This window comes from Lactuca sativa, chromosome 9 (genome assembly GCF_002870075.4).
Source record: "Lactuca sativa cultivar Salinas chromosome 9, Lsat_Salinas_v11, whole genome shotgun sequence".
NCBI lineage: Eukaryota > Viridiplantae > Streptophyta > Magnoliopsida > Asterales > Asteraceae > Lactuca > Lactuca sativa.
The window spans coordinates 197,459,034-197,531,122 of NC_056631.2; the positions used below are offsets into that span (position 1 = coordinate 197,459,034).

At 36.9% G+C, this 72,089-nt stretch overlaps 2 protein-coding genes across 2 annotated transcripts; both read left to right on the forward strand.

Moving 5' to 3' along the window:
- The first annotated feature begins 35,080 nt into the window (after positions 1–35,080).
- Positions 35,081–43,430, forward strand: LOC111918262 (kinesin-like protein KIN-7D, mitochondrial). The gene is made up of 25 exons (XM_023913953.3): positions 35,081–35,791; positions 35,898–35,995; positions 36,120–36,209; positions 36,338–36,390; positions 37,236–37,301; positions 37,542–37,595; positions 37,725–37,784; positions 37,916–37,994; positions 38,237–38,304; positions 39,041–39,097; positions 39,181–39,285; positions 39,368–39,472; positions 39,570–39,677; positions 39,778–39,912; positions 40,012–40,188; positions 40,294–40,404; positions 40,549–40,686; positions 40,808–40,927; positions 41,024–41,074; positions 41,159–41,206; positions 41,293–41,415; positions 41,500–42,189; positions 42,423–42,564; positions 42,648–42,763; positions 43,249–43,430. Exons 1-24 carry the CDS (start codon positions 35,442–35,444, stop codon positions 42,731–42,733), a joined length of 3,114 nt encoding a protein of 1,037 aa, XP_023769721.1. The 5' UTR covers positions 35,081–35,441; the 3' UTR covers positions 42,734–42,763; positions 43,249–43,430.
- A 7,629-nt stretch (positions 43,431–51,059) lies between these two features.
- Positions 51,060–57,207, forward strand: LOC111918261 (V-type proton ATPase subunit a3). The gene is made up of 18 exons (XM_023913952.3): positions 51,060–51,349; positions 51,937–51,981; positions 52,156–52,278; positions 52,358–52,465; positions 52,547–52,657; positions 52,863–53,036; positions 53,109–53,246; positions 53,327–53,434; positions 53,594–53,701; positions 53,797–53,945; positions 54,036–54,189; positions 54,336–54,496; positions 55,458–55,664; positions 55,749–55,932; positions 56,069–56,152; positions 56,230–56,426; positions 56,647–56,706; positions 56,797–57,207. The coding sequence occupies exons 1-18, from the start codon at positions 51,197–51,199 to the stop codon at positions 56,999–57,001; spliced, it is 2,469 nt and encodes an 822-aa protein (XP_023769720.1). The 5' UTR covers positions 51,060–51,196; the 3' UTR covers positions 57,002–57,207.
- The last annotated feature ends 14,882 nt before the right edge of the window (positions 57,208–72,089 follow it).

Sequence of the window (72,089 nt, forward strand, 5' to 3'; positions counted from 1 at the left end):
TTGTAACTTTCAATTTTGACATTTCTTGTTTGACAATTCAAATCCAATTGCCGACAAACACCAAATTTTAATATCCACATAACCATTTAATATGAAACGACAAATATAGAATCATTATCAATTATCCTTGACTGGTCTTCATTAGGAATCAACAAAACACCAATTAATGAGATTTCTTCAAAATAATCCTCAGAATGTAATCGAGAAGAGGAACAGATTGAGCAAATCGATTCAAACAATAATCAAATACAAAATCAAAATCGATTTTGAGAATGGTATTGTTTATGAATATTGACTCTAGAATAGAAGAATTTTGAAGGAACGACAATTACAGATTCGAGATGAGAAGATGCAGTAAACAATTTTAAAGAACAAGATCTATGGGCTAGGTCAAACCATGAACACTAAATGAATGCACTTGGGCTTAAGAATACATGAACAATATTGGATCGGCAGAATTAATAGTGCAGAAAAAAAATAAGACTCAATTATTTACCCTCAAATGTGAATATATAGAAAGTAATTGAATCAAAAGACTTTGATCTCAAAACAAATCAGATCCAAAGAATAGAAAAATACCACGGTGAACACTAGAATACACAAAAAATCTTCATGAACAGTAGCTTGAACAAGAAGCTTGATTCCAAAACACCAAAATACCAAAAATCTTCAAAAACTTGTGTAGAAAATCATCAAATCAAGAACCGATACTTCAAAAATCAATGATCTTCAAAGACCCACTCTGATACCACTTGTTAGGATTAAAACCATAATTGAGCTTTGATGAACAAGATGCGGGAAATAAGAACAAACACAAATATGTAGATTATGTCGAATGATCACTTGATTTATTCAAAACATAAGGAATAAATTACACTTTCAGCATAGACTAAAGAATCTAACACTACATAAGAAACCTCACAACGTGGCAGCGACATTTTGCCTTACTCTTAACGCTAATTATGAATAATACATGACTATTCATAGGGAAAAGACAAGTTTTGGGCTTTTAACCTACAATTCATCAAATGGGCCCATTGACATCATCCATGGAGTGCTTTGAAACCCTACAGAAGGCGCGTGGAGTTGACGCGATCTGGGTGATTGTGGATCGGTTGATGAAGAGTGCTCACTTCCTTGCCATTAGTGAGAGCTCTTCTGTTGAGAAGCTGGCAGAGATTTATGTGCGAGTGGTGGTAGCCCGGCATGGAGTGCTGGCGTCCATAGTTTCATATCAGGATGTGCGTTTTACTTCCAGATTCTGCAAGAAGTTCCACGAGGAGTTGGGAATGCGATTGCATTTTAGTACCGCCTACCATCCGCAGACAGACAGACAGAGTGAGCGGATGATTCAGACACTCGAGGACATGCTCCGAGCATGCGTTCTGGATTTTGGTTGGAGTTGGGACTCATACCTACCCTTGGCTGAGCTTTCCTATAATAACAGTCATCACTCAAACATCGGTATGCCTCCCTTTGAGCTTATTTATGGGAGGAGGTGTCGTACTACCATCTGTTAGGGAGACTTGGGACAGAGAGTTATGAGTGGCACTGAGATTGTGTTGAAGACGACCGAGAAGATTTAGCAGGTCAGACAGAGGTTGCAAACGGCTCAGAGTAACGCGGACAGACAGCGATCCAAGCTTGAGTTTCAGGTTGGAGACTTTGTGCTTCTGAAAGTTTCCCCAAGGAAAGGAGTGATCCGGTTTAGGAAGCAGGGCAAGTTGGGGCCTCGATATATTAGACCTTTCAGCGTGATTGCCAGGGTTGGCAAGGTAGCATATCAGCTGGAGCTACCTGAGGAGTTGAGCCAGATCCATAGCACCTTCCACGTATCCCAGTTGTGGAAGTGTGTGGCTGATGAGATGGCGGTAGTACCATTAGAGGACATCCAGGTGGATGCGAGCCTGAATTACATCGAGAGGCCGATCGCGATCCTAGATCGGAAGGTGAAGGTTCTGAGGAACAAGGAAGTGCCCCTGGTTCAGGTCCAATGGCAGCATCGGAAGAATTCGATTTGACTTGGGAACAGGAGTCGGAGATGCGGGAGCAGTACCCCGAGTTATTTACGGAGCAAGACTTCGAGGGCCAATTCTGATTCTAGTGGGGGAGAATTGTAACATCCAGGAATTCAGGTATATCTCTTTGATCCTCTTCTTTCCTCGAATTGTCAAAAGTAGTCCTTCAAAGAAATGTTTGGCTTTTAAGTACGTTGGGCGTAAGGGAGAGTACGTTACGCGTACTCATGAGCGTATTCTTGATGCGGAGTCTACCCAATACGTTGGGCATACCATAGTACACGTTGGGCGTACTAAGTTTAGATGGAAACCCTAATTATGGGGGTGAGCCCTATATAAGGAACATTATGGCCTCACTTTTAGCCACCATTTCCATAGAGCAAACCCTAAGAGTGCCCTAACCTTCGTTCTATAGCTTGTGTGAGTGTGGTTGAGCTTGAAAGTGTGCTTGTGTGCTTTTGAAGAGAAGGAGGTGTCATTGAAGGAGCTAGAGTTGGAGGGCAAGCTTTGGATCTGAAATTTCTAAGGTTGGAGCATCATTTGGAGGTAAAAATCTTGGAGCCTTCTCAATCTTTTTGATTTGTGCATTATGGACCATTTCTAGGGTTTTTGTCCCAAAGGTGGAGACTTTATGAGTAAAGGAGCTCCATAGACCTTGATATGTCCATATTCAGTGTATAAAGTGTTATAGATCCATAAAAATCCAATTTTTGACGTTAGGAGTGAGCCATGCATGAGGTATGAGCTCTTTAGTGATGGAGGTTGTGAGTTTTGGGTGATGATGACCTTTACAGCCATGCAAAGGTGTAAAGTCTTCGACTTTATGGATGGGAGATTGTAGGGGGTCCAGATCTGTATTTTGAGCCAAGGTCTTAACTAATTAAGACCAAAAGTGAGATGATAGTAAAACTAGGACGTACGCTAAGCGTAAATCCCAGTACAAGGGGCGTAGGGTTCTAACAGCCCAATATCAGCGTAGTGGACGAGTACGCCCAACGTAGGGATCTGGTATGCACCGCGTACTCCTCGGGGTTGACTTTTAGGGTTTAGTCAACAATTGGACTTTTGGACCATTGAAGGGGTAGAATCGTCTTTTACCCTTCTAGGAGAGCATAAGAAGGGATTAGTCTAGCTTTTCAGAGCCTTTATTAAGTAGAGATATTTTTGTATGTGATTAGGCGGAGGCTAGATTAGTGTTTTGAGTTCGTGATCTTTCGAGTTATCTGAGGTGAGTCTTCTCACTATACTTTACCTAGAGTGGTAGTTATGTGTGACCAGAGGGTCTTATGTGCTTGTTGAGTTATACATGATTGTGTGATATGTATTATATGCTATATTGTTGTTGCTTAGACCGGACCGGAGGGTCCAACGAACTATGAGGCCAAAGGGTTATCAATCAGACCGGACCGGAGGGTCCAACGAGCTAGACCGGACCAGAGGGTCCAACGACCTACGGGACTGGAGGGTCCCGTTGAGACACACAGGGCAGAAGGTCCTACAGAGTATAGCCTCGAGTGGCGAATTTGTTGTATGTGGTATTTTGGGGAACTCACTAAGCATTTGTGCTTACCGTGTTATTTGAAGAATTGTATTGAAAACTTTTTGGTTGTTTTTGAGAACTTATGATGAGACATTTGCTTTATGAGTTTTATAATTTAAAAATAAATTTTTTTTGAAAAATCATGTCGTTACATTGGGTGAGGTGATTCTTTTAGATGATCTTGGATTAGGATTTGTGAGAATCTATTGGGTTGGGTATGTATAGCTATATTGACTTATAGATATCGTCGTTGGATTATAAATCTATGATGTTTGGTAACGGTTGGTTTTGTGGGTTTGATAATTATGGATTATTATCATAATAATATTGGGGGGGGGGGGGTTGAAAACCCTATGTGTCTCAACAGGTTTTCCCAAACCTAGCCCAGTCAAACTATATAGATCACAGGTAACACGACTAAAGTTGGTGGGACTTGATTAGGATGTTGAGTGATTAAGAGACAACTTGCAATAGTATTCAAGATCTTTAGCTCTTTACGTTGTAACTTATGTTGTGTATTGATTATGACATCCTTAGGGTTTATGTATTGTGAAACAACATCTTTACTCAAGATATTTTAACAAAACAAAACAATTTCCGCAAAATGTTTTATTGTACTGAGATTTTCCGCAAACAAAAATAATATGGTTTTGAAAGCGTAAAGAAAAGTTTCTTTCGGATCTGAAAAATAGGGGATGCCACACATCACATTGGCAGTGAAGTGGGTTTGTTGAGGTGTTTTAGACTTAGCTCAAAAGTTAGGTTGTAACCCAAGGATGCCATGTTGTTCTTGTGGCAAAGTCATAGTGTATGGATAGGGTAAAGGCCTATAGTTACAATTCGCATCATCCGTGTTGAGGTGGGTTTAATAGTAAAGTTGATGTGGCGATCGGACATGTCCTTGTCCTCTTCCATAGTGACTTCCCATGCCAAAGGTGTGACCACTGCATTGGCCGCCTCATAACTGTCCTCGACCAACGAGAGAAGGCTCATAAAATGGAGTTTCATCACATAGTGGTTGGAGGGCTTGATGTGTTGAGTGGCAAGAGCGTGAGGGACGTGATTATCTTGTTTAGTGTGTCATGTTTCTTCCTAAAGTAGTTGAGAACTCATTTTATAAACATGGAAATTGTGTCACAGTCACCTTTGATGAGACCCAAAACGAGTGGTATCCATTTTGGTTTCAGGAATATGGTTGCCACATTTGAAAATTGATTTCAAAGATTTTTAAGATGAGCACATTGGTCGAAAATGTTTGAGAAGTATTCTAGGCAAACTCAGTTCAACTGTTCATTAAGATAAACGACACAAGAATGTTTGTTGTCTTGAAACAATTATTTAAGTCTTTTCCACATTTCAAAAGCGGTGGCAACCAATTTCATTATGGTTTGAAGAAGTTTCGTCAAAATGGTGTTGTAGATCCACTATGTTACGACTGCATTGAGTTCCAAGTAGGTTCATCAATCACTACAGGGTGTAGGGTTGTGACATTAATATCATTGAGTATGTTATAAGCACAAGTATGAATATGGAACAATTCGAATCTTGAGGCATATCGATCTTCAGAGTGATTTGATTGAGGGTCAGTGGAATCACGTTTTTGATGTTGTTGACAGTGAATACAGGATCAAACGCATTTTTGTTTGTAAATACGATATATATATATATTATATATATATATATATATATATATATATATATATATATATATCCACTAAGAGACAAAATGAGAAGAAGAAGATGAAGAAGGTGGGTCGACGGTGAGAACTTGTGGCCACTGAAAACATAGGGAAAAATACTAGGGTTTTAGTAATATGATACCATAAAGAACAGATAGAAAAGGTATATACATTATATATAAACGACAATATTCTACGTAAATACAATATATATCCACTAAGAGACTTATCTCAAAAGTTATGTTCTTGTTCCATAATCTATTTGAACAAAATTTCAAACTTGAGTAACTTTTTGTATGTCATCATTTTCTTAGTAACATATTTATTTACCTGTATATATTACCAAGTCTACAAAATCTATGCAATTCACATTCTTCACACACCCAGAACAAACTTATAGGTATTTTAGGATAATCGCAATGCTACCCAAAATGATAATTTTATTTGATAAATTGAGACCTTTTAATAAAATGGCCATCAAATCTGTAACAAGATCAAGTATGAATTACAATATTGCTTTATAAATGATCCTTAAATCCCTTTAAAAATTTTATAAATGATCTTTAATATAAAAACCTAAAAAAACTCGACAGAAAATCATATTTTGCAATTGTATTGTGAATGTTCATATATTCTCTCATCATTTTGTAGTAAAAATAATTTCAAATTTTATTGAAATTATACAATTAATTGCTTACAAAATAAAAAATGGATTCTTTACCCTCCAATGCTGCTACCTGATATTATGAGATTTGGGGGAAGGACTCGTATTTGACATTGATACTAAGGCCCCGTTTGATAGTTGCTGACTGAGAAAGGTCTGTCTGAGTAATAAATTTTGACTGAATAAGAAACCATTCTATTTGATTGTACATTTGACTGAATGTGCTGACTGATGCAAAATGACCATTTTACCCTGATGTTCTAGTTATGGATAATAATAATAATAATAATAATAATAATAATAATAATAATAATAATAATAATAATAATAATAATAATAATAATTGATTATAAAAGTTCAGGGTCCAACTAGTAATTTCCATAAATTAGTTATGCAAGACAATTTAAAGTTGTGGTAGATTTGGTCAAGATGGATATCTTCAAGGACCAAAACCGTTTAATTTCAATTTTGAGTTGTCTTGTTCCCCTGATCAAATGTAGTCTCTGTTTGTGTATCTTTTTTTTTTGTGCGCCTGTGTTCTAGTTTCCTTTTCCCTTTCCAGGTATTAAATTGATGGTTGATGAAGGAGGATGGGGGTGGCGTAGGGGCAATGGTGGAATGAATTTCAATCAAATTCAGTCAGCAATTGTTTTGGGTATGAGCGAGTCAGACATTGTTGATCGGGTCAGATGCAAAACTGAGGCATATCAAACACATGGAGTCAGAGCCGGACATTTTTGTCTGACCTGACCCAATCAGATCCAAATCAAACAGGGCCTAAGCAATCCTTTCGGAACTGCATCACCCATTTTTCTTCTGACCAATCTTTTGATTGAAACGCTAATGTTTGAAGTTAAGACATGTTTGGATACCAAAAGGATATCAAAGTGTTACCCACAGATACACCAATGTGTTGGTTTACTTACGAAATAGATAATCATTTTATTAAAATATCAAAACTATATCAAATAGTTAAACATGCTATCCATTTTCATATTTTTTGTGATTGTCCCAATATTTTTGACAGACTACGATTATGTCGACAGAAGTAGTACTACTTGTGACATGTATTTCCCAACTTCATATTTTGCATCGTCAAGTTGTCATTTAATTTGTTTTAAAATAATTAAAAGTAAAAAACACTTTATATAAAACACAATCACTACTACAAATATTTTATAATAAATAGATGTAATCAAATAATTGATATTGGAATCCAAAGCGAAAACTTATATTTATTTTTAATATACAAATAGAGGAAATTAAAGATGCACGTGTGCACATGTATACATAGCGTGCAATATATGTTTTTGGTGCGTTATGAGCTTGTGTAGCATAATAAAGTCGTATTATGTAAATATTATTATAATTTTTGGCCTTTTTTTGGAAGGGCGAAATTTTATCTCCATTGTCTAGCTAGATGCAGAGAGACAGGGATTTATATGTTTGTTCCTAAAGACTTTTTCTAAGGATCATCACCTACATCGCATAGACAGTACTAATTGGGGATTACTCCCCCAATACGTGTCCAATAAGGGATAGAGTATCATCGCATTAGGTAGTTACTACATCATTTGAACTCGTAATTCATCACATACAGGTTATGAGTTTGCCGATGTTTCCACATGATTTGTTTAGATTAGTCAGTGGTCATCATCTATACTATGGTAGATGACTACATCGCAACATCGCAGGTCAAGGTTATGGCATCTCATAATCATCTCTTACCTCACATCACATATTCATCATCGCATATCTATCATCACCTAGTTATCATCACATTTCCATCATCACCTATCTCTCGTCACTCTTCTACCCATCTCTACCTAATATATTTATATATAAAAAATACATATAAAGTTTAAATCATGTAAAACATGTATAAATCGTTCATCTGACATAGATATCAGGAACACAAATAATAAACACATATGGCATATATTAATATTAAATAATTCATATTTATGTGTAAGATGAAAGTAATAATCACTCACTTGTTAAAATGACGACTTGAAATTCGGACAACGTTTCGCTTCTAGCAACTGTTTTTTCCTTTGATGAAACCTAGTATTATTATCACTAAGTTTTTAGTCTAATAGTTATTGCGACTAATTATTAGTCTAGAATTTTCATTAACTCAAAGTCTACTTTCATGATCTATCAAGTAAAGAGCAACCAAGTAGAATCATATTGGAGGTAGGGTCCGTTTGGTATACAGAGTATACTGTTTGGAAATCTCACTTTAAACACCTGACTCCATCACAACCAAGACATCATCCCCGTAAGTAGATCAATCATTATAACGACTTGGAATCACTAATAATTCTTGTTTATAGGTTCATAGTAACGATAATGAACTTAAACATAAGTTATACTTATAGTAAGGTAAGCATAACTCACTTACAAGGGAGTTTAGCGAAGAACCGTGCTCTGCACGGGCAGAACTTCGGAGCCGAAAGCACTTCTTCTCAGGGCCATTTGGTGCACCGGGACTCACCTCTAACACTTAGGAAGTGCTAGGGAATGGAAGAGAATGTTTGGGGGTATTGGGAGAGAGTGGGATAAGAATAGTGTGAAGAAATGAGAGATTTGCGCCTCTATTTATAGGCTGAGAAAATGGATTACATGGGGCATACATAATTGAGTTATTTGGGCCCGGGGGGATTGACTGCGCGAACTGCTACTTTTCCAATACGAGATATTCATCTTAGTCACTATGGGCGTATTTGCCCAATTGACACATCTGAAGGAATAAATGTTGGACTTATTGGATCCTTAGCAATTCATGCCAGGATTGGTCGTTGGGGGTCTCTAGAAAGTCCGTTTTATAAAATTTCTGAGAGATCAAAAGGGGCGCGGATGCTTTATTTATCACCGGGCAGAGATGAATACTATATGGTAGCGGCAGGAAATTCTTTGGCCTTGAATCAGGGTATTCAGGAAGAACAGGTTGGGCATACTGCTTGTTACGTTGGGCGTAACCCTGCCAAGTGTCACAATCTCGTGCAAAGCCGTGGGGAAGAACGTGGGGCTGAGATCTCGGCACATGTCAGCCTCGCAACTTAACCCATAATTTAATTATCTTCTAAACTCCATAACTTTCGCGTACAAGCTTCATTTTTTACATTCTTTATATCCACGCGTAGGTAGTGACATGATCTACAACTTTCGTTTAAACTCTGTCGGCTAATTTTGACTTTACTTTTTAAAGTCATATTTTAATAGGCTTAGACAGTTAAAGTTCGTTAAAAGTTCACAACTTTGTCATCCGACGTCCGTATTCGGTTGTCTTTATATCGTTAGGCTCCTATTAACAAGATCTTCAATTCTCTTTTAGGTTGTGTCGGCTAAAAATCATTCGGTCTAAAATTCGATTTCTAGGTTGTGTACTGCTATGCAAAATCTTGGAAAAGTCATAACTTCCTCATACGAAGTTGGATTTGGACGTTCTCTATATGCATGATTTCGGTTTAACGTATACTAAGACTTTAGTTTATATTTCTAAGGCTAAAAAGTAGTTTATCAAATATTCACTTTTTACAATACGTAGCGTCGTGCCGATTTAGTCGTGAAACTTCAACGGGTCATAACTTCTTTGTTATAAGTCGGATATTAGCGTTCTTTATGTAACATCCATAAAAATCATGTCAATTTAAAACTTTTTCAACCATTCAAAACCATTAAGTTATTATAAAGTGTTTTCAAAATAGTTTAGACATCAAAGTATCCCAGAAAGCAAGATCATAAAAATGAGAGGAGGTGCACGGTCACACCTTCGTCTTCCCACGATCATCGGAAGTACCTGAAACAAAATCCAAAACTGTAAGGCCGAAACTTAGTGAGTTCTCCCAAAATACCCATACACACAACAATATACACATAATCACAAACAAGATACTATGGGTCCAATCAACCATCGGGTTGGAATACCCCAGGCCCTCAACCATCGGGTTGGAATGCCCATGTACTATGGGTCGAGTCATCCTCGGGGTGGTATACCCTCGGCCCACAACCATCGGGTTGGAATGCCCACATACGACGAGTCTAATCATCCTCGGGATGGAATACTCACGGCCCACAACCATCGGGATGGAATGCCTAAGTCCGTTGGCTCTCGCACAAAGCAAATAAGCCTCAACCACTAATCAAACATGTGCACATATATCAGATAATCACATAACAGTCTATATGCAGACAAACCAATCTAACAGATCATAACAGCATAATACATCCTATCTACCATGATACCGATCTAACAGATCATAATAACATGATAACATCCTATCTACCAGGATATCGATCTAACAAATCGTAATAGCATAATAACATCCTATCTACCAGGATACCGATCTAACAAATCATAATAGCATAATAACATCCTATCTATCAGGATACCGATCTAACATATTATACGATACTCGAGCATATAACATATCAGGATAATAATCCAAAAAGGTCCGACCTTGGTACCTTAGACCCTTGAGTATAGTGAGGAAAACTCACCTCACAATGTCAAACTGTAGTGATAAGATCAACTCCCGAATCACAACCATGAACTCCACCCACTTATATCCACCATACGACCACTTCCAGAAATTCCCAATTTACTAAAATACCCCCATAAGTCAAACTGGTCAACCCTTGGTCAAAGTCAAAGTCAATGGTCAAGGTCAACAGTCCATGTTGACCAAACTCGTCGAGTGTAGCTTACCGACTCGTCGAGTCCTTCCAGAACTCGAGAAATCGTGAAAACCCTAGTTGACTCGTCGAGTTTCCAAACAACTTGTCGAGTCCATGTGTATCCAAATGTCGGGAAAATACTAATTGACTCGTCGAGTCGTCCCACTATCCCACTAACTCACCGAGTCCATGCAAAAGCCAGCAACGGCTAATTTTCATCTGAGTCGCCGAGTTGACCATGCAACCCGTAGAGTCCCTTCAGTCCATTTCGCATTCAGACGTTTTTAAGCCACACCAAAGCTCCAAATTGCAGATCTAACCTCCTAAGGCATGGTTTCCACGTAAAGTTGAAAACTTTACATACATGAAAGGTCCTAAATGCCAAAACCAAGCTAAAGGAGAAGTTTTAGGTAAGGGGAAGGTTATAACTTGCCAAAGACTGAAACTTTATGACTATAAGGGCTTAGAGGAGTCCAGATCTGAAGTTACAACTTCAGATCATGCCCAATACCCGGAATAACTCACAACCATCTAGAAAATGGCCCTAAACCTTTGCATGAAGAGATATAGCTAAAGATAAGTCAAGGTAACAAATTGTTACCTTCAAGATGATGCCAAGATGAAGTGGAGTCATATCCACAAGCTTCTCTTTGCTCCAAGCTCCTTGGACTTCAATTCTTCTTCACAAAATCCACCTTCCAAACTTCTTAGCACACAAAAATGGAGAGTAGGCGAGATTAGGGTTTTTCTGAGCTCAAGAGGGACGGTAAGGGAGGCTAATGACCCTTTAAATAGGGTACAAAACCCTGGAAATTAGGGTTTTATTTTCCAGCTTCTACTCGTCGAGTTGGGGTCCACCAACTCGTCGAGTAGACCCCTTAAACTCACGCGGCTTGAAATGTTCCTACACGACAAGTTGGGGCATCCAACTTATCGAGTAGGTCTAATAACATAACTTATAAGCTTTAAATTTTATACCTGGGATTCGGGATGTTACAATTCTCCCATACTTGAACTAGACTTCGTCCTTGAAGCCTGCTGTTGTAAATAACTTGGGGTAATGCTCCTGCATCTCACCCTCCGGCTCCCACGTCCACTCGGATCCCCTTCAGTGCTACCACTGTACCTTCACCAAGAGTACTTCCTTGTTCCGTAGAACCTTTACCTTCCTCTCGAGAATGGTCACTTGTCTATCCACGTAATTCAGGTGCTCATCGACCTGAATATCATCTAACAACACTACTGCCTCCTAATACGATATGCACTTCCATAACTGTGACACATGGAAAGTGTTGTGGACCTGGCTAAGCTGCTCCGGGAGATCCAATTTATATGTCACCTTGCCAACCCTAGCAACGATCCTGAATGGCCCAATGTAACAAGGACCCAATTTCCACTTCTTCCTGAAGCAAATCACACCTTTCCAGGGTGAGACCTTCAGTAATACCATGTCTCCCACCTGGAACTCCAGCTCAGATCAACGTCTTCCAGCGTAACTCTTCTGCCAACTCTGAGCGGTATGTAACTGTTGTCTGATCTACTGAACCCTCTCGGTAGTCTGCCGAACTACCTCTGTCCGTCCCATCACCATGTGACCGATCTCACCCCAACAAACTACGGTGCGACATCTCCGTCCATACAACAGCTCATATGGTGGAGCACCAATATTGGAATGAAATCTATTGTTGTATGAGAACTCTGCAAAGGGTTAGTAGGAGTCCCAACTCCCACCAAAGTTAATAACGTAGGTCTCAGCATATCATCTAGAGCTTATATGGTCCGCTCACTCTGGCCATATGTCTGCAGATGATGGGTTGTACTGAAGTACAACTGCGTGCCCATTTTCCTCGTGGAAATTCTTCCAGAAACGGGAGGTGAATCGATATCGCGGTCTGAGACAATAGATACCGACACCCCATGGCGAGCAACGATCTGGAAAATATACAAGTCGGCCAACTTCTCGAACGATGAACTCTCTCGTATCGCTAAAAAGTGGGTGCTCTTGGTCAATCAATCCACGATGACCCAAATAGCGTTGAAGCCCTTCGTCGTCCTCGACAGATTTGTGATAAAATTCATCGTAAGCTGTTCCCACTTCCACATGGGAATCTTCAAGGGCTACGCCTGGTCATGCGGCCTCTGGTGCTCGGACTTGACCATATTGCAGGTCAAGCACCTCTCCACATACCAATCGATTTCTCGCTTCATGCATGGCCACCAATAAATCAATCGCAAATCCCGGTACATCTTGGTGGCCCCGGGGTGAATAGATAAGCGAAACTTATGAGCCTCCTCCAGAACCATCTGTCTGAGCCCACCAAACATCAAAACCCAGACCCGACTGCAACTGGTTAATAATCCCCGACTATCCTGCACAAATCGGGTGTTCTCACCCCTAATCCTTTCAAGCTTTTAATTCTTTTGTCACATACCCTCAGCATGAGCTTCCCTGATCAACCTCACTAGTGGAGAATCCACTAATATCCTCATACATGTCGCCAAATTAGAAGATCTAGTTGACTTACGGCTCAGCGCGTCCGCAACCACGTTCGCCTTAACAGGATGTTAAAGGATCCCACACTCATAATCCTTAACCACGTCAAGCCACCTGTGCTATCTCATGTTCAGGTTCGGATGATCCATGATGTGTCTCAAACTCTTGTGGTTCCTATAAATGGTACATTGGACCCCATAGAGGTAACGTCTCCAAATCTTGAGAGTGAATACTACCGCTCCAAACTCCAGATCATGAGTAGGGTATCTCGTCTTGTGTGGCTTCAACTGTCGCGACACGTAGGCTATCACCCGTCCTCTCTACACGAGGACCGCTCATAGTCCCGTAATGGATGAATCACAAAACACTACAAAATTCTCAACTCCTTCCCGGGAGAGTCAAGATCAGAGCCTCACAAAGTCGCTATCTGAGGGTCTTAAATGCCCTTAGTTTCTTAAGGCCCCATCAGAAATCCACCCCCTTCCTCGTCAGACAAGTGAGGGGTACTGAAATCTTGGAGAAATCTTGTATGAATCTCCGGTAGTACCCTGCCAATCCCAAGAAGCTCCTGATATCCTAGGGGGATTTCGGAACCTCCCACTGCATAAACGCCTTGATTTTGGCCGGATCGACCAAAATCCCCTCCTGGCTAATGAGATGCCCAACGAACTGAATCTCTCATAACCAAAACTCGCACTTCGAGAACTTGGCATACAGCCATTCTCGTCTCAAGACTCCCAATAGTTCTCGAAGATGCTCCTCATGCTGCTCTCGGGTCTTAGAGTACACCAAGATATCGTCTATGAACACGATGACTGAGCGATCGAGCATCAGTCTGCGGACCCGATTCATCAGGTCCATAAACACCCTCGTCGCATTGGTGAGCCCAAACGGCATCACCACAAACTCGTAATGTCCATAACGAGTCCAGAACGTAGTCTTTTCCACGTCCTCCTCCTTAACGCTGACCTGATGGTACCCAAACCTCAGGTCTATCTTGGAGAACCAATATGCTCCCTGCAACTGATCGAAAAGATCATCTATCCTCAGGAGTGGATAACGGTTCTTCACCATCAACTTGTTCAACTCTCGGTAGTCAATGCACATCCGGTGTGAACCATCCTTCTTCATGACGAAGAGAATCGACGCTCCCCACGGAGAACTGCTAGGACGACTGAACTGCTTGCCCAACAGTCCCTACAGCTGTGATGACAGCTCCTGCATCTCTGGTGGTGCCAACTGGAACGACACCTTGGCGATAGGGGTCGCACCTGGCACTAGGTCGATCCTAAACTCAACCTGCCTCTCCGGAGGGACTCCGGGTAACTCATCCGAGAACACGTCAGCAAACTCCCTAACTACTAGAACCTCTGAAACTAAAATCTGATCCCTGACCCGCGTATCCACCATGTATGCTAGATAACCTGCACACCTGTGCTGAATGTAGTGGTGAGCCCTGGTAGCTGAACAAAATCCCAATCCCAATCTCGTGCCCTCGCCGAAGATAATTAGCTCTCCCCCACTTGGGGTTCGAACTACCACCCGCTGACCCTCGCACTCGATCACGACATCGAAGCGACTAAGCCAGTCCATACCCACGATCACACACACATCTCCCATAAGAATCAAAATCAAGTCTATCAGGAAAGATACCATGAAGATCTCCAACACGCAACCCCAATAGATTGAAGAAGCGGAAACCCCTTGTTCGTTGATGATAGAGACTCGCAACGGACACTCTAGCTCTCATATTGGCAAACCGAACTCCCTACTGAATGATTGAGAGACAAATGACCAACTCTCACTTGAGTCGAATAATACCAAAGTAGGTAAGGAGTTCACTAAAAACGTACCTAATCACATGTACAAACATATAAGCATAAAACAGATATAATCAGTAAAATAAGGTATATAAACATACCAACAACCAAATCTAGTGTTGTCCTAGCCTCCTCTACTGTAAGATGGAAGGCGCGTCCCTGAACTCTCAGGGGTGTTGCTCTACCTTAACTCCTGTTAGTAATTCTCGGTGTAGCTGGCGTAGGAGCCTGCGCCGACTTGGCGGCTAGTAGGGGACACTGGGCCTTCATATGGCCCACCTGCTCACAATGCTAACAAAGTCTGACCCTAGAAGGTGGGGTTTGCTGCCTACAATCCTTAGCAAGATGAGCCTACTTGCCACACTCGTGGCACCTGCTCCCCGATCAGAAAACCCCCGAACGAGCCTTCCCGCACTTCCCACAAGTGTGTCCCGACTGACCTCTAGACCTAGAATCAGCGGTCTTGGACCACTTTGGCGCCAGCTGTGACTTCCTTGGGGCCTTCCTTTGATCCCATAGTTATAACTCGATCTCCAGCTCACGCCACCTAGCGGCCTCTTGTAACTCCAACAGTGTATCACAACGTTGGGTAGTAACAAATTGACGGATATTAGTCTTGAGCCTGCTAAGATAATGTGTCATCTAAGCCTACTCATAAGCAAACTCTGGGCAAAGCATCACCCTCTCAGTGAACATGCGGGTGATCTTCTTCACCGTCTCCATACCCTGTCTCAGATCCAAGAACTCATGTGACAGGCACTTACGCTCGACCTGTGGAATGTAGCAAGCACGAAACATCTCCATGAACTGCTCCCAAGTAACCGCAACTCTTTAATCATCCATATACGACCCTGTCACCAACCTCCACCAGTCCTTTGCCCCATACCTCAACAAGTTCAGGACACATCTAACCTTCTGGTCAGCAGGACATGAGCACGTGAAGAAACATCCCTCCACGTCTGACAGCCTCATCATGGCTATGATCGGATCCTGAGTCCCATCAAAAGTTGGGGGATTCATATTCTCGAAGTCCTGGCATTGAAAAGCCCGACTGGCTCCTCTCCCTACAAGTGTTACAACTATTGTAGCTATTATGGCAGCCGTCTCGGCTAGGGTTGCATCTATGTCATCAAAATACTCTATCACGACGGTCTTAATAGACTCAAACATCTTCGGAATCTGACCACGGAAAATCTCGACCACCTCCTCGCGGATGATCTCCCTGAAACGATCCTCTGTTAATGCTGGCATATCCTGGCCGATAGTCTCGGGTGCTGTCGGGGCACCCTAACTGCCTTGTCCTGATCCTGATCCGGATCCAGTCACAAAATGTCTCGTAACGACCATAATGAAAATACACCAGGAAGATATCAGATAATCCGCATAAATAATGGGGAACCAACTCCCAACTAAACCCTAGGAGTTGTTACTTCCTTGCTACGCATATGGGTCCTATACTTTCGGTAGTACGGGCCCATACTACCTTCCACACCTACCCATATTTAACTCGGGTATCATCACAACGTCCTAACAATATACATATGCATGGTGATCGCTCAATCCTCACTTCTAAAGATAGGCTAAGTATCTCATAACTGGTCAGCTGATCCCGCATAACTCACCCATGAAACTTCCACCATCCCTACAGCGCTAGTGTATGCTAGTCATACATAACGTTGGACCCTATATACTTTCGAATACCTGATCCTACCCTAAGCCATTCATCAAACAAGAACAAGAAATAAGGCCAAACCAAACATTCTCATGCTATAAGATCTTAATTACGTATAACTATGATGCATACACTAAGCAATTACAGTAAGATGTCAATTTCATATAAAGAAATCCTAGGCTATCAGACATCATTTAATCATTCACCTCTATCATGCAATTCCTGAAGATCCCTAGCCTATCACTAGCATGTTGTTCTAACATATCATAGTATCAAATAATTGCATGGTACTTTGGGGTCTACTTACTAAATCCAATTGATCGTACACTCTGCATCCTCATTTAATTATTTTGAAAACCTTTTGAAAACCATTTGAAAACCTTTTCCTTAGTTTGAGATTGGATTCCCATGAGGGTTCCTCCAATTCACTCAAACTAAGGCTCAGATACCAACTTGTAACATCCATAAAAATCATGCCAATTTAAAACTTTTTCAACCGTTCAAAACCATTAAGTTATTATAAAGTGTTTTCAAAATAATTTAGACATCAGAGTATCCCAGAAATCAAGATCATAAAAATGAGAGTAGGTGCACGATCACGCGTTCACCTTCCCGCGATAATATGAAGTACCTGAAACAAAATCCAAAACTGTAAGCCCGAAACTTAGTGAGTTCCCCCAAAATACCCATACACACAGCAATATACACATAATCACAAACAGCATATTATGGGTCCAATCAACCATCGAGTTAGAATACCCCAGGCCCTCAACCATCGGGTTGGAATGCCAACATACTATGTGTCCACTCATCCTCGGGATGGTATACCCTCGGTTCACAACCATTGGGTTGGAATGCCCACATACGACGAGTCTAATCATCCTCGGTATGGAATACTCATGGCCCACAACCATCGGGATAGAATGCCCAAGTCTGTTGGCTCTCGCATAAAACAGATAAGCCTCAACCACTAATCAAACAGGTACACATATATCAGATAATCACATAACAGTCTATATACAGACAAACCAATCTAACAGATCATAACAATATAATACATCTTATCTACTATGATACCGATCTAACAAATTATAATAACATGATAACATCCTATCTACCAAGATACCGATCTAATAAATCATAATAGCATAATAACATCCTATCTACCAGGATACCGATCTAACAGATCATAATAGCATAATAACATCCTATCTATCAGGATGCTGATCTAACAGATTATACGATACTCGAGCATATAAGATATCAGGATAACAATCCAAAAAGGTCCGACCTTGGTGCCTTAGACCCTTGAGTATAGTGAGGAAAACTCACCTCACAATGTCGAACTGTAGTGATAAGATCAACTCCCGAATCACAACCATGAACTGCACCACCTATATCCACCATAGGACCACTTCCAGAAATTCCCACTTTACTAAAATACCCCCATAAGTCAAACTGGTAAACCCTTTGTCAAAGTCAAAGTCAACGGTCAAGGTTAATAGTCCATGTTGATCCAACTCATCGAGTGTAGCTTACCGACTCGTTGAGTCCTACCAAAACTCGAGAAATCGTGAAAACCCTAGTTGACTTGCCGAGTTTCCAGACAACTCGTCGAGTTCATGCGTGTCTAAATGTTGGGAAAACCCTAACTGACTCGTCGAGTCGTCTCACTAACTCGCGGAGTCCATGCAAAAGCCAACAACGACCAATCTTTATCTAAATCTTCGAGTTGACCATGCAACTCGTCGAGTCCCTTCGGTCTATTTCTCATTCATACGTTTTTAAGCTACCCCGAATCTCCAAATTGCAGATCTAACCTCTTAGGGTATGGTTTCCACGTAAAGTTTCAAACTTTACGTACGTGCAAGGTCCTAAATGCGAAAACCAAGCTATGGGAGAAGTTTTAGGTAAGGGGAAGGTCATAACTTGCCAGAGACTGAAACTTTATGACTATAAGGGCTTAGAGGAGTCCAGATACGAAGTTACAACTTCAGATCATGCCCAATACCCGAAATAACCCACAACCAATTAGAAAATGGCCCTAAACCTTTGCATGAAGAGATCTAGCTAAAGATAAGTCAAGGTAATGACTTGTTACCTTCAAGATGACGCCAAGATGAAGTAGAGTCAGATCTACAAGCTTCTCTTTGCTCCAAGCTCTTTAGACTTAGAGCCTTCTTCACAAAATCCACCTTCCAAGCTTCTTAAAAATGGAGAGTATGCGAGATTAGGATTTTTATGAGCTCAAGAGGGACGGTAAGGGAGGCCGAGGGAGGCTAATGACCCTTTAAATAAGGTGCAAAACCCTGAAAAATTAGGGTTTCATTTTCTAGCTCCTACTCGTCGAGTTGGGGTCCTCCAAATCATCGAGTAGACCCCTTAAATTCAAGCGGCCCGAAACGTTTCTACACGATGAGTTGGGGCATCCAACTCGTCTAGGAGGTAGTGATAGAAGTGTTGTAAGGTTGGGTGGTCATATCATTCACTAGGTTGGCATGTAGTGATAAAAGCGTTGTAAGATGCAGGGTGGCCGCAACATTCACTAGGTTGACAAATAGTGATTGAGGTGTTGTAAGACTGTGGGGTAGGGATGAAAGTAGGTCCAAACCCGGACACGATGGACTAGGACCCAGAAAACCTAAAACTGGTTAACGGGATTTTGTAGAACTAGAAAACGGATCGGTATATAGGCACCGGATTCAGGTACGGTAACGGGTAAAGTGGGTCTAGAACCGGAAAACCCGGAAACATCAAAGTGGGTAGGTTAGAACTGGATAAAGTGGCTTTAGAACCGAAAAACCTGGGAAAATAAAAAAAATTTGGTAACTACTTACTACTTAGTGGGTTGAACTTTGAAATTTTTCATATTGATATCTCGACTTTGGGGGACTGTAACTCATTGAATATGAAACTAAAGGTGACAAAATTATAGTCTAAAATCATGTACAAACTCTAAGCTACACTCTAGAAAAAACCGCATGTCAATCCGACTTTAAAAGAATGAGATATGCATGTGTTAACATTTTCACATAATAAAAAGTACAAAAACAAATAGCTGAAAAGTTGGAAATTTTCAATTGTGATATCCCGACTTCGGGAGACTGGAAATCATTGAATATTAATCCAAAAATGACAAAATTATAGTCTAAACTCATGTAAAAACTCTAAACTACAAGTTGGAAAACTCCACATGTCAATCCGACTTCAAACGAATTAAATATGCATGTTTTAAAACTTTCACGGAATACAAAAAAACTGAAAAACTAAAAAATTGCAGCTTTGATATCTCGACTTTGGGGGACTATAAGTCAAAGAATATAAAACTAAAAATGGAAATTTTATAGTCTAAAATTGTGCACAAACTCTACACTACATTTTGGAAAAAAACTGCATGTCAATCGGAGTTGAAACGAATGAGATATGCATCTTTTAAACATTTCACAAAAACCGGTTCTGACCCTAAAAGTGGTTCCGGTTCCTAACACCGGTTTCAGTTTTTAGACCCGGTGGACCTAAACCCGGATTACCCGGAACCCGGATAAAGCCAATTTTTAAACCCGGAACTGGAACCGGTTCTAACGGTTCTGGTTCCGGTCCAGTTTTCCGGTTCTAAATCACATCCTTACTATGGGGTGACCCGTAGCATTCACCTAGTCCATGAGCATCTTTGAGAATGTGGTGAATCTATGATTTGGCTCATAGTTTCCTCTAGGTGGGATTAGACCATGGCAGGATGGGTAGTGAGATTGTGGGAAGGCCACAACATTTGTGGAATCAAGGAAGGTTGTGGGTCGTATGTGGTCGCTCGTGATGTAAGACTATAGATGGGTGTGTAGCATTCATTTAGAGCAAAGTAAGTTACATTGCATCGGTGTGATGGTTGGTTATGATATCCCTGGTTGGAATAGGAGGGTTGTTGAGTTGTTGAAGCCTTATATACAAGTAGGTTAGGGTAGCTTTGCCAGACAGACTCTTGGATAGAGTCTTGTGGTGCAGTAGTTTGAAAGGAAGTCGGTTTCAGCGTTAGGTCAGAAATACAACGCTTTAAATAACTGGTAGATCAGCTCGGAGCTCAAAAGATCTTGGATAGATCGAAAATGCGAATGTTGGACAACAAGATGATTTAGGGTCGTAAGGATTTCATTTGGATTAGATTGCGAAGTGGAGCCATATTGGTTGTGATTCATAATGGTTTTGTATGTTGGGAAGTCATATAAGGTATTGGATTCCTGGTTTTTGAGTTGAGTAGTGATGGTTGTCCTTTATTGGTTAAGGTCAGTGGGAGTAAGAATTCGTTCGTCGTCAGTATGTGAGTTCAGCTAAGGAGGGTTTGATTATTGGAAGGCCATCGTATGTTAGGGCTGACTTTTATCAGGGATCTGGAAGATATGGTCGGATCGTCTGATTAACTGGAAAGTAGCAAGGAGTGATTCCGAGGACGATATCTAATTTAAGTGGGGGAGAGTTGTAACACTATGTTTTGAGTCGTTTCATAATTCGGGGTCGTGACCGGAAGATCAGGTATCATGAGGCTTCAGGCTTTAGGAAAGAGAGGTTTAGACCCATTTGGATGTGGGTAACGTAGATTATGTGATCCAAGAGTTCGGTTTGTCCTTTGGAGTCAAAGGGTAAAATGAGAAAAGTGGTGCTTCAAACTTCTTTTATGAATTAAGGATTTTAGTTCGATGTGTTTTAATTCAAAAGTAATTAGATAGGGTTGCATAGCTCCCCAATACCTTTCCGTGGATATAAAGACCGTCGAAAATGGAGTTGGAACGAAGAAGTTATAATCGTTAGATGTTAGAAAGGTTTTGGACTTAGTCTAGTATGTTAGGTGTACATGAAGTACGTCGAGTGTACAAGAAGTATGTTAGACGTACTAAGGCGTCCCTTATATGCTTGGCGTACCAGGAGTACGGTGGGTGTATGCGATCAGCACCCAAACCATATTTTCATGGTTTGAGCCCTATTTAAGCTCCTTAACTTCCCCAAAGCCATTCCATTCTCAGCCTCCACCTCTTCAACACCCTTCCTTGAAAACCCTAACCCTAGTTTGAGCCTTTTGAGCAAAAGAAGGTGATCTTGAGTGCCTTGGAGTGTTCTTAGTGCATCTTATAAAAGAATGAGCTCTTTGGAGAAGTGTTGGTTGCATTGGAGCTTGTAGATCTAGACTTTGTTCACCTTGATCTTTCTTCTAGAGGTTTAAATCTTGAATCTTGATGATGCATTTGTTAGATCTAGTTAGTTTTGGGTGTTATGAGCTTTTGGTCACTTTAGTGCATAAAGTTTAGATCTTGAAAGTTTGTGACCTTGGTATGGATAAAGTTGGAAACTTTATCCATCTTAACATCATATTGATTCAGATATAAAGGTTGGAGACTTGGACTTAATAAATTAAGTTGAAAAAGATACACTTTTGGTCCCTTTGAGACTTAAAGGTTATATCTTGGTTGTTTGGACCATTCTAATGGATAAAGTTGGAAACTTTTTCAATTATAGGGTTATTAGGAACCATAAAAATGTAATCTTGGACATTAGTTTCCTTCCATGGATGAGCTAGGATGTCTTAAAGAGTTAAGAAGTTAGGATATTTGGTATATAGCACTTAATAGCCATGCAAGATCATAAAGTTGGAAACTTTATGATTAAGAACATCACTTGAATGATAGATCTGGATTTTGGATGATAGAGCGTAAGGATTAAGCTCTTAATAAGAAGAAAAGGTGGCAGTTGCATATGTTGGGCGTACCAATGGATACGTTGCGTGTATGTGGTAAGCCCCTTGACTCTGGTCAAACGTGTAGTACACCCCACGTACCTGTTAAGTACACCCAACGTACCCACCGAGTTGACCCAGTCGACTTTGACTTTAACCAGTAGTTTGACCTAGGGGTATTTTGGGTATATTGATTATAATTTAAGTTTGTTCATGTTCCAATGAATAGGTGACCGGTAAAGCTGTTTCCGGAGCGGTGTTCTATTCATCGATCTTTCCGATTGAGAGGTGAGTTTTCTCACTGTATCCATAAGTCGAAGGCACCAATGTTGGCCCATTATTGTGTTGTTTGGGATGTTAATAGTTTTCTAGGGTTAGTCGGGTATCATCAAAGATTTATCAAGGACTTCTCTAAGGTTAATGTACCCCTCACTCGTCTGACGAGGAAGGGCGTGGATTTTCACTAGGGGCCTAATCAGCAGGCTGCATTTTAAACTCTGAGACAAAAGTTATATGAGGCCCCCAATGTTAACCCTCCCTTAGGATGTCGAGGATTTTGTTGTATATTGTGATTCATCCATCACCAGTCTCGGGGCAATTTATGCGGCAAGGGAGGGTTATTGCTTATCCTTCTCAGCGGTTAAAGCTACATGAGGTGCGATATCATACGCATGATCTGGAGTTGAGGCGGTAGTGTTTTCCCTCATGATTTGGAAACACTATTGGTATGGGCTCCGATGTACAAAATAAATGAATCATAAGAGTTTGAGATATCTCATGGATTGGTCGGGTCTGAATATGAGACAACGTAGATGGCTTGACATGGTTAAGGGTTATGACCCCAAAATTCTTTATCACCCGAGAAAAGCGAATGTGGTCGCTAACGCTTTGAGCTACAAGTTGGCTATTTCTTCGGTTGGGAGCTTATGTATGAGGATTTCAATCAATTCATCGCTGTTGGATTTGATTACGGAGGCTCAGACCGAGCGAGTCAAGAAAAAGAATTAGAAGCAAAAGTGAATCAAGGGTGAGATCGATAGGTTTTCTACCGATAGTCGTGGATTGTTGACCCGGTGTGATTAGGTTTGGGTCCTATATTTTGGTGGAATCAGGAAAATTGTGTTGGAGGAGGCACAAATGTCCATATTTTTGATACACATTGGAGCCACCCAGATGTATTGGGATTTGCGACCTAGTTATTGTTGGTTGTGCATGAAGAGGAAAATATTTTGGTATGTTGAGAGGTGCTTGACTTGTTGGAGTTTTGAACTCTTGCATGAGATCTTAGCCCCTTTTTTACTCTATTTTGACATAGTTTGGACTCAATACATGCATGTTTATAAAGCAATGATTTTATGGTCTGATGATATATGGTCCATTAACATGGCCTAGACCACTCTAGAGCGCCATCCTGGTCTGGCGCGCTCCTTCCAGCCTTGCCTGGCGTTCCCTTGTCAGCCTTGCCTGGTACTCCCTTGCCAGCCATGATGGGGACTCTCCTGTCGGCCCGACCCGACGCTCCCCGGCCTGGTGCTCCCTTGCCTAGCGCCTCTTGCCAGTCTTTCCTAGTGCGCGCCCGTAAGTCCCGCGCGGCGCCTTCGGGCGGCCTCACCCAGCTCCTTGCTAGCTGGGCCTGAATTGGGTTGGCCCAAGGCATGAACTAATTCCCCTTGACTTAATTGTCCCCTATATAATGAATAGTATCTCCTCCATGGAGAGGGAGCTTCCCCATGGCTCGGCCGCCACAATACTTCGGCCGGGTAGCTCAACTGCCACCCGCCGTCGTCATCCACCACACCACCAGCACCAAGATGGTTCTCTCCAGCTATGGAGGACTATCTCAGATCTTCTAGTCGATCTAACTTGATCGTCGGAGCCCGCTCCCCGGGCACAGTCCTTGGGGCGGCTCTAACGACTTTGCACTGTGATATCCAGATCTCTGCTACAGCAGAAGACTAGAAGACTCACCGGAGGACGATGTCACATCAGTTGGTGCCATCCCGGACTCGAACAAGCAGCCATCATCTTGTTCTTGCCTAGATCTGTTCAATTCTGTTGTGCTTTAGCTCAGGTTCTCCTCATATCTGTTCATTTCTAGCACCATTTAGTTCAGATCCGTTTAGCTTTGGCCAAGATTTGTTCAGATCTGCTTGGATCTTGCTAAAATCTTTTCATATCTACTTAACCAACGTTTAGATCTCAAGATCTACTCCATTTTCAGTTCAGATCCGTAGATCTATTATCGTCTTGAAGCTCAGATCTCAAGATTTGTTGAGTTCTTAACTCATTTCAATATTTATGAAGCTTGCAAAGACATTTTAGATCTATCAACGTTTTTATCTTAGATCTCCAAATTTGAATATTGATCATCCCTCAAGTTTAAAAACACCAACTTAGACTGTTCTTACTTATATTTTGATGGTTAATCTTAGCAAGATCAAGGAGGGAAAAGGTTCTTACAAATTTTTCCCCATCTCTCTTCACATATCAGTGTTTTTTATCCAATAAACTTGAGAGGAGAAGAATTTTTTGTTATTATCTAACTAAATCACTTTTAGTTTATGATTTCCTTTGGAAAACTCCTTTGAAATTGTTTATTTAATATTTTATTCAAAAGCTTAAAAAAAGGAAGATGAAGATTTCTTTAGATCAATATATTGTTTATCTTTTGATGGTTTCTTGAGCAAGTTGTAGAGAAAATAAGGTTTTATGAAAAAAAAAACTCATCAGACCAGTTTTTTGTTTTTGTGTTGGTGATTTATCCAACAAAAACGGAGGAGAAAAGAATTTTTTTACAAGTTTTTATCCTTTCCTCAAGTTCATATTACCAGAATAAGGTTGTTTAGTTAAGATTTTCTGTGAAAGCTTCACTCCCTGCAACAACTAGTTATAAGCACAACTGTAAAATTTGTACATTTTACAGAACCTTCAAAAAAAGAAGGGAGGAGAAGCTTTGATGGGTCTTAACCCACTTTGCGTCAGTGTATCGTTCAGTAATGAGTTTCTATGAACAAGTTTTGTTTGAGTTGTACAGACTATGGTTATTCTTGTACATATCGAAACCAAACAAATTATATTTTTGACCACCACTTTAGTTTTACCCTTACAATTTACCATTCAAAGCTATAGAAAAGTGGTGATAAATGTTTATTTTGAGCCAACAAAAAATAAAAAGAAAAGGGAATGTATATTAATTTTTGTATGCTTTCCATCGATTAGTTATTTTCAACCCATTTTAGAGTTACCCCAACATTCTAGTTACCATTACAGTAAATAATTTTTTAAAGAAAAAAAGGTGGGGAAGAGATGGTCAGTACCACCATCTGCATATACTATGCACACAGGTTATAAAGCAGCTTATATGGGCCCCACAAATACAAAACATTATTAAGAGTCAACAAGTCAATGGGAGATAACAAAAACCAAAGGCGGGACCCGTGGTTCCATTGCTCTTTCCAGATATGACCTCTGCCGGAACCATCCATTGACCAAAGCAGCCTCAGTACCATCGCCAGCACCAGTGTCGATCGTCGGCCACCTGTGTTGGATTTATCACCGCCTGCAACCAAACTAGCCCCAACGCTCGTCACTTCCGGAATCGCAGCTCTGTTCACCTCTACACCCAACAACTATTGTCGCCTCCAGCAGTGACCATCATTGACCAGTCGATCAATAGAGCTTGAGCATCACCAGCGACCTTCAACCCCGGGCAAAAGCAACTAAGACATCACCGTCATCTTCAACTCCACTAGAACACCGGTCAAACTCAAACCTCCACCAATAACAAACACATTTCCCTGTTACCCCTCATCTTCAGGATCCAAAGCCACCGATCCACCTCTTGCAGTTGATCGTCTCCAACAGCGCCGACCCATAATCACAACACTCCAAGTGACCTCCAATCAACAGCACCTCCACCAGAAGCCATGTGATTCTCCGGCGCCGCCAATGGTTTTCTCGATTTGTTTTCGACTGTTGCTCCTACACAACTCGTAGATCACCTGCAACAGCTGTTAGTGCCTCGCCTACATTCGCCGGAGCTAGAGCGTCACCGGTCGCATCTTCCCTTGTTAGTCAGCGTCGAAAAACGAAGCCAAAGCAGCAGCAAACTCTGACAACAACCACCTCCGCCCTGATCTCCCTTACACTCAATGTCGCCGACTAGATCGAGTTTTCTATCTCCTCCTCAGGTCACAAACTCCGACGTTAAGGACCACTCATGACTCATCTTCTCCCACAAATGACCTTTCACCTTCGAGTTCTTCAAGAAGCGTAAAACGGATCCATCTTCTCATTTTGTTTCACATAAACGACATAAAGGGAATTAGGGCATTGGCCCATATCTTGCAAGTGGCTCCAACAGTTTCGTTTTGGGTTGATCATTTCCTAAACAAGTCCATAACTCGATATTGGGCTATTATTTTTCAGCTTGGCCGATTAAATGGGCTAACAATTTAGACTCATATATTTATTTTGGGCTCCTCTCAAATTTATTCCTCTATAATTTGAGGTTGTTCAAAAAAAGTAAAGAATATAGAATTGGGCTAGTGACTTCCAAATGGGCTGCCAACACTTGTCTTGGGCCTCTTTTTATTATCAGGCCACTTACATGGGCTAATCTTAAAAGTCAAGAGTCAATTGCATTCAAGCGTACTTGGAATTTCAAAAAAAAAAAAGGATGAGGGAGAAGAGTAGTGCACTACTACTACTCGTAAAGCATTCCGAAATAACCATCAGTAATTGCATTGCGCGGTTATTAGCAGCCGTGTTGACCAATCTCGGGAAGTCTCGTTAATCAACTCTCACACTCATGTTGACCGTCCCCGCTAGTCTTACTGCCCAGCTCTTAGTAGTCGCACAACTCGACCTTCAACAGCGACACGCCCTAGCTCATCAGCTGCAAAGCCCAGCCATCAACAACTACTTTTTCTGACTCCCAGCAGTTGCGTTGCTTAGCTCTTGGCAGTCGTGCTATTCACTTTTTGTTAGCACTTGTGTCGCCTAGCTCTTTCCAGCAGCTATGTATCTCAGCTTTCAGCAGTTGTACATCCATATTTCCCTTTTCTTCGCCCCCTCTAAGAAAAAAAAGGGGGGAGTAAGGTTGGTACGACACCATGCATAAGTGATTCCGAAGTATAGGGAGGAGTTAAAGTACATGAAGAGTTGATGTTATGCATGATAGTGCATCTCCGAGGTGATATTAATATTCCTAGTCGGAAGATCAGCCTTGCTGTTCAACCCTCGGTAGTCTCGTTGCCCAGCTTTCAGCGGTCGTGCTTCTCCTATATCGCTAGCAGCTCAGTGCTCAGTTCTCAACAACCCTGATGACCAGCTCTCGGCGGCGGTCTCGCTACGTACCACTTGACAATAGCTACACTATCAAGCCCTAAGTAGCACCGCCACATAGCTCTCCGCAAACAGCCAAGATAGTGAGGCATAATTTATTAGTACGACTAGCGATGCAGCAAAGCATCAAGTACCATTCCGCTTTAACCCAGACTGGTCACACGAGCTAGACACATAGATTGTAGGGTGATGTGCCCAGTCGTGCGAGGTTCAGTACCCTCGCCTCGAGTCGCTTGGCTTCTTAGCCCAACTCCATTATAACAGCAAACTCTGCATACGAGGTTCAATACCCTCGCCTTGAGTCACTTGGCTTCTCAGCCCGACTCCATTATAGCGGCACACTCTGCATGCAAGGTTCAACACCCTTGCCTTGAGTCGCCTGACTTCTCAGCCCGACTCCATTATAGCGGCACACCCCGCATGTAAGGTTCAGCACCCTTGCCTTGAGTCGCCTGACTTCTCAGCTCGACTCCATTATAGTGGCAAGCTCCGCATGCGAGGTTCAGTACCCTCACCTTGGACCGCCTGGCTTCTCAGCCCGACTCCATTATAGCGACAAGCTCTGCGTACGAGGTTCAGTACCCTCGCCTTGAGTCGCATGGCTTCTCAGCCCGACTCTATCGTCATGCTCCGCCAATAAGACTCAAAGGCTCACAACCTTCGCCTATATGATTCCACATAATGCTCTCCCGCATGACCGTTGGCATCTAAGCCCGATCCATCCCACGCGATGCTCTCCCGCGTGATGTATTTACGATCATTGGCAGCTAAGCCTGATCTGTTCCACGCAATGCTTTCCCACGTGACATCTCCATGATCGCTAACTGCCAAGCCCAAAACATTCTCCTAAGCCATGCAACATAAGTCGCGCATCACAAGCCTATTCTACGCCTAACACTGCATTCTCGATGTTTCCTCTCTCAGAGTCATCATGGTTGTGTTGTGCTCAGACGATCAATGAAGCGTTCTCCACATAGTTACCTTTCAACAAGAAGATTATCACGACAACATCCCCACTACATGTAGCCTCGTCGCGTACCCCACAGTATCTTTGTTTCATGCCTCTCGGAAACGGTCTTGCTATGCAACCTTACCTGTAGCCTCGCCGCGTACCCCACAGCATTTCTATTTCCTGACTCTCGTAAATGGTCTTGCTATGCACCCATACCTCTGGCCTCATTGCTCACCCCTTAGCAACCCTGTTGCCTGGCTCTCGGCAACAGTCTTACTGCATATTTCCTACCTATAGCCTCACTGCCTGTTCCTCAAGAATTCTGTTGTCTGGCTATCGATAATAGTCTCACTACGTGACCCTCGCTAGCAACCTAATCACTCAACTCTCAAAATCTTTGCCACTTATATTATGGTCAACAACCTTACAGTTTATTGGTTTGACGACATAGTATGACGCGGCTACTTACGCTACCCACATCAGACTGGGGGGGATCTAGCTAGGTGTAGCCCAAGCAAGAAATACCTCAAAGACGGTTATTAATGCATATTATGTAGATGGTTTTTCTGTTATTCCATTTGTGCGTAATTACAACAACACCTGTGCCGAATAACAGTCTCAGAGACTGCATGGCGAGGTTACGCCTCTTAGTTACCCCGGTCCGACATTATAGCGACATCAGTGTCGCGTAACATTCTTTAGCAGCCTCGACCTGCATTATTGCAGCAACAACTACGTTGCATCGCATCGATCGGCTCGCACTCCTCTCAATGAAGGAGTATCAAGTCAGCTCAAGCTACATAAGCAATGTTTGGCTCTTCGCACAACCCCACGACCCTCGTGGGCGAGGTTCGGTCATTCTCTCTCTTATTTAATGTATTGGTGCTTTATCTAGTCCGATCCGATTGTCAATAACCCGATCGCATCAGACTAGGGGGACTTGACGATGCATAATTTATATGACTAAGTCCAGTCCGATGTCATTAGCCGCGTACCAATCGCATCAGACTGGGGGGGCTTGATGATATATGGTCCATTAGCATAGCCCAGACTGCTCTAGCACGCCAGCCTGGCCTGGCGCGCTCCTGCCAACCTTGTCGGGGACTCCCTTGCCGGCCTCGCTGGGGACTCTCATGTTGGTTTATACGACTAGTTCCAGTCCGATGTCATTGGTCGCGTACCAATAACACCAGACTGGGGGGACTTGATGATATATGGTCCATTAGCATGGCCTAGACCACTCTAGAGCGCCAACCTGGCCTGGCGCGCTCCTGCCAGCCTTGCCTGGCATTCCCTTGTCAGCCTTGTCTAGTACTCCCTTGCCAGCCATGTTGGGGACTCTCCTGTCGGCCCGACCCGATGCTCCCCAGCCTGGTGCTCCCTTGCCTAGCGCCCCTTGCCAGTCTTTCTTGGTGTGCGCCCGCCAGTCCCGCCCGGCGCCTCCGAGCGACCTCACCCAGCTCCTTGCTAGCTGGGCCTGAATTTGGTTGGCCCAAGGCATGGACTAATTCCCCTTGACCTAATTGTACCCTATATAATAAATAGTATCTCCTCCATGGAGAGGGAGCTTCCCCATGGCTCAGTCGCCACTATACTCCGGCCGGTGGCTCAGCCGCCACCCGCCGCTGTCATCCACCACACCACCAACACCAAGATGGTTCTCTCCAGCTATGGAGGACCATCTCAGATCTTCTAGTTGATCTAACTTAACCGTCGGATCCCGCTTCCGAGGCACAGTCCCTGGGGCGGCTCTAACGACTTTGCACTGTGATGTCTAGATCTCCGTCGCAGCAGAAGACTAGAAGACTCGCCGGAGGACGATGTCACATCATGGTCCATTGGATGAGAGAATACCATATGGGAAGATTGAATGGTTGGTTTTATGGATTAAGATCTTATTGGATTAAGCTGCTCTGAGCAGTCCCCGCGGTGTGGCGAATGGGCCACCACGACGTGACGGATGGCTGCCTTGCATCTATTTTGTCTTGTAGTCCCTACGACATGGTTAGAGGCTAGCCACAACCTAACGACTGACTAAGTTGACTTTTAACTAGGATTTTGATCAAGTTTGACCTAGGGGTATTTTAGGTATTTTGAGTTGTGGTTAAGTATCGATCATTGTTTAAATATATAGGTGGCATGTAGAGTCGACAGTTAGAGCTGTGATCCTTTCAACTATCTTTTCGGACCGAGAGGTGAGTTTTTCCCTCGCTATACTTGTGGGTCGAAGGCACTAATGTCGGCCTACTGGATCATGGATCCTGGTATATTAGTTTGATGTTATGATGAGTATGTGTTAGATTGGTAGATCTGTATGATTAACTATGTTCACTTAGTATGTGTTAGATTGGTGGATTTGTAGGATTACCTGTGTTATTGGTTATAGATTGTTATTTGTATATGTCGACATGTTATGTTTTGTTGGGTTGATGTGATCCTTCTTTTTGTTGAAGGCCAAGACACCCGGGGCAGTTTGGATAAATTGAAGGCCTGTGAGGCGGTCCAGTCAGGACGAAGGCCCGAATAGTGGTCCATATAGGTTGTAGGCCATATGCGGGTGTTCAATAAGCCTAAAGGCTCATTTATGCATGTTGTCATCTGTTCTGTTTGTGTATGGTTCTTTGGGGGGACTTACTAAGTTTTGGCTTACGGTTTAAGTTTTATGTTTCAAGTACTTCAGATGATCGGAGGAAAGCAAATGCATGATCGTACTCATCATTCGGTGACATGTTTTGGAGATGTTATGATACATTGATTTTGGAACATTTGTATTTGATATTGGGTTTTATGACTTGAGTTTGGTTGAAAACATTTGTATTTGAAATTATGTGTTAAATGAATATTTAATGAAATGCATTGTTTAAACCACATGGCTTTATACGTGTTAAGTGTACATATGGTGTTTATTACATGATAATCTAAAGGAAAAGTATTATTACTTAAAAAAACAATGCGTATTAAATACATGATAATTTGTGTTAGATATATACACCAAATTATGACAATATTGTATGAATATGGTCATAATTTAAATTCAGACGTATAAATGATTTATAGATCTCGGTAAGTTGGATAAAAGCATAGTCCTGTACTGTATTGCGATGGTATGGTATAAACATGAACACGTTTTTGAAAGATGATTATAAGGATTATAGTTTTGCGTAGAAATGAAATAATAATTATAAGGAATGTTTGATTTAAGTTAAGTTGAAAAGGATGTTAAGTTATACCATGCATTATAAAGATATTACATAAACATGAAATTTATGTTGGAGATTTATTACGAATATTGTAATCGTGTTTAGTTATACCCTGAGACCTATAGAGGATGCTTAGTTCAATTAAGTTTGGATAACGGATAACATTATATTAAGGGTGTATGTGAGATGAGAACGGAAAGTAGAATTATGTTCGATAACACTAATGATTTGATGTGGTACGTATTACTTACATGAATATGCCTACTCTGTGGTACATGAGCTCCTCGTCCAACTTACTGTCTTCCGATTTCATATCAGTTACAAGCTTGTCATTTCCATCACTTGCTACCTTTAAAGGAAAGAAGTTCGCCCCTTGAATCGGTTAATCTAAGTCCCCTTCCTATAGAGTGAACGTGAAAGCCGGTCTATAGTCCACCATGAAGGATAAGACGGAAGACTATAGTCCACCATGAAGGATAAGACGGAAGACGAGAAGCCGGCCAAGCAGTTGCTTTAAAAAGGCAAGTTGTAGGAGTAGGCAGTTCATAGAGGTAGTTAAAGACTCCATCTTCTGGTGGTTACTATGTATGTATCAGGCAGTTGTCATACCCCTGGATGACCAATCATCTGCCATAGTGGGATGACAACTACTGGTTTGATTGCCTTGTGGTGCTAATGAATTATATCAATCCAAATGAATAGGATTGTATATTCATTCGATGCACTCTATCCTCCCCATGGTTGTCTTTATTAACGAATGTTTGTTGTCAAGGAATCTCCGAAGTAGTATAGCCAACTCGTTCGCTTATAGTGATCCCTTAGGTTAGATCTCATAAGATCACTGTTACCAACAGGGTATGTAGTTTAGGGATATTATTTTATAGATGTTTATGATGTGTTGTTGGATGACATAATTTTGTAGGTTGTTGATTACAGAATAATATAACATTGTGGGATTGAAAACATTATGTATCTCATCAGGTTTCTCGACCTAATCAACTCCATTTACATGCATCACAAGTAGCGGTGTTAAAATTGTTGGAGATTTAAATATGATGCTAAGTGATTAAAGAGAAAACATGCACTAGAGTTTAGGACCGTATGTCTTTACGCTGTAACTATGTCGGATATTGATTATGACATCCTTAGAGTTTTGTATTTTGAAACAATATCTTTATTCAAATATTTTTTGATAAAACGAAATGGTTTCCACAAAATGTTTTATTATATTGTGATTTTACATAAACAAAGATGTTATGGTTTTTCATAGTGTAAAGAAAAAAGCTTTCTTTTTTTTTTTTTAAAATTTTTTTATCCGATTATGAGAAATAGGGAACGTCACAAAAATCTAGCATCAAAATTATGGCTTGCCTTTAATGGCTCATACCCAAATCCTACAAACCCCAAGGAACGAATTGAAGGAGAGACGATGAAGGAGATTTTATAAGCGTTTAACATATAAGGCTATACAGAGTACCTCCGTAAGATGATGTAGCCATGTCACTTACACACAAACAAACACCACCCATGCCTTGTGAAGCACTGAAGTTGTGAGCTTCCATGAAGACTGCTACGATCTTTCACAATGGCAAGAGAAAAACCTTATCTCTATCTCATTAGGTATAGGAAATGGTGTTAATGAACTCATGGTCAAGTTACTAGTGAGATAGAGATGGAAATAGAGAAAATAGAGGGATGAAATAGAGATAGTAAGCACACATTCTTGGTAATGGTGTTGTCTTCCATTCCGTATAACCTAAGTGTTAATAAAGCTTTAGGATCTTAACATATGTTTAAAAATAAGAGGGTTGCCAAGTCACTAAAACATGAAATGATACCCTTATTCATCTCCCATAGCTAGATATTGTACGTCTAAACGAGGTGTAGAAACCTTCTCATCTCGTAAGGACTCTCATGTCGTGAGAATTACTTCTCACCCTGTGAGAACGAGTTTTCACACAATTTCACTCAAACTTCAAACAATCATAACTTTATCGTTTCAACTTCGTTTTCGGCGTTCTTTATATGCACAGAAAGATATTGTCGAGCCTTAAATTATTCATGCCATGGTTCTATTAATAAAGTTTCCTTTCTTGCATCTTATTCGTTGGAAATATTTTATTAGCCTTTTTCTACTACTGGCCAAGCATCATATGTGGTCTGAGGCACTAAAGGGTAGTCACCATAACTAGCTAAAGCACCGTAGATGTAATTTCTTAAAACCACCCGGATAAATCGTATAAAAAATAAAAAAACAAGACAAAAAATAAAGAATGATATAAACCACATCCATCAAAATTATAATTTACTTATTTTTATATAATTTTATATCTTTATAAGGGTAAAATATTTATTTAACAATTTCTTATTAGAAAGTGTAAAATTGAAAATTTCGAATTCTTTCGAGAAAGTTCTAATTGGAAAACTTAAATATAAAGGATGAGGAAACAATAGTAAATTTCATTGAGCTCCTGGCCGGCGATTAGGTTTATATATTTGTCACTGTCATTCCCGCTCATTTGACGCTTGTTTTTTAAAATTAAACTCAAGGCGCCGTCGTTTTCAGCCAAAACCCAAGTTTTCAAATTTTACAGCCCCCACGCGCCCACGGCCCCCCTCCCCTCCATGTCACCCACTACCTATCACCTTCTTTTATTCCCATTTTATCTCCCCTTTACAATAAATTAATATATAACTTTATGAGAGTAAAATATAATATTTTAAAAATTCAAATTCACATTCTTTCAAAATTTAAATCAAATCGTTAATCACTCAACGTTTACTTTTGTAATTTTATACATTACGAAATTTGTCTTATTTTTCTTGATAAAATTATATTTTATTACTCTATAAAGTTATTTTGTAAAAAGTTTTATTTAAAAAAAGTAAACATATTTGTTTGAATATCGGAGTAAATGTTTTTTAAGTAACAAAATTATATTTTATATAAATATGTTTTTATCATAAAACCAAAATATTTCACATTCTAATTGATTTTTAATCATACAAGTGTGATAGACGGATTAAATATTTATTTATATATACTATATTTTATTCTATTAAATATGTAACGTTTTTTTTACTCTATCATTTTACACAAATGTCATAAATTAGATAACTACATTTTTAATAGATTAAGTATAATATAAGTTAAATAATAGTTTTATTGATTGTAAATTAAAAACTATTGCATATATGCAAAATTAAATATTAAATATAAAATTTTAAATTAACGAATTAAATATCTAAAAAGGTTAAATAAACTTAAAAAATATCCTTCCATTGTTCGATTACCTCCCTCCCACTCTCTCTCTCTCTCTCTCTCTCTCTCTGCTCGCGTTTTGTCGTAAACCAGAAGAAACACACACACACACCCCATTTCCTACCACACAGTTTCTCTCTCTGTACGTATATGAAAGTATATAGACATACACCCTGACTTTCTCTCTCTAGAGGAGCTTCTCGATCAGATATATATACAATACTGTGATTTTCTCTCTCTAGAGGAGCTTCGAATCACTCACCGACTGAACCAATGTTGGTTTTAGGTTCTACTAACCAAGGAACATGGGGGAACTCTGACATATTCAATGTTTTTAATTGAGTTATTATTGGTTGATTTTGTCCGGTTGTTGAATCTGTGAGTTAAATCGGTCAATGGCAGCTTCCTCTTCAAGAGGACGAAGCAGTTCACCATTTCCCAACCAGAAGCCTTCAAGTCCGTTTTCATCATCTTCATCGTCTTCATCTTTCAAGCAGACAGTACATCGTTCATCATCCTCCGCTACAACTTTCTACGGAGGCGGCTCAGGGAACGGTTACGGTTCAAGATCTGATACTCTTGGTCGGACTACATCTGAATCGATGTACTCTCGAGGTGCTTACGACGCGCCTTCGCCTGTAGATTATCCGTCTGCCGATGAGTTGATAGATGAGCCGATTGATGAATTCTCCAGACCGGCAGGAGGTGACAGCATTTCCGTCACGATTCGGTTTAGGCCTTTGAGGTAATTTCGAGATCTTGAATTTGAATTGGTTTTAGGTATATCCGAAGTGTTTGGTTTGGATTTGCTACAGTTCCAAGACAATGTGATAAATTTGTGGTGTCTGTAGTGAAAGAGAGTATCAGAGAGGAGATGAGATTGCGTGGTACGCCGACGGAGATAAACTTGTGCGCAATGAGTACAATCCGGCCACTTCATATGCGTTTGGTACAAACTTTGGCCTTCTCGATTATTAAATAAACCAACCTAAAATGGTTACAACACTGGTTGAAGTTAAAATGGAAGTTCATCTCAGATTAGGGTTACTTTCCTTGTATGTTCTGTATAACAGATAGAGTGTTTGGATCCTTTGCGGAGACTCATGAAGTGTATGAAGTAGCTGCTGGACCTGTTATAAAGGCTGCTATGGACGGCATAAATGGTGTGGTAAAACTAGATCCAATTTAAAAAACACTATTATGCTAATTTTCTGAGTTTATTCATCGTACAAATTAAAAAGAGGGATTGAGCAAAACACTAGTTGGGGCTAATGTATGACTGCAAATGCAGGAACTGTATTTGCATATGGTGTAACAAGCAGTGGGAAGACACATACTATGCATGTAAGCACAATTTTTTTTCCTGTGATATTAATGAACTGTAATGATCTTGAGTGGTATTTACAAGCTCATATTGCATTTAAGATGGCAGTTAAGTAAGAATATAGTATGTGTAACCCATTGTTTGAGGAGTTTAATTAATATTGGTTATGGAGTAAATGAGTAATAGCTGATATGTATCATAAAAAGGATATGATAGGAGCTTGTGGTCTATAGCAATTAGCATTTAGCAATACATCCAATTTAAATTGGACTTTATCTTCAGTGGCTACTGGCTAGCCATTAAGCAGCTCTGTTGATAAATATGAGTGTCTATTAGCAAAAGATCCATATATTGCATGTTGTTAAGTTATACAGATAGACAAGACCTGAAACATAGTTCATACAATGATTGCTGAATTTGTCCATTTTGATGAATTTGAGTACTATCCAAAGTACGCTATATACTTCCAGCGTGTCTATAGCAAGATATCAGTGCAGCAAATAATAAATTGTCAGTGATGATACCTGGAGTAAGAATACAACCATAAGTTGTATCTATTAAGTATAGTAAATTTTGCAGGATTATTTTAAGTGACAAATTCATTGTAGTAGGATAAGTGAATTAAATGCTAGATTTTAAAGGTGGCATTCTGTAATCTCTCTAGGTTTAAGAGCTTGTAGCAGCTAGAAAGTATGCTATTGGGTGTAACTGTTTATATTTTATAGAACTGAAATGTAGCACAAATTCACAAAAACAGAAAGCAAAGTTGTTACCTAATGGTTGTTTGTACTTTGTATTTCCCTTCACACTCTGTAGTTGCTTTATGTTCTCCAGAACTCTTTATTCTTCTTATTTCTTTTCACAGGGTGATCATAATTCTCCAGGAATAATACCTTTGGCAATAAAGGACGTTTTCAGCATTATACAGGATGTAAGTGTTCTTCTAGAACTCCCTCTTATATATATGTGTGTACTTGCTTACGTTACATACATGATATATGTATGAAAATATACACACATACATATACATAAATACATAATACACATACATTACATATATTCATAAAAATACACACACACACATTCTGTGTGCAGTTTTGGTATGTTTGCTTTATTATTTATGTCATGATTCTTTTTTATGAATAATGAACACCTTGCATTTACTTTTCAGACGCCAGGAAGGGAGTTCTTATTGCGAGTGTCCTACATTGAGATATATAATGAGGTTTCTTTTCTCATGGCCAACAATATATGTAGTTGCTTTATTTTTGATTGAGGATCATAAATGAACTTTATAAGCAACATTCTTTGATTCACCATGCTCTGCTTAAGTGCTTATGCTTTCTCATGTCAGGTGATCAATGATCTACTTGATCCAACAGGACAAAATCTGCGTGTTCGAGAAGATTCACAGGTTTCTCCATTAACTTACCAGAATTATATATTGCATAATCATCATGTTATTGGTATTATATCATCATGTTATGTGGTGATAAATTTATATATATTTGTGTGTTCTTATTATTATTTTCTATTCATGAAAAGGGTACATATGTTGAGGGTATAAAGGAAGAGGTGGTTTTGTCTCCTGGACATGCCCTTTCTTTCATTGCTGCTGGTGAAGGTACTGCTCAATCTATCTCTCTCTCTCTCTCTCTCTCTCTCTCTCTGTGTGTGTGTGTGTGTGTATATATATATATATATATATATATATATATATATATATATGTATATATTCTAGAGATCCTAAGGTTAAATCTACTATAGATAATTTTCTGTGTGTGCATATTAGATCAACTTATATGATTGGGAATGATTTACATAGATATGAATACAATCTTACTCTTTTTTATTTATTGTATGCAGAGCACAGGCACATTGGTTCAAATAATTTTAATCTTCTTAGCAGCCGTAGTCACACAATATTTACCCTGGTATGTGATTCACATGAAGTTTATATCTGTACTTTTTCATCTTTTTATGAGCTTACATTTGTTATGATATAAATATATCTTATAAACATATTCAGTTTCTGAGTTTATGCTGTTGACTTTGTTTACTTTTCAAGGTCAGAAAGCAAGAAAATTCAAAAAAAGAACGTAAACAAATAAATGATATTGAAAGAACATGACATAATTAGTTCAAAGATAATAAACGAGTATTTCCAATGCTACAAACTGCAAATTATTAAGTGAACAACTAAAAGAAACTAGTTAACTAGATATGGGAATAATGAAATAATGTAAGTGTAAAAAACACAGTTACAAAAGTGAACTAACCTTTTTAACAGTAACATAAACTTGACAACTAGAGAAATTGACAGCTGAAATAATCAATTTACAGTAACATTATGAGTTACGACATAAATTTAATAACTAAATTATCTGCTAAAATTTAAAACTGACGGATAAATTATTTGCTGAACTAACACTGTCATAAACTTAACTAAATCAACAGCTGAAAGCTTACAATCAAGTTAACAGATAAATCAACGTTAAACATGTAACAAATAAAACAGCTGAAGTTATATAATAACAAAATTACAAAACTGAACTAACAATTTAAGACTTTATTACTCAACAGCTAAGTAGGTCAACTGCTAAAAAAATAAACTTATGTGTTTCATTGTTAACTGTATCAACGATCTCTAACATATATTTGAACTTGCAGATGATTGAAAGTAGTGCTCATGGTGATGAATATGATGGAGTCATATTTTCTCAACTTGTATGTCCACGCCTTGTTTTAAAGTCTCCCTATTATTATATCACTTAATTTTTATTCGAAATCATTTTTCTATTTTTTTCTAGAATTTAATCGATCTAGCGGGATCAGAGAGCTCAAAAACTGAAACAACAGGACTGAGAAGGAAAGAAGGATCTTACATAAACAAAAGTCTTCTAACCCTTGGAACTGTAAGAGAATTTGGATTTCTTCAATATAAAATCTATTAAATTTATAAAATTGGATAATGTTTTTGAACTGTGGAAATCACAGGTAATTGGAAAACTTAGTGAGGGAAAGGCATCTCATGTTCCTTACAGAGATTCAAAACTTACTCGCATTCTACAGTCTTCATTGAGTGGCCATGGCCATGTTTCAGTAAGCATTAATAAACTTGACTTTTTAAGTTATATATATTCATTACAAAGAATTTGTATCTTTGACCCATAATCCAATTTTTTTTTTCTCTTTCCAGCTTATTTGTACTATAACTCCAGCATCTAGTAGCATGGAGGAGACTCACAATACATTAAAATTTGCAAGCAGGGCAAAACGTATTGAAATCTATGCCTCTCGCAATAAGGTTTGTTAATTGTTATGACATGATGACATCAGCATTTTTATCTGTTTTTCAGTTTACTAAAAACACAAGTATTAATCTTAAACTATTCATCTTATTACAGATTATTGATGAAAAATCTTTGATTAAGAAGTACCAAAGAGAGATATCAGCTCTTAAGCTAGAGCTTGATCAATTTCGTAGAGGGATGCTTGTAGGAGGTGTCAATCCAGAAGAGATAATGACATTAAAACAGAAGGTTCTATTTCATTTTCTTTTTTTTTTTATTCGCTATTAGTACAAATTCTTTGTGTATAAATTAGTTCACTCTTTTTATGTTTTAAAATTTGTATTATAGTTGGAAGAAGGACAAGTGAAAATGCAATCACGATTAGAAGAAGAGGAAGAAGCCAAAGCTGCTCTCATGAGCCGAATTCAGAGGCTCACAAAGCTAATACTTGTTTCCTCAAAACATACAATTCCTGGGTTGACCGATGCATCTGGTCAACAGAGTCTTTCTGTTAATGATGATGATGTTAGTTTAAACATTCTCAATTTAATTTCCCATGTTTTACATGACCTCACAATGGAATTTTAAGAATTAATGATTTAACCTTTTTGTTGATGCTATTTGTTTCAGAATGGTTCTCTACTCTTGAACAGTGACTTAATTTCTGGTGATTCTATCACCGAGTCAACTCAACCGGGTGAAGTCATTAGTCGTTCTGCCAGTGGTATAAAGCTGCTAACAGTATGTTTCATGGAGCTCTCATCTCTTAATATCACATTTCAACACATACATGATAGTTCTACTTTTATATAAATATATAAAGTAGAAAGAAACCTTAGTGTTTTAGTATGTTTTGTTTGACTTTGACTTTGTCTTTGACCACAGGGTGGACTTTCAATAGATGAAATGGACCTTCTAGTTGAAAGAGTGAAAATGCTTGCAGGAGAGATTGCCTTCAATTCAAGTACCATGAAACGTTTAGTAGAACAATCTGCAAATGATCCTGAGAGCTCAAAAACCCAAGTAAAGCTTTGTTACCCCTCTTTCCTCCGTATATATATATATATATATATATATATATATATATATATATATATTATATTCAAATCCTTTAGATTACTTATAAACATATGGTGATAATCAGATAGAGGACCTGGAGCGTGAAATAGAAGAAAAAAGAAGGCAAATGAGGGCTTTGGAAAGACAGATTGTTGAAAGCAATGAAGCTTCAATTTCTAATACATCATTGACTGATATGCAACAGGTGCACTTTTTCTCTCTTTATTTTTTCTTACTTATTTATTGTCTTTCCACAATCTATACATTATCAACATTTCCTTTTTTTGTTACTCCAAAACAGACAATGATGAAGTTAATGACACAGTGTGATGAAAAGGGTTTTGAGCTAGAGGTTAGTATCAACATTTTAACCCAACTCATGACATTAATTGCTAATGATTTTCCTCAAAAGTCAAAACATCTTCTATAATTGCAGATCATGTCAGCAGACAACCGCATCCTCCAGGAAGAATTGCAAAACAGGGTATCTGTATTTATAATTTATAATACATCGTTTATTTTGTATTTAAAATAACACATGTTTTCTTAATTTTCTTTATTCTATTGCAGTGTACTGAAGTTAAAGAACTGCAAGAAAGAATCATGTTGCTTGAACAGCAGCTCCTTACATCTTCAGAACATCCAAGATCCAAAGATTACATCGATGAGCTAAGAACACAAATCAAGATTCAGGTATGTTATATAACTTATATTGTTATTTAGCAAAGTTCAATTCTGGCAAATAATTAATTTAATCCTTTTTATATATTTAATCAGGAGGTAGAAAATGAAAAATTAAAGCTGGAACAAATTCACATTCTAGAGGAGAACAGCGGATTATGTGTACAGAATCAGAAACTTTCAGAAGAAGCTTCATATGCTAAGGAATTAGCTTCAGCTGCTGCGGTTGAACTCAAGAATCTAGCCGGTGAAATTACCAAACTGTCCCTAGAAAATGCAAAACTTGAAAAGGAGTTAATGTCTGCTTGCGAGTTGGGAAATTCAAAATCTAGAAAGTATGATGCTAAAAATGGTCGGAAAGGGCGATCTTCCAGCCGAGTCAAAGATGATTTTGACTCATGGAATCTTGACCCTGAAGATTTAAAAATGGAGTTACAAGCAAGGAAGCAAAGGGAAGCGAGACTTGAGGCTGCTTTGTCTGAGAAGGAAGTTATAGAAGAGGAATATAGGAAAAAAGCTGAGGAAATGAAGAAGAAAGAAGCGGCTTTGGAGAATGATTTGGCTAATATGTGGGTTCTTGTTGCTCAGTTGAAGAAAGAGGCGAAAGGCGTAACAGTTAATGAATCGAATAGTAATGGAACTGAGAGGGGTGAAACTGTAAATTTCCGGAAAATAGAAAATGGTGGTGGTCGTGATAATATAGTTGTTAAAGAGAGACAAGTTTTGGATGGTTCAGAAAAAGCGCATGATGTGGCGAAAGAAGAACCCCTTGTTGCTCGCTTGAAGGTACTTACATCTCTTTTAAACTAAAAAAGGGTAAAATGGTCATTTGCTCATGTCCAAAAACAAAACACAAGACTTTAGTGCAAGTTTTTGTTTGGCTTAATGGACTTAATCTGGAAACAATCATTTGTTATTCAACATCTTTTTTTTTTAAACAGAAGGGTAAAATTGTCATTTACTCACATTCGTTGCTATTTCATGAGTGATAATTAAGTAAAATGTGCACATGTATATAGGCTCGAATGCAAGAGATGAAGGAGAAGGAGAAAGAGGTGAGTTACAACAATGGAAATGGGGGAGATGCAAATTCTCATGTATGTAAAGTATGCTTTGAGTCACCAACAACAACAATGCTTCTTCCTTGCAGACATTTTAGTTGTAAGTTTCTTTAAACTTCAAGCTTGGTTGCTATTTCAATACTTGTTAAATACTTACATTTTTGCCCTTTTTGGCTTTTGCAGTGTGTAAATCTTGTTCACTTGCCTGTTCCGAATGTCCAATCTGCCGAACCAAAATTGCAGATAGAATTTTTGCTTTCACTTCTTGATATTTGCACTTTGCCTCCCTCAAAATGAAGGTACGCCAACTTTCTTTTTCTTCTTCAATACAGAGCTTTACAACTTTGGTCCTTGAGTATGCCTATATATATATATATATATATATATATATATATATATATATATATATATATATATATATATATATATATATATATTTTATTTCAGTTTGGTCCTTATTTCATGTTTTTATAACGTTTTTGGTGTTTGTTCCAAGTAAAAAGTAAAATGACTATTTTTGGGAAAGTTACCTCTTTGGTCCTTGAGCATGGCTGATTTTTCGATTTTGGCCCCGAAAGGTTTCTATTGAACATGGACCAAAAATGTTATAAGAACTTCAAATAAGGACCAAATTTATAAGAAAAAACTTTTTGGGACCAAAATTGGAAAAGAAAGTCAGTTATATTTAGGGACCAAAAGTGTAATTTACTCTTTTTGATATTAACAAAGTATATTCAATGCCTTTTTTGTAACACATTTTGAGCTATGTGTTGGTGTCCTGCAGGAGTTTTTTTTTTCATGGAGGAATGAGGATAAATCCCCTTTGTGGGTGTCATTAAACTGTGTATGTAAAAACTGTTGAAAAAAGGTATAGTCATGTTTTGTTTTGTGTATGTATTTAATATTTATAATTCCAAACTCCTGTAATTTTAAACGTTAGTACAATAGAAAAGACCAATTCATCTACGTATTCTCTCACCTTCTGAATTGTGATCATGGGTTAATGTTAAAAAAATTATTTAATTGGAATCATATCTAAATTGTGGGAAAATGACTTGCTAAGGTAATTAACTTTTTCGTATGTTCACATCTGGGTAAGTATCTTTTTTTTGTACACATCTAGGTAACAAACTTGTTGGAAGTGTTCACATATGACCATTATGACCTGCTATAGCAGGTTACATCCTAGATGTGAATACTTTCAACAAGTTCGTTACCTAGATGTGTACAAAAAAATAGTTACCCAAATATGAACAAAACGAAAAGTAAGAATAAATGACACGAATGGTCCCTGTGGTTTGGGGGAATTTATGTTTTTGGTCCCTAACTTATTTTTTTAACTCGGATGGTCCCTACTGTTTATTTTTGTTGCGCGTTTGGTCATGTCTTACCTAAAAAGACTATTGTGCCCTTATTAATTTATTTTTTAATTAACTTTCTTATTTATGTATTTATTTTTTATATATTTAAAAAAATTAATAGACCTCACATATCTGTATCTACTCACCATCTCATCTCTTATCCTCCTCAACTTCTTTTTATTTTTCATCTTTAGTAATATCGACATCTTCACCATCTCTTTTTTTCGGTCCTTCTACTGTCTCTTCATCTTTAGTGGGTTGTGGTTAGGGTTGTTCATTATTTGGATAAAACCGAATTGTCCAACTGGACAATTTGGATTTGACTATTTGGTTTGGATATTCGGATATTCGGATTTTTGAATTGGTTTTCAATAAAACCGAATTATTATTTTGGATTTCAGATTGATTTTCAATAAAACCGAATTGTCCAAAAAAACCGAATAACAATTTGTTATGTATTTATTTTCAATATATCTATAATTATTTATTAATTATATAATTTTTTTTAAATAAGTTCAAAAAGTTTTACCTAATAAAAGACAATAATATATACTTTCTTTCAAAAGTTTTTTATCTATTAAATAATAAACTATAATATGTCTTTTTAGTAGTTGTTTATAAATTTTAAATCACAAATAAATAATTTGTTTTTGCTTCTTCTGTAAAATTAGATTATATTATAATTCTCTGTCCTTTTAAAATGTTATGGTTTTTGAAAACCGAATTATAAAAACCGATCCAACCGAATTGTAATTGGATCGGATCGGATCGGATTTGAATTTAGTTTGGACTATTTGGATCCATATTTTGAAAAACCGAAATCAATTTGGATTTACTTAATTAGATCGGATTGAACCGATCCATCCAAACGAACACCCTTAGTTGTGGTGTTGATTCGACGGAGGTGAATGAACGAAAAAAAGAGATTGTGAAGATGTCGATATCACTAGAGATGAAAAATAAATAGAAGTTGATGAGGATGAGAAATGGAATGGTGAGGAGATACAAATATGTGGGGTCTATTAATTTTTTTAATATGTAAAAAAATAAATACATAAATATGAAAGTTAATTAAAAAATAAATTAATAAGGGCACAATAGTCTTTTTAGATAAGATAGTGACCAAACGCGCAACAAAAATAAACAGTAAGGACAATTCGAGTTAAAAAAAATAAATTAGGGACCAAAAACACAAATTCCCCCAAACCATAGGGACCACTCGTGTAATTTACTCTTACTTTTCGTTATGTTCATATTTAGGTAACTATCTTTTTTTTGTACACATCTAGGTAACGAACTTATTGAAAGTGTTCATATCTAGGATATAACCTGCTACAGCAGGTCATAATGGTCATATGTGAACACTTCCAACAAGTTTGTTACCTAAATTTATACAAAAAAAAAAATAATTACCCAAATATGAACATACGGAAAAGTTAATTACCATAGTAAGTCATTTTCCCCTAAATTGTTGGCATTTTGTACCTTAACACTAAATCAATATCAATCAATATAACGCTAGCCAAATACAAATGTCATACAAAGGGTTATATTCAGCAAAACCAGTTGGTTGCTTAAAGTTAGAAGCTCTAAGTTTGTAACTTTTATCTGTATAAAAATGTTCAACAAAAGTAGCTTGTAAGTTTTTGAAATGTGTAAAATGAATTTAAAACGTAAAAAATTAAAAGTTAAACCATCCTCGTAGTTGTTAAAAGTTATTTGAAATATTCAGAAAATAAGATTATAGTAAGATTATTATAAGATAATACCTTATGCCAGAAGAAAAAAATACAATAAGATTATATTTCTATTAAAAAGTCATGGCCTTATCGTTAATGAATACAAAATATAAGATTTTTCGGAAGATTACCGGCTGAAATCCCAAATGTTCAAACGATTACCAATTACTTATCATTTAGCTATTTTTGGGAAAGATCACGAGACAAGATTAATATGAACTTGAATATTTAATCAATATAAATAGTTCAAACTCTAGACTTCGGTTGTGGGTGAGTTATAATAATAGTTAATTTCCTTGGCACAAATAAAATCTTATGAATTTTTCGAAACTTATATTGTAATGCTCTTTCTTGTTTTCATAACTACTTTCAGGCAAATATTTGTTGGGTTAATGTCACAAAAATCCTAAAGTTGTCAATTTTACCCAAAGTCGTTTTTTATGTTGGTTAATGCCTCACATTTAGCTAAATTTTATCATTTTTGGACATTTATTCGGTTTTGCTCTCCCTAGCCGGTGAACCAAGCCTCCTGGATGCTTACTTGGATACATTTGCTGACGTGACAGCTAACATAACATGCCACATCTGACTTGGCACACTCATAAGATAAAGAGAAGTGTTGTTAAAGAAAATGGGCAATATTAAGGCAACGCCTTTAACCACCCAATTTGGGGAGTTTTTGATATCTTTATCTCTGAATTATATATAATCTGATTAACTGGAAAATTTTATAACAACAACAACAACAACAACAACAACAACAACAACAACAATAATAATAATAATAATAATAATAATAATAATAATAATAATAATAATAAAGTAGACATATAAAGGCATCTCTCCTAGCATTATATCATGCAAATCTTGAGCATATCCTTAGCCCTAACTAGCATTTGATTCACAGATTCACACATCAAAGCATATCACAAAACATGTATGGGTGTTTTGGGAAAACTTACTTGACCTCGGTGAATTGCATGCACCACACCCTTATTATTTTATTAGAAAATCCTTTTATAAAACATTTCTTTCTGAAAATTTTACCAAACCCTCAGTTTGAGTTCAGACACACCTAATAATATGCCCGAATTTCCAAACTAAGGCTCTAATACCAAATGATGAACGAACAAGAAACAAAACGTCATAATACACTCTTTACACAAAATACCCTTCAACTATATATCACATTTTATTTCAAATAATAAATAGGAGATTGCAAGGATAATATATTTTCAACATCCCCCTCAATCGAAATATTTATTTCCTTTTCTGAAAACATCAATAAGACCCATTTTATTTATTAAAAAATCATGTTGTTTTACACTCAAAGACTTCGTAAGAATATCAACATTTTGTTCAGAAGAATCTATTTTAACCAATTTCAATACACCACTAGCAATTTTTTCTCTAACAAAATGTAGATCAATTTCAAAATGCTTTGTCCTTTCATGAAATACAGGATTAAGAGCTAACTTAATCGTTAAATCATTATCACAAAAAATAGAAAAAGGAATAAGATTTTTAACTTCTAGTTTAAACAAAATCTTTAAGACCCAAATTATTTCACAAGTAATAGAACCATGAACTCTATACTCTGATTCAGTAGAAGACCTAGAAACAATAGATTGTTTCTTACTCTTCCAAGAAATCAAACAATTATTAAGATAAACCATATAACCTGATACATACCTCCTTGTGGCTAAACACTTAGCCCAGTATGCACCAACAAAACCTTTTAATTCAAACACACTTGACTTAATTAAAGCAACTCCTTTTCGAGGGCTACTTTTCAAATATCTCAACAATCTGAAAGCAATGTTTAAATGAGATTTTCTTGGTTTGTGCATATATTGACTAAGAACCTGAACTGCATAAGAAATATCATTTCTTGTAATTGTAAGATAAATAAGTTTACCTATCAACTTTTGAAATTCTGTTTTATTTTCAAACAATCTATCTTTTTCATCAGTATCACCTGAACTTACAATAAAATTTGTTTCCAAATGTGTACTTATAGGTTTACAACCAAGCATCCCATACTCATGCAATAATTCCAGGCAGTACTTTCTTTAATTTAAACATAAACCATCATCAAAATTTATTACCTCTATTCCAAGAAAATATTTAAGGATTCCAAGATCCTTAATTAAAAATTGAGCCCACAATCATCATGAACCTAATCCCAAGAAGGCCCATAGTCCATCCATGGACCAAGTTCAAAAGTCCAATGGCCCAACAAGGCCCAAACCTTAAAAGCCTAAATAATCCCGAGTCCAAAAGCCCCAAACGAAGAAAACCCACTTCACCTCGTACGCTTGATGTATTCCTCGTACGCACGACGTACGAGTGTTGACTCGAAATCAGGTAGCTAACCCAATACGCGCAACATACCAGTAATTACGCCCCGTATACCGGCCAGAGCCCCATTTGTCTAATTTTGTCTTAACCACTAAAACTCTTAATGTCCAAATCTCAGATCTACTTCATTTCAAGGTATTAATGCATAAAGTTTGCAACTTTATCACCTTGGATGTCTTAATGGGACCCAAAATCCGATTTTGTCCATTAAGACCCATAATAAGGACTCTAATTCATGCATGAACCAATATGATTCATCAATATGACACCTTTTTACACAAGGAACATCAGAGGGGCTAAGATCTAGCATCCTAGCTCATGGAGCGACTCAAACTCCCATAAAGAACCCAAAAGACCATAAGCTCAAAAACAAGCTCTAATCTCAATCTAACACAAAAGGTTCCAATATAAGAACTTTATACCTTCTGGAGCTAGCAAACTTGATGAAGATTCTGGATCTACAACCTTAAGTCTAACCAAAGCTTGATTACCAAGCACCACCTTCTTCAATGCACACCAAAACAACACAAAATTACTTCCAAAGCTCAAGAACACACTATGGGAGGCTAGGGTTTCCATCATAGGGTATAGGGGAGTGGAGGCTTATCAATAGAGGGTCCAAGGGTATAGGTTGCTTAAATATGGCACAAATCCTAAAAATTAGGGTTTGCCCCTGCATTACGTACGCCATGCGTACTCCCACATACGCCCCGTGTATGTGGGTGAACCTACAAACCTGAGATGAGATAGTACGCTAAGCGTACTCATAGAGTATGCCCCGTGTATTAGCTAGGGACCAAAATGATAGAATTTACATTAAGGGGTTAAAAGGAAACATATTAAATCTCGAATGTTAAATTCTTCTTCTTCTTCTTCAAGAACACCACCAAGACACACAAATGAGCTCAAGGTGCACTCTTCACACTTAGGGTTAGATGGAGGGACGATTTTTAGGTGGAGGCTGATGAGGGTAAAGGTCTTGGGGCCAAAAAGATGTTTAAATAGGGTCCAAACCCCAAAATTTAGCGTTTGACAACCTCGCACGTATGCCCTGCATACTTGATGTACGCCTAACATACAAAGTTCTCGCATGTATGCCTTGCGTACGAAATGTACACCCAACATACTAAGCCTCAACCAAAATACCAAAATGCCGATGTGGGCCATTTTTCAATCCTTCTCAAGCACAAGGGCCAAAATGCAATATTTCTTCCTACATATGATTAAAATTGAAATTACCTCATCATCGGGATGTTACACCTAATTATAAGGAGGCTTCTAGAGTGCCTTATTAGGGCATCCCAAAACCGTCCCCCATGGGAAGGTTATGGAACACTTCATTTGTTCAACTTTTGAACAATTTTAGCTTAGCCTCTGCACCTTTAATTAATACTAATTAATCCAAAAAATTAATTCCAATTAATTTATGATTAAATCTTAATTAATTATTAATATATTAATCATATAATATATTAACAAATCATTTATTATAATTTACTAATCATATAATAATCTTATATATATATATATATATATATATATATATATATATATATATATATATATATATATATATATTCTCTACAAATGTCATTCTAACCAAAAATGACTTTGTTTCTAATTACAAGTATATACCAATTTAGTTATGAGCTTAGAAACCTTAATCTAACACAATGTCAATAGGAGCCATGAAGAGTTTATTGTTGAAAACATGATCAACCATCGCTATTTGAAGATGATTAGTATAACTAAATCAAGCATTCTCTAGACCATCTACTTATTTTTTTATATTCAAATGAAAAACAAGAAACTAGAATTACATGGTACAATACAAAGAGTTATTAGCACATGAGTCTGTAACAAACATTTACTGATTTCTACTTGGCTTTGAAAGCATGAAAACTCCTATTAATTGTTTGCCTATTAAATTTATCAGACTCTTTTAGCATTACGTCTTTTTAACCTTTTATCTAGGTTAACTGTAGATTGTTTTCCTATTTATAATTGTCTTTTCTGTTCCTTGTAATATACCTTTTCTCGATAATGAAATCCTAACAATATTTCTCTCTATTGTTTTATTAGCTCACATGATACTATTTTATTAGCTCATATGATATTAGAGCTCTATACAATCCTTTTATTAGAAAAATTAGCATTTTTTGGTATGATTTTCTTGTTCGTTTTTTCTTCTGCTGGCTATGAATTGTTTAATCTCGATGGTTTTGTTTGAATTCAACTCTATTACTTGAAGTTACAATGATATGATATTTAGTAAACTAAAAGACTTTATTATGAGAAAACAACTTTTTGCCAAACAACAAAATAAAGGTAATATGAAAAAATAATAGATAACTTTATTTAATATTTGATGATGAAATTTGTTTTATCATAAACCTAACATGTTAAATCCTTACAATTACAACACTCATCAACCCACATTGAACAAACTATATCTATTATATGAACGGTAAATCAAATAATCAACAATCAATTATTATGATCATGAAATTGACTTTTAACCAAAAAAACTTAGACGAAAGAATTACAACCGTGAAAACCTCCTACTCTATAATTAACAAAATTCAAATTCGAATCATTTGTCAATCTCAATCCCAAAACAACAAAACTACACTTTAAAAGTATAACATTTTTTTTTTGTGTGACGTCTAAGGTTGGTGAGAATTGTGCTGAATTCACCAAGCTTTCACCTCAACCAAATCCTTTCCAACTCAATCTAACTTTTCCAAAAAGAGGGAAACAACAACCACATGCAATCACAAGATTCACAACAACATAAAAACCCAACATTGTGAGCATTGGGTGTTTGCCTAGCCATATCAGCATGTTGTGCGGCTTGTGCCCATACCGAGCCCACTAACTTTAGCATGATATAAAACCGATTATCCAATAAACATAAATATATTATATTATAATTAGAATATATAAAACCTATTAATCTGAACATAACAAACAAAACACTTACGCAAACACCCGTTTAATGTGTAATTCATGACATACACGTGTATATTCCGAAACTATTAAAATATAAAACTCTATTGGCCTATTCGCTGTAAATTATAGCCCAATTATTATTTTACTTTTTTTAGAAAGAAAAAAAAAACAGAAAAAATAAAATATCAATCGGAAGAACGTGGCTGCTGTGAAAACATAGAGGCGGTAATACAGAGACTCTGGGTTCATCTTGTTTCTCTGCTGCCGAGATACTGATCGATCTCGACGAACGATTCTGATCGCAATCGAAAGTCTACAGATGGCGGAGCACGGCGGCGGAGGCGGATGTTGTCCGCCGATGGATCTGTTCCGTTCAGAGCCGATGCACTTAATACAAGTCATTATTCCAATCGAGTCTGCTCGCTTGACCGTCTCTTACCTTGGAGATATCGGCCTCATTCAATTCAAAGACGTCAGCACTTACTCTCTCTATACCTGCGATTATAATTTTTACAGATCATTGTTGTTATTGATGTAATTGTTGTGAATTCTTGGTGCATCGTGAGTTTAGCTAGTAGTGATTTGCAAACTGAGGTTTGGACGTTAGTTGATTTATTACAAGTAGGGTGTTGCTACGTTTTACGTGAGTGGTATTGATTGATCGAGCTGAAAGTTAGGGTTGGTTGGCTGAATTCAGCATCGTGATTTTTTTTTTTCGATTTGATCTTTACGTTTTTAGCAAGTTATATACTATAGCTATCTATGAATAGCTGAAATAGTCGTTTGATTCGTTACTCCACAATTTCTTTTAGGGTAGCGGAATAAGCCAGTGAATAAAAATGAAGTTAGTTATCTCAGAAAGGGCTTTGATGGCATATATATATAGTCGATAAAGGTTTGATTGAGAGATAATGCTTGATTCCACTAGCACAATAATAAAAAAGAACAAATCTAGAAGAGCTTTTTATACTTTTCAAACTTTACCTTTTAGTGTATCTTCTTGTTTTGTGAATTTGGTTTCTAATATAGGTCTAATCTTAATGTTATTGGTATCTACAGCTGAACGTAGAGAAAAGCCCTTTTCAGAGAACATATGCAGGCCAGGTGAGTTTTAATCTTCCTTTGAACACTTGACTACTCATTACCCTTTGAGTCTTAAATTAGGAATAGAATTTGGCATTTGCAATTGAAGTTTGGAAATTGTAAGCTTTGACATTGGTTTACTTCTTGAAACTTTTATTTATTGGATCTGTATTTTAACTTGCTTCTTTTGTGAAGATTAAAAGATGTGCAGAATTGGCACGGAAGCTGCGTTTCTTCAAAGATCAAATGTCAAAGGCAGATATCATTCCCTCTGGGAAACTCGATACCAAAGCTGGCCTTAATCTAGATGACCTTGAGGTATATACAACTTTTCTTATCCATACATAAACTTATACCATCTTTAAACTTAATTTTTTTTCCTCTTGTGGTCTTTTAGGTGAATCTTGGAGATCTTGAAGCCGAGCTTGTTGAAATCAATGCAAATAGTGAAAAATTGCAGCGTGGCTATAATGAGCTTGTAGAATATAAGCTTGTTCTGCAAAAGGTATATCTTATGCCAGTTCTTTTTCCACACTATTGGCTACCCTTTTACTCTTTTCATTTATGGTAAATAACTGTTTCATAGGCTGGAGAGTTTTTCAAAGTGGCTCAAAGCAGTGCTTCAGAACATCAGGGAGAAGGTTCATCACATCAGGGTGCTGAAGAATCTTTGGAAACTCCTCTATTGAATGATCAGGTACATGTTATGTAATCATTAGTTTATTTCATTAGTCATTACTGAGTGTAGGTTTGACATGTACATGATTCTTTCTGATATGAGAGTGTGAAGGCTTGAAATCAGGATAGTTGAATAGTATAGGGTGTTCTTTGACCTGTTTGTGCTTTTAAATTTTAACTTTTTTCCCCTTCTTTCCATGATTCTTTCTGATTATTGTGTATAGGAGTCGACAGTTGACCAAGGAAAGCAAGTCAAACTAGGGTATATCACTGGGCTTGTGGCTAAAGAAAAAGCCATGGCTTTTGAAAGAATTCTGTTTCGTGCTACAAGGGGTAATGTCTTTTTAAGGCAATCTTCTGTTGATGAAGCTGTTACTGATCCTAGTTCAGGAGAAAAGGTTAGTTCCAATTTCCACGTCAGCTAATACCTGTCATCCATGTCAGCATTAAACATGACTACTGCTTTACAGGTTCAAAAAAGCGTCTTTGTGGTTTTCTTTTCTGGAGAAAGAGCCAAGAGCAAGATTCTTAAGATATGTGAAGCTTTTGGAGCAAATCGTTACCCTTTTCCAGAAGATTTGAGCAAACAAGCACAAATGATAACTGAGGTACACAGAATTCTTGATATTTATAAAATAGAATTTAATCAAATTAGGACACTGATTATATAAAAAATGTAACTTTTCAGGTATCTGGAAGGCTATCTGAACTGAAGACAACAATAGATACTGGACTTGTGCATCGTACTAATTTGTTGGAAACTATTGCAAAACAATATGAACAATGGAATGACCTGGTATGTGTAATAAAGAGAAAATTGCAGGAAATAGCAACATACTTTATTCTTTTTACTAATTTAAGAATTGTTTTTTTCTTTTTCTTTATAAAGATGATTTTTTTTTTTTTTATTTTATTTTTTTAATAACATTGACTTCATTATGTTTGCTAATTTAAGGTTCGAAAGGAGAAATCTATTTATCACACGCTAAATATGCTTAGCATTGATGTAACAAAGAAGTGTCTTGTTGCTGAAGGATGGAGTCCCATATTTGCAACCCAACAGGTTTATATCACTCTCTACTATATATATGTTTTGATGAGTTTTAAATATTATGCTCGAAGGTTGTAAAATTACGTGTCTGCCCCTTGTCTTTGCAGATTCAAGAAGCACTCCAGCAGGCTACAATTGATGCTAAGTCACAAGTGGGTGCGATTTTCCAAGTTTTGCATACGAAAGAAATGCCCCCAACTTATTTCAGGACAAATAAATTTACCGAGTCTTTTCAAACAATTGTTGATGCATATGGGTAAGCATTTCTGTAGGGGTAAATGGAAGAAGCAGCAATGTGATTTGAAAAATGTAATCCAATTATTATATGAATTTCATGTTGCTACAGTGTTGCAAGGTATCAAGAAGCAAACCCTGGAGTATACACTGTTGTCACGTTTCCATTTCTTTTTGCTGTGATGTTTGGTGATTGGGGGCATGGAATATGCATCCTGATTGCAGCTTTATTTTTAATACTCAAGGAAAAGAAATACTCAAGTCAGGTAAGTAACCAGTTTTTTTTTTTTTATATATATATATATATATATATATATATATATATATATATATATATATATATATATATATATATATTACTTAATCTTATGAGAGAGATTTTGAATTTATAATTTATATGAAATGAATACAGAAACTTGGAGACATAATGGAAATGACTTTTGGGGGTCGATATGTTATATTCTTGATGGCTTTGTTTTCAATCTACACGGGTTTGATATATAATGAGTTTTTCTCGGTTCCTTTTGAGTTATTTAGTCCATCAGCCTATGCCTGTCGTGATGATGCCTGCAGGTACTTACCCCACCCCACCCCACCCCCTTGTTTGTGTTATCTTTGAGTAAATTGCATTTTTGGCCCCTAAGTATGAATGGTTTTTTCATTTTTGGTCCTTATTTGAGGTTTTTGTAACGTTTTTGGTTCCTGTCCCAAGTAAATCAACTAAATTTTTGGGACTAGAATTGAAAGTATCAGCTATACCTGGGGACCAAAACTAGTCATTTTACTTGGAAGGGAGACAAAAAATGTCACAAGAACCTCAAATAAGGACCAAAGTTGCAAGACAACTTTTTTTTTTTTTGAGTAAGTTATATTTTTGGCCCCCTAGTGTAGTTGTATAGCTATTTTTGCAAATTTGGTCCCAAAAAGTTCCCCTAGTGTAGCTAAGTTTTGCAAATTTGGTCCCAAAATGTTGTCTTGCAACTTTAGTCCTTATTTGAGGTTTTTATAACGTTTTGGTCCCTGGTCCAAGTAAAATGACTATACTTTTTTGGAGTTTTGGGACCAAAAATGCAAAACTCAGCTATAATGAGGGACCAAAGTAGTCATTCTATTTAGGACTGGAATGGAAAACATTATAAGAACCTCAAATAAAAAGACCAAAATTGCAAGACAAACTTTTTGGGAAGTAAATTGTAAAAATCAGCTAATACTCGGTGACCAAAAGCAGTCAATTTACTTGGATCAAGGCGAAAACGTTACATGAACCTCAAATAAGGATCAAAATTGCAAATATCTGCTATACTTAGGGACCATTTTACTTGGAACAGGTAAGAAAAACGCTACAAGAACCTCAAAATAAGGACAAAAGTTGCAAGAAAAAAAACTAATTAGGACCAAAAATAACCATTTTACATGGAACAGGACCCAGATTACAAAAAAATCTTTTTGGTACCAAAATTGCAAAAACCAGCTATACTCAGGGACCAAAAATGTAATAATTATTTATCTTGTTAATCTTTTATTGTGCATGCAGTGAGGCTACGACTATAGGTTTAATAAAGGTGGGTGACACATACCCATTTGGTGTGGACCCCGTATGGCATGGAAGTCGAAGTGAATTACCATTTCTCAATTCTTTAAAGATGAAAATGTCAATTCTTCTTGGTGTTGCACAAATGAACCTTGGAATAGTTTTGAGCTTTTTCAATGCTATCTACTTCAAGAACAGTGTCAATGTCTGGTGAGTTCTGTTAACCATATTTCAATTATGTATGTATGTATGTTTACTAATTAATAATTATATCATATGTTGCAAAATGTTCAGGTTCCAATTTATACCCCAGATGATATTTTTAAACGGTCTATTTGGCTACCTTTCACTCCTTATTATTTTGAAGTGGATCACTGGTTCCAAAGCTGATTTATATCATGTAATGATATATATGTTCCTTAGCCCCACTGATGATCTTGCTGAAAATGAGCTTTTCCCAAATCAGAAAACCGTTCAGGTTCAATTCTCTTCCTCCCAACACTAATTTATAACTAGAAAACCAAATAAATAATAAAGCAAAAAATTTTATTTTTTATAAAAATAAACTTTATTCAACTAAAGTTTAATAGAAATGATTTCATTGACAATGGCAGCTTGTGTTACTACTTCTATCCTTAATTGCTGTCCCATGGATGCTGCTACCCAAGCCTTTCATTTTAAAGGCACAGCATAACAGGGTATGTCATGTTTTTTTTTTTTTTTTTTTTTTTTTTTGATAAATATTAAAAGACCATATTTAATGTTCCACTTCCAGACACACCAAGGTGATTCCTACGTGGCACTTGAAGGGACTGATGAGTCACTGGTGGAGGGAGGTCATCATGGCTCCCATGATCATGAAGAGGAATTTGAGTTCAGTGAAGTGTTTGTTCATCAACTTATTCATACAATTGAGTTTGTACTTGGGGCTGTCTCAAATACTGCTTCCTATCTTCGTTTATGGGCACTCAGGTAAATTTTAATCTTCTTTTTTTTTTTTTTTGTTTAAAAAAAAAATATATTAGAAAGGGCAAGATAGTCTTTTCACGTAGAACAGGGACAACCAAAACCATAGGGACGCAACGCAAACCTATCAACTTTTTAAAAGTTGGACTGTAACTGCAACTGTGACCAAACCGCAGGGACCATTTCTGCAACTTTTTATGTCTGATAACGAAACTTGTAATTTCAGCTTGGCGCATTCGGAATTATCCACTGTGTTCTACGAGAAGGTTCTTCTTCTTGCTTGGGGGTAAGTTTTCTAATCAACATCAGTCTAATGCATGTATATCTACACAAACATTATTATTAATTTTTTTTAAAAAAAAAAATTTATAAATAGGTACAATAATGTGATTATTCTTGGTGTGGGGATAATTGTATTTGTGTTTGCAACTGTGGGGGTGTTGTTGGTGATGGAAACACTTAGTGCCTTTCTACACGCGTTAAGGCTTCACTGGGTGGAGTTTCAAAACAAGTTTTATGAAGGAGATGGCTACAAATTTGCTCCCTTTTCATTCGCGTTGCTAGTTAACGAGGACGAATGATCACGTGCCACCTGTCCATATTTGCATTTGTAATTTTCCTATCTTGGACGATATATGTGTAAAAAACAATGAGAAGTGAGACCTTTCCACCATTTTTTTTTCACCAATAAGAAGAGCATTCTAGTGGCTTAATGTGAAGTGTCATAAGTTATAACACTTTGTATTTGATGACATTTTGGTAATGAGAATTTGTTTATTTATGCAAATTATTTATGTTTATGTTCCAAAAAGTTTGGACTTTTGACTAATTGTGTTTGGTTGTTGAAGTTAAACGTGTACTTTATCGATCGTTATGGTTGTTGAATATGATTAAAAAGAGTAAAGTGGTATAAAACTAATCTATTCTTTTCAAGTGTAAATTACATTCAGTTTTATTGGTTCTGTTCCAAAAAAATTTATCTTGTTTTTGGTCTTAAGCTCTTTTGTTACAGTTTTGATATATATTTCAAGTAAAATGAGTAAAATCACGATCAAATTTGCAAAAATTAGTCGTTTTATTTGGAATACGGGACAAAATCAAAATAAACTAAAGTTGCAAAAATGCTATTATTTAGGGACCAAAAATATAATTTACTTTATTTTTTAATAAAGCTATTTAATATGCTATAGATATATTCTGTAACCCGAATAAAAAAAAACTTTGAGCTTAATATTTTTATTTAACAATAAACTAATAATCTAAAAATTATGTCGAGTAACTTTTATCTTTTAGTTTAAAAAGCTTATAACTATTATTGCCAAAATACTTATCTTTATTATAATAAAAGAAACTATTTGATTGACACATGACCTATTTTTATATATAATGATACTACATGTCGTTTTCTTAGTATTTTGTTTATTTTTTATTTCATTTGATATAAATCTCAAATTTTAAGGACTTCAAAATTTAATGTTATATTTTTTTTCAAGTATTCTTAATAAAACTTTTATTTTCTTAACACATTTAAATTTATCTAATATAAACCCTTAAACATAGGAAATTTAATATTAAATAACAATTTATTCTCGTTATTCTTTATGCAATCATTTTAACATAATCAAAATAAAAAAAAAAAGTTAATATATAAATCTGTAACATCCCAAGTTTTGTCATTTGAAGTCCATGGGGATGAAAGGGTAAAGCCATGAAGAGCCTAAGGGCTAATTTGTAATTTTGGGACCAAGAGGAGTACGCCGCGCGTACGTAAGGGTACGCAGGGCGTACTCATAAATGAAGGAAACCCTAATATCTCGGGTTAGGGACTATATAAACATCCTTATGGCTCATTTTCTCTCATCATTCTCAGCCTCCATCTTCCAGAAACGTCCCTAAACCCTAGCCCTTGTGTGAGAGTGTAAATTGGTGGGTGTTTCGAGCTCTTGAAGGTGGAATCATTGCATCAAGGAGTTGGGGAAAAAGTTTGGCTTGTAGATCTGAAGTTGTGTTGTACCCTAGAAGCTCCAGAAGGTAAAAAGCTTCAATCTTTATGTTTGTATAACATAGATCTAGCCATTCTAGCATTTTGGAATCATTTCTTGTCCCAAAAGTTCCAAGATGATGTATGTTGTGTTTTGGGCGAAATGATATGTCCTTCTAGACTCTTGGAGGGGTGTTGAGTGTTAAAAATGAGGTCCCAATGGCTTAGGAGGTCCCATGCAAGTAGTAGAAGGTCTTAATGGATTGAGACCTTAGATTAAGAACTTTCTGGACGTCCAAAGTGATAAAGTTCGAGACTTTATGAGTCCTAGGCATATTTGGTCGATGGATCTGAAGTTTGGACTTAAGTGCTTAAGCCATTAAGCACTTGTTAGGATTTTTGTTCGGTTCGCATACACCCCGTGTAGGAAGATATACGCCCATCGTATAGGGTCAACAACCCACTTTCCAGTCAACATGAGTCAAGGTACGCCCCGCGTACCAGAGGAGTACGCCCAACTTACGTCCTCTGATTGGGCTTTTGACTTTGGGCTTTGAGTTTTGGACTGTTTATGGGCTAGCTGGACTTAGGCCTTTGCTGGTCATTATGGATAAGGTGTTTTGGGCCAAGTCTTGGTAATGGATCTTGGATTTAGGCCCAGATAGGTAGTAGGCCCAATTTGGAAAGTTGGGCCATTGATGGGCCTTGTTACATGGACTTATGAATCATGGGTTTGGTTTTGGGCCATGACCTAAATTAGAGGGGAGGCATATGGGGCTACTGTTATAAGGGATTCTTGGTAAAAATTTATATTCCCGTTTATTGACTCGTTATTCGCTATTTTGGATAGTTTGGGATTATCGGTGAGACGGTGGTTCGGGAATCTGTTTCTTCGGTTCAGATCGACATTTCGAGGTGAGTTATCCTCACTATATCAACATGGTCTAAGAAACCAAGGCCGGCCCTTTCTCGGATTGTATACTAGTTTTGTTTGATATGCTTATTGATCTGTTAGATATGCATCCCGGTAGTTAGGATGGTATGATGTTAGTGACCGGTTAGGATGTTGCTATGCTATATGACCTGTTAGATCGGTTTGTTTGTCTATGGACTGTTATGTGATTATCTGTTATATGTGCACATGGTTGTTTGTTTGGGGTTGGGTTGAGGCGGGTCCTGCTTTGTGCTGTAGGCCAACATACCCAGGGCGGACCGGATAGACTGTAGACCCGAAAGGGGCACATAGTCAGGCCGAAGGCCCAACGAGTGGTCCAGATAGGTTGAAGGCCCGAGAGGGCAGTCCAGACGTGCTGAGGCTCGGAGAGTGAACTAGACAGACTGAAGGCCCGAGGCGGGCGGTCCTGTCATACTGTAGACTCCGGGAGTGGACCAGGTGTACTGAAGGCCCGATGCGGGTGGACCAACCATACTGCAGACTCGAGATGCATGGTTGTTCTGTATTTGTCTATATGATATGGTTATGGTATTGTTGAGGTTGGTATTTTGGGGGTGACTCACTAATCTTTCTGGCTTACAGTTTCAGTTTATTGTTTCAGGTTCAGCGGATGATCGCGGGAAAGTGAATGCGTGATCGTACACCTCCTCGAATGCTGATTATGATTTTTGGGAACTCTGATGTTTAAACTATTTTGAAAAAAAATTGTAATAATTGAATGGTTTTATATGAATTAAAAAGTTTTAAATTGGTTCAAATTTTATGGATGTTACAAAATCCCTATATACAAAGAATTATTTTCATATTTATAATTATATATAACATTTTTTTATTATTGAATTTTTTATAGATAATATGCAGATTTACCACACAAATAAAAACAACTACTTTCAACTATCAGCTAGTTTTGATATAACATAGTATATCTATATTAAATGTCAATATCGATGATAGTTTTCACCGATGTTTGGCTACTCTATATTTTTTAAAGTGACATGTTTACAATCGTTTTTTTTAACATACTTTATAAAATGACATTTTCTCTTCTTATACTTTTTAAAGTGATAATTTTTATCTCTTTATTTTTAAAATACTTTGTAAAATGATATTTTTCATCCCTATACTTTTTAAAATACCACTTTCACAAAATTCACTTTGAACTTTGTATAATGTCACTTTCTCCCCTCCATTTCCTTAACTACTTTCATTCGTAGGAAACTATTTTTTACGTGCTTATTTTAATGTAAGTGTCGGTGTAAGTTCAAGATGGTCAATGTTTCGATGTAAACTTATAGCTTTCGCTCGTTATTATTATTTTTTAAAAAAAAACTTACTTGCTTTTTTTATGTACGCGTCAGTATAAATTTAAATTTGTCTATGTTTCGACGTATTTTTTTCTATTTTTTCGTGCTTATATTTATGTACGTTTCATACGTATGAGTCGGGTCACATATAATACAATTTTGATTATTTGAACTTTTGTTAAATATTACTTACTTATTTTTATGTACGTGTCGTATAAATTTATTTTATTTACGTTTCAATGTAAATGTTATATATATTTTCGTACTTATTTTTATGTATATTTCCTATGTAAGTTTTCATTGGACGATATAAATTGGAGTTACTTAGTGGTTCTGACTTTATATGTTTATCTACCAACAAATACAATGATATATAATTTTTATCAATACAGTTGTCAAAATTTAATTTACAAAACGCACCGCAACGTGCTTTTGTATTAAAGATAAACTTTGGGTACTTCTAATTTTTCCCATGTTACGTGTTTGATTTTTAACTATTTTTTCTCTTAATCTTTTTACCTATTGGAACCATCGTATTAATACCGATTATGCAACAAAAAGGCATACATGTTTAAGTTGCCTAATTAATAGGTATCGATTAATAACTAAATACATAAAATATCAGTTAAAATAAAATAGAAATAACGTTTGTCCTCAATTGATACAGCCATTTGCTCATGGTGTCATATGAAAAAAAAAATCCAAATTCACCAACATGCGTGACAAAATTTATACCACACGAAATTGACATGACTTCAAATATAAAACAACCAGACTTTATATTTAATAAAGTCTTCTATTTTAAAAGTAGAAGATATTTAATTTCTCAAACATAAATTTTAATTTTTAATTTTTTTATGTAACAGTCAACTCATTTGTGCATCTCGGCCACTAAGATGTTATTGGTCTAGTGCAGTGAACCCCCCATGCCCCATGCCCTTTCTTTCTGACCTTTGTTTTAACATATTTGGGGCGACTCGACAAAAGCCAAAAGAGTATTGTTTTTAAGTAGGGTTGCAAACTTGCAATAATTAATTTTAATTGATTTATTTGAAATCGAATTTTATTACATATAATGAGCCAAACTCAAATATGGTCGCTTTCCTTGAAATTGAGTTACCACAAATAATTTTCAGAATAATCCAATAACATGCACTTAAATCTTAGGCACAAGAACGTTAAACAATGTATTAGATTCATATTGATATTATTCTAATATCAAAGTTCTAGAGTGTGGCGTATTATGAATATTTATATTTATGCCTCCAAAAATGGATAAGGATGATGTAGATGTCAGTTTTTGAAAGTTAAATATAATTACTAGCGAATCCTGACTCATACTCGGATCAAGTAAATTAGACAATATCCAATCATATGGAGTTTAATGGGAAAATGACTTATTAAGGTAATTAACTTTTCGGTATGTTCATATTTAGGTAACTATTTTTTTTGTATACATCTAGGTAACAAGTTTGTTGAAAGTGTTCACATATGACCATTATGACCTGTTATAACAGGTTCAATCCTAGATGTGAACGCTTTCAACAAGTTCGTTACCTAGATGTGTACAAAAAAATAGTTACCCAAATATGAACCAAAACTAAAAGTAAATTACACGAATGGTCCCTATGGTTTGGGGGAATTTGTGTTTTTGGCCCTAACCTATTTTTTAACTTGGATGGTCCCTACTTTTTATTTTTGTTGTCTGTTTGGTCTCTGTCTTACCTAAAAAGACTATTGTGCCCTTATTAATTTATTCTTTAATTAATCTTCTTATTTATGTATTTATTTTTTACATATTTAAAAAAATTAATAGACCCCACATATTTGTATCTCCTCGGATGATCCCTACTGTTTATTTTGTAGTTAATTTTTTTTTTAACTCGGATGATCCCTACTGTTTAATTTTGTTACGAGCTTGGTCTCTATCTTACCTAAAAAGACTATTGTGCCCTTATTAATTTATTTTTTTTAATTAATTTTCTTATTTATGCATTTATTCTTTATATATTTAAGAAAAATTAGTAGACCCTTACCATCCCATCTCTCATCCTCCTCAACTTCTATTTATTTTTTTCATCTTTAGTGATATCGACATCTTCATCATCGCTTCTTTTTTCGGTCCTTCAACTCCGTCTAATCAACACCACAACCCATTAAAGATGAAGAGACAGTAGGTTATGGTGTTGGTTCGCCAGAGTTGAAGTACCAAAAAAAGAAGGATGATGAAGACGTCGATGTTACTAAAGATGAAAAAGAAATAGAAGTTGGGGAGGATTAGAGATGGGATGGTGACTGGTAAAACCCAAATTAAATTTCTCAAATGTGGTTTCAAGTTTACGGTGAAGAGATACAAATATGTGGGGTCTATTAATTTATTTAAATATATAAAAAAATAAATACATAAATAAGAAAATTAATTAAAAAATAAATTAATAAGGGCACAATAGTCTTTTTAGGTAAGATAGAGATCAAACGCACAACAAAAATAAACAGTAGGGATCATTCGAATTAAATTTCTCAAATGTGGTTTGAGGTTTATGGTGAGGAGATACACATATATGTGGGGTCTATTAATTTTTTTTAAATATATAAAAAATAAATACATAAATAAGAAAATTAATTAAAAAATAAATTAATATGGGCTAAATAGTCTTTTAGGTAAGATAGGGATCAAACACGTAACAAAAATAAATAGTAAGGACCATCCGAGTTAAAAAAAATAAGTTATCGACCAAAAACACAAATTCTCCCAAACCATAAGGACTATTTGTGTAATTTATTTTTACTTTTCATTTTGTTCATATTTGGGTAACTATTTTTTTTGTACACATCTACGTAACGAATTTGTTGAAAGTGTTCACATCTAGGATTTAACCTGCTATAGCAAGTCATAATGGTCATATGTGAACACTTCCAACAAGTTTGTTACTTAAATGTGTGAAAAAAAGATAGTTACATCTATGTGAACGTACCGAAAAGTTAATTACCTTAATAAGTCTTTTTCCCGAGTTTAATCGATTGCCTTAAACCCAGATGATGGCGTTGATATAGAAGATGCATTCAAGCTAGAACATGTTGGGTCAAAAATATGGTTTATACTTTACTTTTCTAGGCAAATATATTTTTCTGTAATATTTTATGAGTTTACGGTCAGGTTTACGGTCAGTGGGTGTTTACGGCCGTAAACCCATTTATGACCCATGTTCTCCAGCCCATGTTCCCCTTGTATATATATAGGTGTTAGGGGTGAGGAGTAGGGAGTGATGAACAAAAGAGAGTGCACAATCTAGAGAGAAGAGTGTGTGTAAGTGTGTGAATCTTGTGTAAGGGAACTTCATTCTAATCAATTCAAAGAAGATTCATATTATTCTTCTTCTCCTTCTCTTCTGTTTGATCTGACATCATCCGTTTGATTGGGATTCCGCACCATCAAACGGATCTGATTGATACACAGGCAAATTAGGGATTTACAATTGGTATCAGAGTGAGGATTGTATCAGTCAATTTTATTAGATCTGGAGCTTATTTTATCTTATTTTTGAAATATTTTTGCGTTTTTGGATAGATCTCTGAAAATTAAGGGGAGTTTCTTCTTTGCATTTTTCATAAAAACGAGTTTTTGGTCGAGTCTTGGAGCAAAAAAGGGTGGAAAACGTCGTTTTTTTCGCGAATCTGTTGAAGGCTTACGGCCTTTGAAGGGTTTTCAGCCGGAGTTTACGGCCGTAAACAGTTTACGGTCGACGGGGCGGCGTTTACGGCTAGGGTTTCTGGAGTTTACGGTCCCGGAGCTTGCGGTCCGAGTTTGCGGCCCAGTAGTGTTTTCGGCCTCGTAAGCAGCAACCTCGCACAACGTTTAATTAAAAAAAGGGGTCGCGATTTTGAGGGTGCAAGGGATCGAACCCGCGACCTCCAGCTCAACAAATCCGCGCCTTACCAACTCGGCTACACATTTCTTTTAGTTTTTAAATTCCTTTTTCATCCAAAATAAAAATAAATAAAAATAAAAAATTTAAATTAAATAAAAATAATAAAAATTATATTTTAATTTTTGACTTTTATTTTTTTACTTTTGACCTTAAATTTTGACTTTGACTTTCAAGTTTGACCTTTGACTTTAAACTTTGACTTTTTCGTTTAACTTTTAAATTTTCAAATTTAGCTTTTCGGTTTGACTTTTAAGTTTAACTTTTTAAATTTGACTTTTAAGGTTGACTTTTGAGGTTTATAATCAAATGGTTTGACTTTTAAGTTTGATTTTGGATTCTAGTTGTGCTTTTAATGACTCTTAAGGTCAACGAGGGAAATAAAGACATGAAAGAGAGTCGTCAGGAAATGTTAAGATAGAACTTTAACATGTTTAATTATATCCCTGGAGAAACCCTGGAAGCTCAGTTGCAGTGATTTACCACACTCACTACTGAGATGAATACAGTTGAGATCTTCTTGACCAAATCTGAGATAAACAAAAAGCTACTGGATTCACTTCCGAAATCGTGGGATATGAACGTAGCTGTCATCAAGAAGACAAAAGATCTCAATCATCTTAGTCTTTCTGCTGTAATTGAAGAGTTTGATGCTTTGAAATGTGGAAAAACAATGAGTTCCACAAACATCTCGGTCAATGAAGTTTCATGTACTCCATCTTGTGAAGATACGATTAAAATTCTTCGTGAACAAATTGATTTATTAAAAAGAGAAGTTGAGGACCTGAGATATGAAGGATATCAACTCAGGAAAGGACAGAAACCCCTGAAGGCTGAATTAGAAGCAAAACCAAGGACTTTAGGAAACTTCAGGAAGACTATAGTAATAAATGTGAAAACTATGACTATATCAAGAGACAGAATGTTGAGTTACTTACTGAGCTTGATACATTAAAAAGGAAATTTGAAACTGCCAATATTGATTTTAAAAAGTTTGATGTATCAAGTGAGGTAGTTTCCAATATGATTGACCATTGCCTGCAGTTCAAACAAAACCAACAAAAGGGTTTAGGATACGATAATGTATCTCCTCCTTTCAATCACACATATCAGTATCACCCTTTGACTAAAGAGGAGATTGCCAACGAACCATTCATGGTTTATGGCAAACCAGCTGGATTTGTGTTAGGAGGAGTTATTAATGTTGAAGATACTAATGTTGCTACTTCATGTGCCGGTAAAGTAGCAGAAGATGAGAACAAGGAGAACACTACTGAACAAACCAATGACTCCTTGAACTCAGAATTTGTTGCTTCGAATTCTGTTACTCCTAACAAACATGCCGTTGAAAAATACAGGCCACCAATTCCAGCGCAACAGAGTGCTTGTTGCAAGTGTGCATATGGGAACAACAAGAGACAAGGCAAGGATACGCCACTAGGGCAGGAAGAGACAACTTCCCAGTGAAGAAAAAGGCATGTTTTCACTGTGGAACACCTGGGCACATTACCAGAAATTGTCCTAATCACGCATACGTTCCCTTATATGCACAAGGCTGGCAGAACACACAAAGAGGGAGTTTTTCCAAAAGAAACCCCTCAAGATCACGTTCAGACCATGGTGACTGGAACGCGCAGAAGGCCAAGAATCCGAATCTCAAGGGCAAGAAGGAAATGCCGGCCAAGAAGCCCAATCCAAGAGATGATCCAGTGAAACAAATACCAGTTAGGTCAAAGTCATCTCAACGGCCGACATCAAGATCAAAAGCAAGTACTGAGCCACCCATCAGATCGAAAAGGAAATGGGTTAAACCTAACTACAAATGGGTTCCAAAGGTTCAATCTTCTAAATCTCCTAATGCTTCTAATATTACTACATCTTCTGTTTGTGATAAACAGGATATGTCATGGGAGAGAGTACCGTGCAAGGATGAAAAAGGTCAACCCAGTTTCAAAATGGATTGGGTTCCAAAGACCAACTAATTCCGCTCTGTTTCGAAGCAGCTATGGAGGCATATCATCAGACTTCAGTTTGTTGGTAGTGACTATTCCAGGCACATGATAGGGGACATCTCTCAACTATACAACATTCATAACTTTGTTTGGGAGTATGTGTCCTTTGCGGGAAAGGAAGAAAGGAAGAGATCACAAATGAGGTTAGCGCTTAATGACATGAAGAATTTTCAGATATGTTCTGAGATTATGCATGCTATTCTCAGACCTTCTGGATGCAAATTCAATCGGTGAATTACAGGTTGCGTTTTCTTATCTATACTCCTGAGTTTATCTTACTCTGATTTGTTTTAAAGACAATTTTTCATTTTCTTAATATTTTTTCGTTAGTAGTTATTATTGGGAAGTGATATCAAGAATGTGATAACGGGCAGTCTAAAACATGTGTAAGGGACTGAATCTGAATTGTCTAGGCTCTATGTTCAATGTGCTGGTAGGTATGAAGGATTTGATAGTGTGGATTTGGATAAGATTGTTTGGACTGACCATACGATGCTCGGGTAGATTGGGCAGTGAGATAAACACGGGAACCCACAAGATACACTAAATTAATATGCATCTAGAATAGTGGTTCAACTTTTCCTTGATGTACGGACTTATGTCCTTAATTTTGGTTCTGATAGGGCGACTGGGGGGTTTTGATAAAGTAGGTCTGTAGGAAATTATTTTCTTGCTTTCTATCTGTCAGTCATATGTTGGTTCCTCTGTGTGATCGGAAGATCCAACCTGGATTGCAACATATACAACTCTATTTCAACACACCTTCTTATCTATGAAACTATCTCTATCTGTTAGTCATATGTTGTCCCCTCTTCGTGATCGGAAGATCCGACCTGGGACACAGCATATGCAAAATTCTACCTCTCAATCCCTCTATCCTAGTTAGCCATATGTTGTCCCCTCTACGCGATTGAAGTATATCCGACCTGGGACACAACATATGCACCCATTTCTAAATCTGACTTCCTCCTTAATAATTGTTTACTCACCTAAAGTAAGGAGTTCTTTGGAAGTTCTTGATAACCAGGGTATATCGGGAAGTGGGGAAAATGTTCTAGTGCAACTAAAATCGAACCATTTAGAGGTTGTCTGTAGATCTCGCTGCTTAATTTAAGTGGACAACAATACCCGTGGTCGTCGTCAGCTAAATGGTTTATTTAGAAAAGTTTGTCAATATTCTTCGTGTTTAAGTGGACCACAATACCGACAATTGACCAGATCTATTCATGAAGGTGAAGGTACTGATAGACAAGTTAAGACTGTCTCATAACTTTAATCCCAAATATTTTTCTTTTTGTTAAATTTGTTCATAGTTTTCCTCTATGCACAAATTTAGGGGGAGAATTAAAAAAAAACAAACAAATCAGAAAATTCAGAAAAAAAATAGTGTAATATTCTGTTCAAGAAAATGAAAAACCCAAAAATATTGTGTGCTAAATTTTCTTTTAGTTTTGTTTTGTCTTGAAAAGTGAATTCAGGTGAAGATGAAATTCATGGAGTTTGTGTCGAAGATTTCTGAGCCAAGGCTTTGTCCGTGAACATCGAAGAATTCTCATTCGAAGGAGCAAGAAATGAAGATTATTCTTTCGACATTCAATCCTTCAACCCCAGAAGCAAGGTGAAGTAGAAATTGAAGATTATGTGACAGATTGCATTGAAGCCTCCTTAATCAGTCTGCTGCTATCTATGAACCTGCTGAAGTGATCCAGAAGATTTGTTCTCTCTGATGTTCTCTCTGAAGATTCTCAAGCTGAAAGCGCTATCTTTCAAGAATCAGTACGTTAAGCCTCCTCACCCAATGTGCGTTCAATGCCAAATATTGAAGAATTGCCTAACTGCTCAAGATGAAGTCATTTATTGAAGATTCATCAAGCTCATCTTGAAGCTGTGAAGTCATCGAAGATAAAGGCTGAAGCCAATCTCCAACTGAAGATTAACAAGAAAAGCCAGCTACTTTTTAGGGGGAACTTGTTGGGTGATTTAAGAAAAGAAAGCTATAAACTAAGGGGGAGATTGTTGGGTCAAAAATATGGTTTATACTTTACTTTTCTAGGCAAATGTATTTTTATGTAATATTTTATGAGTTTACGGTCATGTTTATGGTCAGTGGGTGTTTACGGCCGTAAACCCATTTACGGCCCATGTTCTCCGGCCCATGTTCCCCTTCTATATATATATATATATATATATATAGGTGTTAGGGGTGAGGAGTATGGAGTGATGAAAAGAAGAGAGTGCACAGTCTAGAGAGAAGAGTGTGTGTAAGTGTGTGAATCTTGTGTAAAGGAACTTCATTCTAATCAATTCAAACAAGATTCATATTATTCTTCTTCTCCTTCTCTTCTGTTTGATCTGACATCATACGTTTGATTGAGACTCCGCACCATCAAACTGATCTGATTGATACACAGACAAATTAGGGACTTACAGAACACCTCCACGAGTATTTATATGAGCAAACAGGCGGCACCAATGAATGCTAATTCTTCCATAAATAAGCAAAACACACCACTTCCTTTACACTCTGATATTGTTTGGGATTACACTCTGATATTGTTTTATGATAACATGTTTGATTATTTCTACTTTGGCTTTAACATGACATAATATTACAAATGTTTTATTACACTGTTGGTTTTATAATGACGTATTTAAAAATGAAAATTTTGCCCTGTATTTTTGGGATGTTACAGCAATCTTAGTATATTTAATTATGGTAAATGAATAATTCAATTAATATATCCTAAAATAAGGGAATAAACACTACAAAACCTGCAATCACGTATCCCTTCTCAAAACGATATTCATCTCCATTTGGAGGCGGCGGAAGCTTTGGCTGGATTAGGTCATTTTCCTGCTACAATTTCCGAATCTCGTTGTAGTGAATCAATTGCTGAACGAGTCAAGGACGAGTCTAACTCCTCATTTCACACGTTTCCGAGTCATTCCTATGAGGTTTGTCACTAATCTAGTAATCTCCCAATTATTTGAATGTTAGGGTTTTTTTTACTCCATGAAGAACGTCAAAACATCTGTTTCTTCCTTCACAAATTACAACTTGAATCTCTTAACAAATTTGATTGTTATGAATCAATGACGAACATTAGAAATAACAATTTAATTAAATAGTTTTCGTCACCTTTGATTTGTGTCCATGGCTGTGACAATGACATGACAGAAACCTGAAACATGAAACTGTTATCATGATTTTCATTGGGTTATATACATAATCTTGTACGATTTGAAATTCTTTTTGTCTTCTTTTTTCTGTTACAGAGCAGTGGTCTTGATTAGATATTCCATCTCCAATACCTATCTGATTTGCTTAATATTATTCTGTCATGGCCTCCATATGTTCGATAAAATGCCTCAATGAAAAAATAGTTAATAATCTTTAATTTTTTACTTCATTTTGTTCCTTATTGTTTTTAGAAATATATAATTTAATTTAGATTGGGTTGGATGCCCTTTTCATAACAATAGGTTGATGCTAGTTGATTTGGATTAAGTTTGGAATTACATTCGATTTCTTCAATCCCGTTTCACTGCTCTTTTATTGTTGGTATTAAATTAGATTAGATAGATTTTGCATTTCTTGTTCCTATGCAATTCAATATTGTTTGATTGAGTTTTGGCAAAGTGGATTTTGCTTTCAAATTTCAGTGGATTTTGAATATGTGTGTTGCTTAGTATGTTACTGGAATAAGAAAATAGTTGTATGTACTCTATGTATTCTGTCAGAATTTATTCTATGTATTCTGCCAGAATGTATTTTATGTATTCTATCATATTTTATGTATTCTTCTAGAATATATTAAGTGATAGTGATTGCAAGTAACATGCTTTTAACCATTCTTAGTTTTTGTTTTATTTGTGATAGGAATGGTTGGAAAATGGGTTGAAGAATTACATTCTTATGATAATACATCACATTTTCGTAAAAATAGTTGGAATCAAGTCGATTCTTTGGACCGTTGAAGAAAATTAAGTGTATTTGTTCAATAACTATTTGACAAGATGAATGGGGCTGCATTAGTTGTTATCATTGCGTTGAAGACCTAATAGGAATAACTTGAAGAATTAATAATGTTTGATCATATTCACAGTTTTAGAATGTTGATAATTTTTATGAATTTTATTAATTTTTGTTGGTATTCTTTTAGAATATGTATAATTATATTAAAATGTATAAGTCTTTTAATCTGTAAGAATATGTATGAATTTGTATTTAAGTTCGGATGTATAAGAATATATTAGAATGTTGTTATTTTTCAACTTCGGATTCAAGAATGTTGTTATTCTTCAATAATATTCTAATGGAATAAAATTTTGAAAGAACATCATTCTAACAAAAAAATATTCTGACAGAATAAAATCGGTTATGTATACAAATTACGTTAGAATTAAAATTGAATTAATTAAAAAAATTCAGATTTTTAAAATTAGGAGAATTAATCATCCTTAAAAATTCGAAAATTTCCTTTTATAAATGTAGTTAATTGTCCAAAATACCATTTTGCTAAAATTTGTGTGATTATATGGTACATGTTATCCCATTTTAATATCATACACCCTCAAATCATGTCCAATGATTAATTCCATCCATTGGTACAGATTTGCGCATTGCGGCACACAATAGTTAGTAAAAACAAAATAACTTAAACCTATATATATATATATATATATATATATATAGAGAGAGAGAGAGAGCTTAGAGCATATATGACTATTATGTACCTAAGCTTATATATAGAACCCTCCAAAATATGTAGTTTTGATCCATTTATATCCAAACTAATCATGATATATCTTTTACTATTCTTCCTTAATCATGTGTCTAAGAACTTAAAGCATTAAAAGTCATGATCATTTAATCAACTCTACTAAATTTTAAATAAAAACTAATAGAACAAAAGATGAAAGAAGAACATGCAAAAAGTCAATCAAGCCTTTTACAAATCATTCGATATACTTTTTCAATTGAATGACAAAACGTTTGAGTTATATCTGTTAAAAAAATATTGGTATTTTTACTTTCTCTATAAACTTCAGTGATTTTTTTGTAATAAAAAGATATATAATGGATCTTTTTCATTCCATAGTTTTACTCAATTTAATGGTATTTTATTAAAACAAAATGAAGAGAAAATGAAATTGGAGTTGTTTTGTTTAAAGCTACGTCATTTAAAAGGTTGTATACATAAGCTTAGATACATAACAATTACATATTCACTTTTCCAATATATAGGGGAGGGCCCATGCGAAACTGCAAATAATTTGTGAAAACGCAAAGACAAGGAAAGCCTATGAGATTTTGCCACCTCAACCTTATATTTTGGACAAGAATTCTTTCAAATTTTGAAATACATGATCATAATCGATGATACATGAGAAATTGTTTCATATTAACAAAACATGTTTTTTGATTTTTTTTTATTATGAAAACTTGAATTTAAAAGTAGTTAAGGACATTAAAAGAAACGTTTGTTAA

Bases quoted from the DNA above. Each gene is read 5' to 3' on its own strand.
- LOC111918262 (XM_023913953.3), top strand. From the start codon at position 35,442: ATGGCAGCTTCCTCTTCAAGAGGACGAAGCAGTTCACCATTTCCCAAC. The intron at 35,792-35,897 runs GTAATTTCGAGA...TGGTGTCTGTAG, and splicing joins ATTCGGTTTAGGCCTTTGAG to TGAAAGAGAGTATCAGAGAG. The intron at 39,473-39,569 runs GTAAGCATTAAT...TTCTCTTTCCAG, and splicing joins GTGGCCATGGCCATGTTTCA to CTTATTTGTACTATAACTCC.
- LOC111918261 (XM_023913952.3), top strand. From the start codon at position 51,197: ATGGCGGAGCACGGCGGCGGAGGCGGATGTTGTCCGCCGATGGATCTG. The intron at 53,435-53,593 runs GTATGTGTAATA...TGCTAATTTAAG, and splicing joins ATGAACAATGGAATGACCTG to GTTCGAAAGGAGAAATCTAT. The intron at 55,933-56,068 runs GTTCAATTCTCT...TGACAATGGCAG, and splicing joins CAAATCAGAAAACCGTTCAG to CTTGTGTTACTACTTCTATC.